Raw genomic sequence first — 72,089 nt, 5'->3', positions numbered from 1 at the left:
ACATGTGCTGTTATAATGCAGTGCAATTGGCGCTGTGCAGAAAACTGCTACTAGTTGGTTTTACATGATGAGGTAATTAATAGGCATCATCCTGTTTATTTATAAAATAATTTTATTTAATATGTTCAGTTTTTGAATAACCTACCTCGTGGAACTGCCACATGCAAGTGAACTTTTGGTTTAATAGTTATAATGAATTAATTTGTATTTAATGAATATAAATTTTTAAAACCTTGCACTAATCAGATGCACAGACATGATGACACAGCATATGAATCTCAACAATGGTGACAGTCAACAAAATGCTGAAGTGCATGCTGGGTAACACCATAGTAAAAACTCCCATCATGCACTGTATCATGAATGATTATTGTCACCCCTGTTGAGGATCATATGATAATTGCTCATGTATAAAACCCTGAGCCTTTCTCTATTCCAAAACAAGTAGGGGGTCCCTTCTCCCTAGGGAGGTATTAAAATTGTAAGCATAAAGAAAAGTTTGACTATTTGGAAACACTCTGAATAGGGTATATAATGAGATGCTACCTAGCAATCGGGAGATCTTCTCACAGAGAATATCTCAGCTTTGCTTCTCTCTGAAATAAAGTCTATCTTCTGGAAACAAAACCCTGAGTCTGTGTGATTCCTCAGATACATGGCAGATAAAATTACACTACAAAATCAGCTGCTGAGTTCATGGGTGGAACAAAAATATGGCAGGAATTTTACTTTCTGACCCATGGACTTTACACCTCTGTCTGTAATATATCTGCTTGTTTTACACTTGTTGGCCACCAGGTGGTATTGTGAGGAAATTAAGTTTCCAGAAATTAACCCTTTTGTGAACCACTTGGCTGAAAATCTTAATGCTTCATGAGGCTTCATCTTGCCATCACTAGCTGCACCAGATGTATGGTATGCCTTCTGGTTAAAAAATTAGGCTACCAACTTGTCACGGGAATTCACTATACAATTGCAAGTAGCCACTGAGTTTACCACTGATAGGCCGGCGGTGCGTCAGTATACACACTCACCTCACGCAGCGAACTACTCACTTTCCTTGTGCAGCGGACCACTGACCCTCCTCAGCCGGCGGCTCACTTTCCGCAGTCGGAAACTCGTTTAGTGAAAGTCGGTAACCTTATTTTTGGACACCATACAGATTTGCTTTCAAGGCGCGGGTCACCATTGAAGAGTGATGGAAGTGACGAACGATACACCTCACAGTGTCAGTGGTCTTAAAGACACAGGTAAATCCAAACCTGCCTTAACTGCAGCCTGTAATGTGTGTCTGCTGCAACCAATCTATGGCCAAGTTCATACGGGACTCGCGCTCAGTGACTACGTTTACATGCAGCCAATAACCCGTTCAAAACCGGGATATTAGCAATAACCCGGTCTCGCACGGCCATGTAAACACCGGCAAAAACCTGGATATTATACCTGGGGTACCCCTTTTCTAACCCGAATATTTGGTCTTGTAAACGCGTTTTGTGGAAGATTTATATTAGTAAGATTTTAATCAATCCAGAATAATCAATGTGAATCTAGCCATTTTTGTTGCTAGTTGTTTTTCCATTATAATCCTATAGGAAATGGATAGAAAGGAATATGCTTACGTGCAGGAATGTACAGGGCTAATGAATAACATATGGTTAGACATACATTAAGGACCTCCCCTCCCTAGGGACTTAGGTAAAGTGTAATCTAAAGGAAAAGTTTTACTATTTGGAAACGCCCTGTATACGGTATATAATGAGATGCAACCTAGCATTTCGACAGAACTCCTTGCAACGAGCTCTCGACTTTGTTTTGCTTAAAATAAAGTCTTTTCTTCTGAGAGAAAAATCCCTGACTGAGTTTGATCCTTGGGAGAACAGGCAAAATACACCACAGATTTGGCACCCCAGATGGGACTGGAAAGGAGCAGAGTGGACGACTGCTTTTGAGCTGACTGATGAGCAACACACACACAGTGGTGGCCACCATAGAATAAGGTAAGCATTTTTGCTTATATAATTAGTGTGTGTTGTTGACTGGTCAGCTCTGAGTGGTAAGGACACTTAAAATCTGCTCTTCCAAATTTAGAAAAAATAATATGATATCTAAATTGAAAAAGGGGTTTTACTCCAGAAGAAATAACTGCATGCACATATTTGGGTTATTAATAGGAAGGCCTTGGAAGGCAATCTCGATTTAAGACAAATATGGTGTAGGCAGAAAGACATGGCATGCTGTGTGTCTGTGTTTATCGGATAGCTGGGCCTAGGTAGGACAGTGATAAACGGATAAGCAGATTAAGGAATCGCGAGGAAAAGTCCCACGGATACCGCTTTGAGAATGTATAAGTGAAATTCTCGAAGGACTGAAATAGGTGGGCCCTTAAGGAGCTCTAGGTGAGCTGTGTTTTGTTGTGTGGATGTATTTGTGTCCGGACAAATGAATGGGTGAACAAATAAATTCTGTGTTGGGTGGGTAAAAGTTGCGCACCATTCTTGGACTGTCACTTCAGTGTGGCTGGGTGGAGTTGGACGCAACTAGTATCCACTTGAGAGGGATGAATCTATGATGAGCCTTGATAATAAAAGGACAATTAATGACTGATTATCCCTTAGATAAAGGGAAAAAGTATGCAAGAATAAGCACTCTGGCTCAATAAAGAGTGCAGAAAGTGTGAATGAGGTTAGGAAATTAGCATCAATAAAGTTTGAACCAAGATCTATAATAGATTTTTGCATTTAGGATGTCTGTGTGAAAGGGGAGAAAATTTTCTGAGCCCAGTGCAGTGGGAGTGAGAACAAAGGAGGACGTTTCCACAGTAAAGTTGTATTACATGGGTGGAGCAAGAGGTGCTCTCCCCTCCTGGACCATCACATGGGAGTGATCAGGTTACAGAGACTGGTGTTGAGAAAGGATAAGTGCAGGAGCCCTAAAACAAAGAAATTAAATGAAGGAAGGTTGTTTTAGAGAAAAATAAATACAAATGTTCCAAGAAATGGACTAATATAGAGATGGCAGATATGGTGGAATATAGATATAATAATAAATTAATTAAAATAAGATATGCATTTATTATTTAATAACTTATATTAATAGATGAATTTAAAGGATGCACGTGCTTAAAACTTTATATCTAATATGTGAAGACATCTAAAATTTGTATCTTGTTATCCCTGGGACACAGTATGAAAGTTAATCCATTACAGAGTTTCAGAGATTGGGCTTGTGTAAATGTCAAAAATAAAAGAAATAACTTGTGCAATGTGGAATGAAAGCAAGATTGGGTGACCAAGTTAATAGACATTTTGATTCAAAAGCTATAGGTATTTTATAATAGGAAGGAAACTAGTTGCTTAAAGAATTAAATTTAATTATTTTATTTACAATAATAGGAATTATTTTATGTTGGTTAGGAAACATTAATTCACAAATACCAGATTATTCTGAATCATGTATGCAAATTTAGAAGAAAAATGATGATTGAAGTCCTTATTTTACCATATGCATGTCATGCTGTTATAAAAAAAGGTTTATTTTATTTTATTGCAGTATATTTAGATAATAAAGGTAGCTGATTTCTGCATTTTGCAAAGAAGAAAAAATGCTTGCTATTTTCCTGCAATGAAGAACTTGCTTAACTAACAAAGAATAAGAGAACTGCTGTTTTCAACCAGATGATTTAGTTTTTATTAAGGGACCACTGAAAGAAGAGGTTGAAAAGTGAAAATTAGAAAAAGAGCTGACTGCTCAGAAACAATTTGGTCAGAAGTTACATAGGTACATTTGATTAATGCAGTCTCTGAGTGTTAAACTTTCAGATGACTTCTGGAACAGTGCCTTGACAAAGGAAAGCAATGAACTGGAGTCTGTCGAGGAATGGCAAAGCAGCAAACACAGCTGCAGAGAGAAGAAGAGGGAGGGGCTGATGGATGTTCCCCTCCCCTCCTGAAAGAGAAGAACACACTGCAGCATGGAGAAAGAAAGAATTAAAGCAGGAAAAGGTGAATCTTTCACTTGAGACTTTTCCTGAGGGTGAAAAGAACATTATGAAATGCAAAACTCTGGCAGAAAGCAACCAGAAGCCGGACTGAGAAGAAGCAGAAAAACAACGGAGACCGTACACCACAACATTAGGTCTTTGAGTGCCATCACAGACTGACGACCCAGTACAACAGCCCAGGCTGATGATCTAACCAGAAGGACTTCCATCCCTTCAGAGCACAGGTGCTGCATATTCAATGAACACTATAGAGACTGCTTCAAATTTAAATTATTTTATTTAATTATTTTATTTACTATGTTTTAATCTTGATTATTCACTGGTCTCACAGCACTTCCTTAAGTTCTGTGTTTTAACTAACTCTCTCAATCTGCTTTTCAATAGGTACCAGTCCAGCCTCATGTCTTAAAGAAAAAATAATAACTTTGACAGACAGAAGTGAGTACTTGACTCACCAATCAGATAAACATGGAGCTGGATTTGGCAGAGTAAGACTGTTTCATTAAACAACTAGGGGAAAATGCACAACTGAATACTTGACAACAATGCTGAGCGCTTTGGGAAAGAAGAGAATAAATAAATAAATAAATAAAAAAGGGTATCTTGATGAACAATAGAAAAATATTTATTGTTGAGAAAATAGAAATATTGGTCACTCCATTTTGTTTAAAGGTAATTTTCTAAGGTAAAACTGAATAAAATAATAATGAATAAAAGATTATTCCAAAGATCCAAAATCATGTAATCACATATACTGTCATCACTGGGGATAACAAAATGGAAATGTAGATGGTCATGGATCCAAGATTTACAGAGATCTCCAATCCTCTTCTCAGAGTCGCTCATGAGCAATAACAAAAAAGTATTTGACTAAACTTTAAATTAGACAAACACATGACATTTGAGAAATGATAATTGGCTCTCTCAAATGCCCAATGCCTAGGCCTAATATTCTAAACAAATTCATCTATGAGATTTTGGAAAAAGGAAGGAAAGAAAGAAAAGAAAAGTTTTTGAAAAAAAAAAAAAAAAAGGGGGAGTGAAAGTGTGTGAAAAAGTATGAATGATGGTGTTGTATGGCATGAAAGAGAGTGTCTGACGAGACACTGAGGCAATTCAATCAATTTGCCCAAACAGCTGTATACAAATTTGAATGTGGGCCCACAGGGCAAACTTATGCCTAGTAAAATAATGACCATGGATGTATTTGGTTAAGTTTCCTGGTCAGTACCTAGGTCTTTGTTGTGGCAGAAATAAAAACAGTGCCACACATGCGCAGCGTATAACATGGGAAGGCAGAGCAAAGCAAGCTTGCTCTGTCCACCCCACATTTAACTTTCTTTTCAGCATATCATGATGGAGCTGATTGTGTCAAAAGGATGAAATATTGTCTTTCTGACTGTTAAAATAAATACAGTGGGTTGAGTGTTTTCCAGGGCAAAAGACCTATGCTACTGAGCAAGATAGACCTAGATAAAATATCCAGTGATATAGTGGAACTCAGTTTACAAAATAAAAAGATAACTAAATAAGCAAATTGCTGAGAATAAAATTGAAAGGAATTAAAAAATAGCAAAGACAGCATTGAAATTGTGAAAACTCAAAAAGGGGCCAAGACAGCCCTCAACCCACATTACATTTCCACAGGTCACACCAAGAAGGACGACTGGCAAGATGAACAAATTAGCATGCTTGATAACACTAACAAAAAATTCTTAAGTTTTCCATTTACAGGTGACAGCAGTTCCAGTAAGGCCAAGGAATGCTTCGCCCCATCAAAGAGAACCAGTGAGGGTGCAGAAATGATCTCGAGAGCCTTGCATAAATCAGAAAAACGGTTACAGAGTGACACCTGAGTTCACATCTCTAACCTTAAAATACCCCAACCAGCTTCAAAAACTCCACACAGCATGAAGTGAGGGATGAAGGGCGTGCTAGTAACTACCCACCCTTGCCAACGAGGGAAAGACCATTGAAACGACTCGCAAAGAGTCTCCCTGGTGAAGATGGAATGAGAGAATGATGGGACTGCTACTGAGATCAAAATACTTGGGTGCAGATATGAGCCAACAAATAGAAAAGAAAAGGTGGAAAGAGAATTTTAAGTAATGGTAGATGAAGAATTTGAAGGTTATGAGAAGGGAAATATGGATGTAGGAAGATTTGAAGGGAAAATAGAGCAATTGGATGCAACAAATAGAATGAAAAGAGCAAAATAGAAAAGCTCAAGATTTGTGAATTGAAGAAGGAAAAGTATGTGTTATGTTTTGGGGAAAATGCTGTATTTATAGAAGGGAGCATTTAATGAAGAACTGATCAAATTGAAAAGGCTAAGAATGGTAGATAAAGAAAATGTTGGAAAAGATAATAAAAAGTAAGACTGGTTTGATTTACAGTTAGGAGCATGTGGAGCATAGTTTATAATTAAATAGGGAAAGTTTTTAGGAATGGCATTAATGACAGGATATTTACTATTTTAATGTATACTTCCTATATTGAGGTCACTAGTCAAAGCCACAGTTAAGCAAATTAAATTCAAAGATATCAAAATAATGGGAAATTTATACATAAGGTATCTAAGCTGAAGATCAACTCTTATAATCTTGTGATATTCAATGTGTGATGGGATTTGTATTTGTATCTGTATGTATTTTTATGCCTTTTATACAAAACTGTGATAACCAGGTAAATGCTGAACCATTTGCACATTCATGCTTTTAACAATGTTTACTATTAAAGAAGGGTTAGGGAGACTGGATCTTTTACTCACTCCATGTCAAATTAGGAGAGAGATGTTTGGTCCAGTAATCCCTCAGAGTGGAATTTCATAATCTAGTCACTGGGGATAATACAATGTGACTTATTTAGTCACTAGGTAGTGTAAATAATATGACTGGATTATGGAGTAGCACTCTGGATAAGAATAATCAAATGTGAGACTTATTAAGTCTCAAAGGGGAGAATATGTGGAAGATTTTTATTAGTAAGATTTTAATCAATCCAGAATAATCAATGTGAATCTAGCCATTTTTGTTGCTAGTTGTTTTTCCATTATAATCCTATAGGAAATGGATAGAAAGGAATATGCTTACGTGCAGGAATGTACAGGGCTAATGAATAACATATGGTTAGACATACATTAAGGACCTCCCCTCCCTAGGGACTTAGGTAAAGTGTAATCTAAAGGAAAAGTTTTACTATTTGGAAACGCCCTGTATACGGTATATAATGAGATGCAACCTAGCATTTCGACAGAACTCCTTGCAACGAGCTCTCGACTTTGTTTTGCTTAAAATAAAGTCTTTTCTTCTGAGAGAAAAATCCCTGACTGAGTTTGATCCTTGGGAGAACAGGCAAAATACACCACAGTTTCGGCATATCCCCATCAAAATGTATGTTCTGCGCATGTTCTATTCGCAAGGAATCTTGGTCTTTTGAGTCTTTGGATACAGGAAGAAGAATCGGAAATGACGCATTTTGCGTATTACGTCCAGACGCTAACCGTGTGTCGCTGTTTACATCGGGATATTGGCGACTGATTACACATTCCATGTATACAGGAGTAACTCTCTCTGCTCACGCATGTAAACGGGTTATCCCGAATGTTTCAGAAACCCAAATAGTGACCTTAACCCGACCATAACCCGAATTTTAACAGCATGTAAACGTAGTCAGTAATACAGCTTCACTGTCTGCGGTTTGACTTTACTGAATCAGATTGAGGCGAATACAACTTATTGATCATGAGCCCGACATTTAGCAAGCAGGAAAACATTCATTCTACCTGAAGGAAGACGTATTTCATTGAGCTAATGCTCTTAAATAGAGAGAGGAGAGAGAGAGAGAGAGAGAGAGAGAAAGAACCAGTCTAGGGCTATTAAACTTAGAGCTCATTATATTGAAATACAAATCCAAACACCAGAAACGTTATGCATTTTATGAATAATTAAATGTAATGAAAAGTATGCATTTTATTTATTCACATGCGGTATAGTTGTTGGTATTTAGCGGTTAAAACCTATTTTTAAACTTGAATTTAAATACTATTAAACTAACTTTAAATTCTCAAGGAGTTTATAAGTAAAAAATGATAAAATGTCACAGGGCATGTTAAATAGTCTAAATGAACTTGTGTTAATAATATAATTAGAACTAACAATATAATTCGATTTTTTTTTTTTAATGAACAATTCCTGTATGAAATTTACTTTATTCATAAAAATAATAAAACCTATATTTCCCTCAAGAATAGTGATGTTTTTGTGGTTGTTTTAATTTAAACGTGCTTCTATTTAAGCCAATTTATTTTCAATAAACTAAAAAAAAAAGAAAAAAAAAAAAAAAGGAAAACGAATACAGCTCGTTATCAGACTGTAAAAAATACGATGAAAAAGTAATGACAAAGGTTGGCTACTTTAACTTATAGAAATAATTGAAGCAATATAATGCGTTTTTATACTAGTTTAAATCTGAATTTGTAATACTATTAAACTGAATTTAAAATCTCATGGAATTTTAAGTTTAAACGGGTGAAAATGCCACAGTGAATATTAAATATAGCCTATATAACAGAAGACCTTGATTACATGTTACCATGAAACTAACAAAATAATTTGATTTTATTATTTTTTTATTTATTAACAATTCATGTACAAAATGGGACAGCAACCTTTATATCAAACACTTTTACTTCGTCCACAATTGAGCAACGCGAGAGGAGGGTATTGCGCAAGAGCGCACAAGTGAATGTGAAGAGAATTTTTAGGGGGTAGGAGGATTTTTTTATTCTTAAATTTTCATATGCAATGAAAAAAAATGGGATAAACACGAAATAAGTAAATAAAATAAATTGATATACAGTATATCCACTTAGCTTACCTGTTGGGTTTACGTCTCTCATTCTGGACACATCCAAATGTTTTCATATTCGTGGTGTTGCATATTTGCAGCTAAATTATTATTTATTAGGTAAAATAGGCTTTGTGGTTCACGTGTGTTTCAGTATGGACTGAAAAATATTATAATGAGCAAAGTTCTAATTTTGTTCCTCATATGGAACTTGAAGGATTTTATTTATTTATTTTTGCTAAGAGCAAACCAGAACGAAAATATATATTTTTTAATCCGTGTGTGTGTTCCTATATAAATATATATATATATATAGGAACACACACACGGAGTAGAACATTTTCTATTTTTATTCTGGTTTGTCCTATATATATATATATACACCTAGTGATGATTGTTGAATGACAATAGCATGCAGTAAGATTTTCTTTTACATTTTTACTGTAGCCTAAGACTATCCCACTTACTTTAAATTTAATAAAGTTTTTTAGGGATATTTAAATGTTATAATATAATGCTATTGATGTTTTACGTGTCCTTTCATCTTAGTTTACAAACCGTCATTTTATTATTACAGTCAGTTCAAAATACGTCCCTTTGCGCCACCTGCCGGTAGTTAAGCAAATTATTTTAACACGCAACTGAATTCATATTATCGGTGGTATGCGGGGCAGTAAAGCCCATTTAGCTTGTCAACCTACTGTACAGTGCATTCAGACAAACAGTTTTTACCTAACATTCAAACCCACAACTTTGCACTGCTAACGCAATGCTCTACCACTTGAGCCACAGGAACACCAGTGTGTCCTCAAAAATACACATACACAATACAAAAAGTCATTACATTATTATTTGGTTTCAGGTTTTTCCTTTTTTCACCTTTCCTTGCAGGTCCTGCCCCACCACAAAAGATCTGCAGCAAATGCACAGAAATCAAGAATAAGAAAGAGGTGTAATAGTTGTGTAAGAGGGGCTGTTGACCATAGGAGGAAACTTCCGTCTCTTGAGAATGGGTCCGTCGAAATAATGCAGGCATACACATTAACTGGAACTTTACTGTCTTTTATTTGACAGAGCTCAGGATTGAACTTTAACTCACAGCTCGCGTTACAGACTTTTCTCCCTTGACACACTCCCCGCGAATGCCCCGTTTTCACTTGACAACCAGTGCGCATGTCCTTGCGCCAATTCACTGCGCATGTCATCGCGCCAACCTGTCATTCACGTCACATACATAAACCAATCAGATTATCCTACTTGTATAACAATTTACACATAATATAAATAATCAAAATAAATCTCACAGTTGTTTAAAATTACATTAATTAAAATAAAATACAACCTAAGATTTAAAATGTTTCATTTATTTTTGTAGTGTACTTACACAAATCCTTTGATGGCAGCATTCCTTCATCAGTCACTCTACATCAGATAAACATAATCTGTTCCTTTAACATCCAGACAAGAGTCAATCTCCTCTGTCATATATCTGTGATATACTGCATTTACATGTTAAGTTAATAACTGATGTAACTCACTTTTTATCCAACACAAATGTTCCTTAAATTATCAATATTGCAAATGGACAAATAAAATAGATAACTTATGTTTAGTTACTTTATGTAGATTTGTTTGTTTACATGACTTACACTCATATAAATCAGTGTTGACAAAAGTGAATTCTACACAATATCCAGTGTTGGGCAAGTTACTTTTAAAAAGTAATTAGTTACAGTTACTAGTTACTTCTTCCAAAAAGTAACTAAATTAGTAACTCAGTTACAAATTTTTAAAGTAACTAGTTACTTAAGAAAGTAACTATTGCGTTACTTTCAAGTAAAATTAAATTTTAAATGCTCAAACGTGACCCCACCTCTACCCCTCTTTAAAGGAACTTAAAATACATGTGCATGTTCAATTATTTATGATAAATCTGAATATTATAATGAAATGGACACTTAATACAATACATTATTAACAGAAACATGAAACATTGTACACACATCTAAAAAAAAAGTTGCTGTGGGACAAAGTGAGACTAGCCTCCAATCAAATGGCATGTATGTAGATATTATGTTTATATAGTGGATCAATGCAAATAACACGATAGATTTTTGGGAACTTTTGATATTTCCTTTTATTGTTTCTTTAATTTCTTGAAGGAAAAAGTAATGTATATACTTCTATTTAGAGAAGGCTACTTTTGGATTATTTGGGCTCGTCGCCATACCTGTCTCTGGTTGACTGACTGGCTTGTGTTGTTCGTTGTGTGTCCTGTCCTGTCCGATGATGGGTCGTTCGCGAATGAGCGTTAGTGATGATGGATCGACTCGTTCGCGAATGAGCTTTTAATGAGTCGTTCGCGATTCGCGAATGAGCCGACTCTAAGAGCCGGCTTTTTTAGTTGAACTTCGGGAGCTGGCTCGCATATCTGAAGAGCCAACTCTATTTTTTCAAATTTAGCCTATAGAAATTAAATAATTATGTAATAAAAATTGAAATATTATAGTCAAAGTCATTTAAAGAGCCGTTTGTGAGCCAAAGAGCCGGCTCTTTTCAGTGAGCTGAGTCAAAAGAGCCGAATTCCCATCACTACTATGCGTGCTTTCGAAAACCCGCCCAACTCTACCTCTGATTGGCTTACAATGAAATTTTACTCTACCTCAGCCAATCGTCAGCATTTATGCGCTTGTCTCGTGCTCTGCCCACTAACCAAGGAAGAACAGTAAAAAAAAGTATTTGCCTCTCGCTCAGAGATCTAGTTGGTCTGATGAAAAAAAAAAAAACAGTTTCATCATCAGTTATAGTAACGCGCCGCATTTTTTGGCAGTAACGGTAACGGCGTTATTAAGATGAGAAGAGTAATCAATTAGATTACTCGTTACTGGAAAAAGTAATGCCGTTAGTAACGCCGTTATTTATAACGCCGTTATTCCCATCACTGACAATATCACACACACATCACTCAGACACCTGTTTCATGTCTGTTAGATGTGCTCATCTGCAATACTTATCAAACATTATAAAGTCAGATGATAAATAAACATTTAGTAATAGTCTTCAAGAAGTATATATGGTTTATGTAAATCCACTATTGAGTCGTGTACTTAATGGAGCTCCCCTGTTAGTTATGCATTATAAAACATGTTTACAGCAAAATCACAAATATGCTATATTTTGTAGGTCAAAGACAGGGTTTAGATTAAACCCGTGAAACCTGGGGATAGTGTCTTTAGACCTTTTGCTTATATGTTGCTTAATTTATGCCTTAGTTTTAATAAATTATTAACTCCAAAAACAATACCACTGAATGAAAATGACTTATACACTCCAATTTAAATAATTATTTTGGAAAAAAAAAATATTCTCACCATTGTAACTCACGGCAAGCTGTCATATTCGTCTTCTTTCCAGTTAAACGGCGGTTGGCATCCAGCTTATTGGTGCATTACCGCCCTTTTCTGTTCCGGAGTGTGGATCGGATAATACATTTTCCTACTAAACGTACACATCTCTCACATTTTCCCTTAACATTAATATCTACACAGCAAAATCCCCAGTGTTAATTTAACACTCTGAGTGTGGATTATATAAACACTGAAGCAGAGTTGAAGTTAATGAGATAATTAAGAAGTTAATTGAGTTATGATTGACCATTATTGAAGACACCTGATGTTAACAAGCAGACTCACCAACCGAGAAAATCACAATTTGTGTGTCACCATTATAGTGGTCAGTGTTTGCTTTAGTTGGTACTTTGACCCTTCAGTTATTAATTTTAGATTTTGTGTGGCTGTTGCAACTGAGTTATACCATACAGACAGACCACAGCAAAGGCAATCTTATGGTATTGATTGTGGTTTGGACTTATTGTCATGGATTGACCTGAATGCCTGAGTTCAGGTTTCTTTACTGCGTACATAAATAAGATGGATAAAAAAGTGATCCAGCATTTTTGCCATAACATGACATGTTTTTAAAACTTAGTTCTACGTAAAGAAAAAGTTCTTTAGTTTAGACACACAGACATCAAGAATCAGCGTGAGCATCACAACAACGGTGACCATCAAAAAAGCATGTTGTAGCCAATAAAAACTCATCCATGGCTCCCATCGTGCATTGCGGCATGAATAAATTATGAGCTGAACTGTCTTTTTAACTTTTTATTCTAACTATATTTTATTTTTGCTGTTTTTATGTGAATTTTTAGTATCTAGTTTTGTGATGTTCAGAGTAGATCTGTTTATCTGGATATGCTGTTTGTCACCGTTTTTGAGATTCATATGCTGATTCTTGTTATCTGTGTGTGCCTAAAATTAAAACTCTTTTATAAAAAAAAAATCTGAATCACAGAATCACAAGAGATGGCTACAAAATGTATAGAAAATACAGACTCTTTCGTTGTGTAATCAAAGCTGTTACAATCAATAATGATCCATAAGAAGAGAGGAGACTGTAAAAGAGTTCATTGATTAAGGTCAAGCAACAATTACATTAAAACATAATCATCAACACCCAGTGATTTTTGCTCTTGGCTTGACAAACAAACTTTTAATTTAAAAAGTCACAAGCCAAGATCCCAACTAAAGCAAACACTGACCACTATAATGGTGACACACAAATTGCGATTTTCTTGTTTGTGATTCTGCTTGTTAACATCAGGTGTCTTCAATAATGCTCAATCATAACTCCATTAACTTCTTAATTATCTCATTAACTTCAACTCTGCTTCAGTGTTACTTTTAACACTGCTTCAGTGTTTATATAATCCACACTCAGAGTGTTAAATTAACACTGGGGATTTTGCTGTGTACACACACATCATGCATCAAATTCTGCCTAAAACCCCTGCCTCCCTTAAAACGTAATCAATATTCTACTCTGTGCCCTAATTAAAGCTGCCATATTGCCCACAACTTATCGTTTTGACATCTCGCGAGGTCCTGTGTGATTTGGACAACTTCAAGTTACGCCACTGTCTTGCAGTCTGCAGACGTACACACTTGAAAAATCCTAGTGAAACTACAGCATACTCAAAAAAAAGCATTGATCTAATATTTACAGGAAGTGACAGTATGTGCGGCAGTCATGGCGAGTCAAGGCGAGAGAAACACATGTGATTCGTGCCCACGAAATACAAATCCGTGCGCTCATATTTTGTAAACCGTACCCTTGGTTTTAGAATCTGTACCCACAAATTCATTATCCGTGCACACGCTTTCGCATTCCGTTTCCTCGGATTTGTAAACTGTACTCACGGATTCATGCAGCAAGCTCCTACGTGTTAGCATACAGTTTTAATGAATATTATTATGTGGAATAGGTTTACAGCAAAGTGTCTTAAGTGATTCTCTATCAAGTGTAGCAGGACTTGGAATACAACAATTTGATAAGAAAGATGTGCATCAAAATCTTGTTTCACGAGTTCACACTTACATATAATTAAGGGGCTCCGAGCTCGGGAATGGCCCAAACCTAGAGTACCCCCCCCCCCCCCCCCGTTTTTTTTTAAGTGTAAAATGAACTCTAGTGGAGGAGATGGGGTGGAGGGGGGATGCTGATAAACCATCAATGGAAACAGGTAGGCTAATTCAGCTGTATTTATACCTCAAGGTTGATTATCTTAAGTGGTTCCACCTGTGCTAATTAGGCTAAGTATCTGACGTGCTCCTCCCGAACCTTGTTATGAAACTACATTTCATGAGTTCACACTAACATATAATTAGTTGAAGTATTATAATGATAATACTAAATATAAATATAATATTATAATATTACTTTCTGTTTAAGTCAGTTTTGTGTTTGTAAAGACCATAATGCATAAAAGGGCATTAATGGGAACATTAAAGAACGTTCTTTAAAAAAGTAACTAAAAAGTAACTTTTAACAGTAATGCATTACTTTTTGGTGTAAGTAATCTACAAAGTAATTGAGTTACTTTTTGAATAAGGTAACTAGTAACTGTAACTAGTTACAATTTTTTAGTAACTAGCACAACACTGCTGACAGTGTATGTGAGAGTGTGTTTTATGTTGAATGTGAATGTATCGGTATGATTACCATCTGTTTGAGTGCAAATCAGCACAAATCAGCTCGCTATTACTGTATGATCACGGCTATCAAAGTGAATGCGTTTATATGAATAGAGAGAGTGGATTATTTACTTAATGGCAAATTTGTGTTATTACCATCTGTATAAGTGGCCAACAGCACATCAGCACATATTTGCATTGTAATTCATTGTAAATGCTGCATTTCTAGCAATCTCAGGATTTTCTGTAATTTGAATAAAAAGGTTAAATCTTTTTATTTTTTTTTATTTTTTTTTCTTACTCAAATTATTCTTATTGTATTTTTCTAGTTCTCAAATAAAAAACATATATGATGTCTAAGTTTATGTCTAGTGTTATAATTGAAAAAAAAAAAACTATCCAGTGGTATGTTTAGTGACTAAATAGTTAGTAGAAGCCTTCAATACAGTTGGTAAATAGTTTTTTTTTTAAATATATATATATATATATATATATATATATATATATATATATATATATATATATATATATATATATATATATATATATATATATATATTTGGGGGGGTGTGGGGTGTAGACATAGTCTCATAAAAAATATTTGCAGGAGCCTCATTTTTCATGACATCTTATTCAGATTTGAAATAGAAACTCATGAGACATCTGACTTTCAACCCATTTCTTTTTAGGTTTCTCCAGGACTGATTTCATGTATTTTTATATCAAATAAAAAATATGTAAGTGTGGTAAAAAAAAAAAAATCAAGGCACTTCAGTGTCTATAACTTTTAATATTTTCGAGCATTATCAAATCGTGTTAGTAAAAAGCCTGGTCTTCTTTCCAAAGACACCACAATTATGTTTGTAACACACTGAACTAGGAACCTGTTACAATTATAAGTTAGGTAGAGCACTTTCAGCTGTGAGTCCCATAATGGGGGGTCAGGTTAACAGGTTAAAGTGTTTTTTACACTATGCAATACAAAATGCTAACCCCTAAACCTACCCCACACCTTACCTTAACCATTGAAATTGACTGAATGGCAGGATTGGCGCTGAATAGCGTGGTAAAGAAATTTGTTGTTCAGGAGATAAAAAGTTAATAAGATTATGCGATATGAGGCTCACTGGACAATGGCATAAACTCGCTCTATGGTTTTGTTTTCGCAGCATACCTGTTTTCCAGAGAAAGTTCGAGGCAGCTGAGCCGGCGCATAACACATGTCAAAACCAAACTTTATGTGATTGGCTTATGTGTAACCAATGATTTTAAACTTCAGACAAGCGTACCAATACCAGAGATTGGTATTACACGGCTAGTATTGACATACAAACAACAAAAAAACATTAATAGATTAAGTGAATATTCACTTACAACACCTGAAATAAAAGGCTACTTAATGAGAAGTAAATTACAAAATTCAGCTACTGCTCTGTCATGTCAATAAGCCAGACACACTGAAAGTATTACATATATATATATATATATATATATATATATATATATATATATTATTATTTTTGTGTACAACCCATTATTACCTGGACAGGGTAGAGACACATTTATTCTCCATTCTGCAAGAATTTACTTAATTCATAAAATATTGGATAGATATTATAAAATATTTTATAGATATTAGATTAATTTAGGATTTTATTAAGATTTGGTTTGACAGTGTAAATGCAATGTGATGACTTTATTCTACAATACAGTACAATTTCAGTAACTCTAACAATAATTTGAAACATCTTAAATTGTTTGATACTGATTTAACAGATATAATTACTGGAACAAGATAAAAACAAGATAAATCTGATGCTAAATTCGTTCAAAATTCCATTCACAATCATTGATGTTTATTAGAGATGTCTCAGTCTCAGAATGTTTTACTTATCAGTTTTTGAGCTTTTATGAGGTGCTCCAGATGCTGCTTTAGATCAGCTCTCCTTCGTCCTTGCTCTGAATCTTCCTTTAGCAGTTTGGCCACATCTGCTCCATTCCTTAGTTCTAGCATTTGATGCTGTAATATCTTAGCTGCATCCTTCAGCATGAAGAGTATTATTAGCATGGGGGTATAGTCTGTGAGTCGTTGATAGATGATCTATAAAGAAACATGACATGAATATGAAGATTTATTTGATCTGCCTCTTGGGGTTGTTTACCCTCTTGTTATCTTTTTTGGTGAACCTCTAGTGCAAATGCACTTGCATGGATTGTTCGCACATACAGACTCAGTTTGAAATTGCTATTAACTGATCATCTTCTCCTATACCCCTAGGTCTACTGGTAGGGGCGGTGGGGTTGCTATGGTTTTTGAACAATCAATTAAAATACAGACAATTTTTTGTTAGCACTTACACTTCATTTGAGGTACAGTGTATGATATTACAGTCTGCTTATTTATTTATTTAGTTTTTACATATATTGTTCTCATTGGATTTTCTACTCAAAATATTTTCTTGTCTTTTAATTTATTAAAAAAAAAAAAAACCTGGCTATGCATTCTATACTAGACTAACGGAGACTTGTCATGGCACTTGTATACTGTTGTTGTTCTCTTGTTGACCTGACTGCTTCTATTGTTCTCATTTCTAAATGATTAAATGTAAATGTAATGTAAAATATATTCAGTAGGTGGCCAACCAGAGTGTGCTTTCCACCAGCACGAGTGCAGCCACCACCGCATCTGCAAAGTGCATTTACAACTTTTGACTGCTGAGTGCCACTTTAACCACAAGTTATCAAACAAGTGCATCAGTACATTTTCGTAAGCTTTGTCTCACTGGTTTGAAAGTGAATGAAAGAATGAAAGAAAAACACTATAGTTAAAATATTTAATATTCACAGATGGAAATTTAGTAGCCTACTTATAAAGTTATGTTTGTTCCTTAGAACAAATAAAACAGAATAAAACACACACATACTTTGTTATTTATTACCTCTCCTTTATTTTGACAGATAAGTACTTGGGGAAAAATGTATCTGTCTGTACACTGAAAAATAAATTGTTGCATGTTTTATAAATCATTTCCATTATTTTACGAACACGATTACAAAAAAGTTGGGACACTGTACAAATTATGAGTACAAAAGGAATGGAATAATTTACAAATATCATAAACTTATATTTTATTCACAATAGAATATAGATAACATATCAAATGTTGAAAGTGAGGCATTTTGAAATGTCATCAAAATGGGCTCAGGAATACTTCCAGAAAACATTGTTGGTTAACACAATCCACAGTGCCATTCAGCGTTGCCGGCTAAAACTCTATAGGTCAAAAAAGAAGCCATATCTAAACATGATCCAGAAGTGCAGGCGTTTTCTCTGGGCCAGTGGTCATTTAAAATGGACTGTGGCAAAGTGGAAAACTGTTCTACTGAAACATATCATAATATGGCCCTGATCATCAGCCCCATACAGTGGAAGATCAACCAGGAAATCTGTGATGCCACTCGCACCGAACCTACTCTGCTGGGCTACCCAGAAGGGAAGATTTCATTCAATGAATTCACCCCCATTCCACGTTTCACTCCTCAAACCATGTCCTTCCCCATCCTCCTACTCCTCCTCAGGATCCCCCAAGCCAGAAGCACCCCCTCCTCCAGAGATTCTGGACCAGCCCTATGTGTACCAAATAAAGGACATCTTGGATTTGTGGCAACTGGGAGGAATATGGACCAGAGGACAGGTCCTGGGTGGCCCATCACTGCTGGAAGAATTTCACTGCAACTATCCTGACTGCTCCCCATCCCAAGGTCGCAGTCGCTCTCGTTGCCACATGGGGAATTCATGAGCCACCCCTGGAAGAGGGGATAATGTCAGGGAAACAACACAGTCACCTCCTTCAACACTCATCAGATGCCAAGGTAACGTTGTTATTTGCTATTACAAACAACAGCAACTAAAGCTCTATTGTAGAGCGCAACAAGTAGGCTACTTCACTTTTCCGTAGGTGAATCCAGATAATTTTATGTTTGTAGTGTATTTAGAACATATTTAATTATCCCACAACATAATTTAATATCCACTTGGGGGAGCAGTTAAATAGTTTATTAGGAACAATCAAAGCTGACTTTCAAACTATTTTTTTTCATCATTACTCCAGTCACACAATCCTTCAGAAATCCTTTTAACAATATTATTTTATATAAAAAAACATTTATTGTTATTATATTTATCATTATTATTATTATTTTTATTAATGTTGAAAAGAGCTGATAATATTTTTCAGGTTTTTTAGGGGGGATAAATTGAAAGAACAGCATTGTTTTTACATTTGTTAGTAATCTTTATTTGTTAAATCTATATTATCTACATCAAGCTTTTGAATGGTATAGTATTGTATATTGTTATTGAAACTTTATAATATTTCACTTGATTCTACATTTAGTCAGGAATTATAATTTGGAAAAAGTCTTTGGAAAAAGTCTAACTAGTAAAATGTTTACAGGTTATGTGAAAACTAGTACAAGTATATAAATAAATAAATAAATACTTCTGTGTGGGTGTATTCAAGCCGCGCGCTTCAGTTTGAATCTGAATAGAGCGTTCAGCGCAGGGGCGTGGTCACATTAGATATAATGAAGGGAGACGTGAAAAAACGAACATTGCATTTTCATATGGATTACTTTTTCACAGAATATTTGTTTTTGGCGGCAATTATTTAGTTTAAAAGTAGACATGTCAAGCTTTCTATAGATACATCTCTCATGTCTCTTCTTTGAGTATTCATGGAGTTACAGTTCATTTTAATGATGTGTTTGTAAATGAAGATCAGCGCAGACAAAGGCTGCAGACAGCACACCTTGTTTGTTATCTTTATTTTATAAGTTCACAAAGTTTTGTTGTTATTATGTCTGTATCCAAAAAAAGTAAACCCTTTACAGATTTGTTTTATGTATTGATCTTATCTGTACGATTAAAACAAAGTATAATTTAAGTTCTTTTCGGGGTTATCAGGAGAAAAAGACTCATAAGGCGTATACGCATTAATCGACTCAAGAGGGTTAAAGCGCTATATAAATAAAGGTGACTTGACTCAACCCTAACCCGGGTCTGTAACCAACTCAAGAAATAGAATGCAGCTACCACGTGTAATGCTTACCATAACAGGATTTTAGAAAAGAACCCAAAGCACTAGCATGTGAACAAATCCACAATGTGGATTTTAAAAAGTGCACAAAGCCTTCACGTGCACACTTGCCATAACATGGATTTAAAAACCTTTCTAGGGGGCCCTTGTGGAACTCTGAAAGAGCAGCCCATGGATGGAAATGGTGCATTCCACAAACAATACACTGAGAAGACAGTAACTCGATCTATGGTAAAATGCTGGAATGGGTAGCAGTAAGTTACGCAGCTGAGGGAGCATAACACCTAGCTTTCAGCAGAGAGTAGGACCCCTCTAAAGAACAGGATGACAAGGTCATGCTTACCTAAAGACTTCCCATTCTCTGTGTCATGGTATGCAGCAATAGCAGCAACCTGTACTTTGAGGGTGGAGGGAGACCGTGTGCTTCAGCCCTGCTGCAGAAAGGAAAGCATGACCGCAATCTTGCATCTTCGGGGGTATTCTCGGCGAGAAGAACACCACTCGACTATCAGGCTCCACTTCAAGGCATAAGTGTGTCTCATAGATGGTGCTCTTGCAGAAGTGATGGAGTTCACTACCTCCTGGGGTAGGTCACCTATAACCTCTGCGTCCCGTCCAGTAAATTTTGCAGTGCTGTGACAGGGCCCGATGATAAAGAAAGCTCCCGCAGGAGCCTTTGACCTGACCGCATGATCCAGGACACTAATCTGGATAAAAAGTGGTAACGCCTCATCTGGATCACAATTCTTATCTTGCCTAGCTCCCTTTGACCCCCAATTCCTCCTACCCCTACATGTAGGCGTAGTGTGAGCCACGACACTAGCCTCCTTTGCTTATTTCTGATAATGAGCTTAAAAATGGGCCAGGACTCCTGGGTTAGTATGGGCTCAGACCAGGACTTGAAGGCCAGTGAGAATGCCTTGGCCTCCCTGAATTTCTCAACCACTGTGTCGACAGACGTATCAAAATTTCGTGAAGGCAACACCAGAGGATTGAGAAGAAAACTTCTCTCTTTCTTCCCGACAGGTACCAGGTTCATCTACAGATGACTCTCCACTACCACCATAGCCACCATGGACCTGCCCATAGCAGAGGTGGCCTGAATAGGAGAAAGGCCCTCGCATTTAACCTGGATCTTTCAGCAGATCGGCCTGATATGTCTGAAGCACCACCATTGTATGTAATGTCTGAGCTGCCGCTGCTGCATATTCCCTGCCATTTAAGCTAGATGTATCCCAAAGAGCTTAGATGGCAAAGAGTGTGTCTTAAGATTGCAGGGATAGCAGGCCAGCATCGCTTCTACAGGTGGCATCTTCTCATAACCATTCTCATGCATTCCTTCAAATGTTGGCATAACTATAAGGCTGGAATCTGTGAATGCGGAACGAAAATGGATTCGAATTTATTTGTTTTTTCAAGTCGGAGTGCAGCATATTGTGGTTATCTGAGAAGGACAATACATAAACCATCTTTCCAATAACTGCAGACACATCCACACTATAGATTTACTTTCACCTTGACACAACATGAAGCATGCATTCAGCACCCATGGATGCTAAACATGCTCTGCCCATCTGCTAGATTACCTTAAAGTGAAAGTGAAAGTGACATAAAGCAAAGTATGGTGACCCATATTATGAATTCGTGCTCTGCTTTTTTTAACCCATGCAAAGTGCACACACACAGCAGTGAACACACACACCGTGAACACACACCCAGAGCAGTAGGCAGGCATTTATGCTGCAGCGCTCGGGGAGCAGTTGAGAGTTTGGGCCTTGCTCAAGAGTATTATGTGTTCTCCCGGTGCCTATTTATACTATAGTCACACCGGTAGTGACGTCATGAGCTGTCACCATCAAACATGTTGTTGGTGTCTTTGAATGTGTGCTTTAGACACGGTTAATTAACAGCTTTTTTGTATTCAATTGTTGTTGTTGTTGTTTTTTTTGTCTATGAAGTGACAGTAGCCACTTGCTTGCATTTAATGAATCCCCCAAGACCAAAAAAACAGCTAAAAAATTACTTTACTGTTCCACTAATAAAAAAATAAAATAAATAAATAAAAGTCATATACATTGGATGGCCGGACAACAAATTTACATTTTGGATGAACTATTATTTAAAATGGCTATATGTTTTTGGTCACTGTCAATAAATAAATACATTTCATAGAAACACACCTCATGATAGAGAACCAGTTTGTCTGGTATAAGATATCTTGTATCCAACAACGCGCAGCCTTTGGAATTTAAAATTGTGTCATCATCATCATAGAGATTCTCATGACAAGTGTCCATTCCAGTCTTCTGAGGGACATCAGAGGCATCGAGTTTCTGTTGTAATATCTTATCTTGAGTGAAGACCACTTGCTCCATATAAATAAACTCCTTGATTCTTTTCTCCACTTTGGCCTCTTGTTTTGACTGAATGTCATTAATTATTTTCTGAAGATAACAATATCATACAATTAATAATAATAATAATAATAATAATAATAATAATAATAATAATAATAATAATAATAATAATAATAATAAAGTTGTACTGACAGAGACAATGTATCTCAGTGGAGGGTACCGGTCAAATGATGAATAGCATATGTCTGTGAACACATTCTGAACAATCTCTGAAAATGAGATTTCATTTAAATCAGAATGATAAAATTTTTAGAATTCAAGATATAATTTTGATGTTTATTTTTAATTGTAATTTTTGTGTGCTGTACCTGCTTTAGAGTTACTTTGAAGTTCACAGGAAAAATGCTAAATTTGTCTGACTATACTGTATATTATGAAAAGTACACACTTACCTCGTACATGCTTCAGTGTTGCTATTGCTGGATCTCGAAGGGCTGCCACATGGTCTTTGATGACACTTTCAAATTCACAGAAATCACTGAACGTTAGCAATTCTCTGCCACGATGCATCTCATTGTACTTGTCTATCATTTGATATACTTTCGCTGTAACTGCATTAGTAATAACAAAAACAGAAAGTGTGGTTTAGGTATCTTGGTACAGTTCTTCAAAAGGCACAAATGGTTTTAACATATCTTGACTTACATGATACTTCAGTGCCCCTTAGGTACATGTCCCATTTCTTAAACTCAAGACGTAGAAGTGCATAAATGTTTTTGTCTTTTGAATGTCCTGTTCTAATCAGTTCATTTATTTGATCACTGAACTCCATTATTATCTATATATGAAGAAGCATAAATAAGGGGGAAAACTGCATAATTATGTATGGAATCTCTATATATGGATAGGAAAGATTTATTCTGATTACCCCACTGAGGAAAGGTCCCATCTTCTCTTCTTCCAGAGGTGGACCCTGATCATAGTTTTTAAGCTCTCTTTCCACAGTGAGTAGTTTAATATGTATCTGCTCAATCAAGTAGGGTAATGATTTCTGTGTCGATGAGAAAATATAACTGCATATATTAACTGTTAGATTCACTATATTAAACTAACAAATAATTTAATCCTTATATTGAATTAATAAACTGTGAACACTTGTTACCTACTGAGCATCATTACTCTTTTGATGTACAGTATATTATATATATATATATATATATATATATATATATATATATATATATATATATATATATATATATATATATATATATATATATATATATATAATTTATTAAATATTGTTTACACATTACATAATCCGTCATCAGTTAGTGCTTACCTTGATATGATTAACCAATTCTTTGGTCAGGTGGTATGCCAGGCATTGAATAGATGCTTTTCCATCATTCAGTAGGGAGCTGTCAAGAGTAAATACGTACATATATATATATATTTCACATATATATATATATATATATATATATATATATATATATATATATATATATATATATATATATATATATATATATATATATATATATATATACAAACACATGCAAATACATATATGTGTTGATTACCTGAAATAATTGTGGTTTCTAAAGAATTGCATTTCCATCTCCATGGCTTTAGAAAGAGGGATTTTGTTATTGATGTCACTCTGATCACGACACCTCACAATAACATAACCCTTACTGAGAGGAATTACTTTGCCTTGAACAATGTTTAAAACATCAATCTCATCTCCTCTATCAGTGAGGTCTGGCTTTGTGAGAATTGCTAACCCATGTATTCAACAACAAAGAAATAAAGGTTAGGATAAGCATGAATCAAAATTTTACAGGTATGTAGCTTTCATGAAATATGTTTTAAATAAATATATTATTAAAATACAATAACTTGGCAAACCAAGAGTTCTGTATCCCTCGGGGTCTACTTCATGTGCTATTCTTAGTGCTTCAGTTGTTGCTACATCTACATTGCAGGGCACAACAACTAAAATGATGGTTTCACTTTTGGCAATATATTTTAGTATCAAGTTTTTGACCTAAAAATAAAGATAAAATGTCCCTTATTAAAAGTGGAGTCTTAGCCATCATGAAAGACCCTAAGACCCATTATAATTCTGAGATATTGGATATCATAAAAATAATAATAAAAATAAATAAATATAAAAATAAATAATAATAATAATCATTACTATTATTAAGAATTTAAATCAGAAATGTAACTTCATGTAGTAACTTCAAGATCTGGAACAATGAGATCTGGATGGAATGGTTGAGTACTAACCAAGATAAGCAAATATTACATTTTGAAAAAAAAAATAATATTAAAAATAATAATAATAATAATAAAAAGTAAAAACAAGGATGCTCTATTTTGAAACTGAATGCAGTGTGTCAAAACGTATAGGATTACAGTTTAAAGAGCAGGTGATACGGGTTTTTGAAATATCTCTTTCGCAGTTTATATCGTAGCTATCTTTAAATGAAAACAATCTACAAAGTTGTTAATAAAAAAGGTACGAGATAAATAAAGATATTTATTTATTATTATTACAATTATTATATTATTGTTGATTTTGTTAAAAGAATCAAAAGATGGTCACAAGATAAATATTCAAATTTTCCCCCTAGTAGTCTGTTTTATTAAAAAAAAAAATCATTTAGATACAGAAGAACTTTGTCTGTTGAATGTTAAAAACAGATGAACAAACAAAAAATCTGGATCTCCATGTCTGCCATGCAAATCAACTGTTTCTGGTAATCTCTAGACTGGATGTCTGCTCTCCACTTTCCCTAATTGCAGGTTCAACTATTAGATCTGTCAGCATTAATACTTTTATACTTAAATTTTTTGAGGGGGAACAGACTGTAATACTGTGTATATCAACCAGACGTAATATGACGCGATAAAAAGTAGCTTTTCCATGTAGTTTTTGTATGCGATAGCGACAATAAGTGACAGAATTCTAATTTAGAAATCTTAGGTAATGATTATGTGCTTTATTCAATGTTAAAAGTGTCTTATGTGAGATTGAATATTATTTTGCGTGATCTTTATAGCGATAGTGAAAGAAACTAGATATTTTACCTAAGATCTTGCAAATAAATTAGGCTAAAGCAAACTAACGTTTAAACTGTGACCTCACTGCGTTCCAACCTTTCCCTTACGAAAAATAACCATGGTTTTATTATATTAAAACTGTAGTAACCCATGTTTTTTTGGCGTGTTGACTACCATTTGTATATCCACAGATTTACTACAAATACGATGGTTAAACTTTGGTTAATTTAGCAAAACCATGGTTAATTTGTTGTTACCATGGTTTAACTATAGTAACCATGGTTTTTTGGTTTTATTTGTAGTAAAACCATGGTTAATTTTCGTAAGGGTAATAACAGGTTATCGCTCACTCACTCACTCACTCAAAACTCTTTAGTCTATTCACATATTAATTATCTATTTTCAGTGTCCACTTTTCTTTACTTCACACTTGCCATGTTTATGCTGTCACATAGTATATCTACACTGGATGCAACAAAGCATTGCAAATCATTTGAATTTTGTGTCAGCACGTCATAAATAGAACGAGTCAGTAGTTTTCTGTCAGGGATTTGTTGCACCATGCTGCGCCGCATCCAGTGTAGACAGCATCACTAATTACAATAAGTTCTAATGTATTTTGTTGCGTTGCACCATGCTGCTCGCGTCCGGTGTAGACAGAATGTAAGTTAATATTTCTTTCTGATGCTGCATTTTAATTTTCTTTCCAAACATTTTTTAAACATCACCTATTGAGAAACCCTGATGTAGACTGTCCTTATTCTAATTACTTTGTTTAATAATAAAGACTGTGTAGTTATTTTGCTGCACCGGCAGATAGGGTTAATGTGGGAGAGACGAGCGAGTTATCAGGCTGGTATGCCTGTGATACAGCTGCTCTGTGTTCTGATTAAAAGTTAAGACAGTGTCTTTTGTCTGTTGTTCTTCAAACATTACAGTAGACATATTTTGGTTTACAAACTGATTGTTTTAACACATTTACGTTAGTACTCGGCCAGCATATCGACTATTATTGTTATTGCTATTTACTATTATTGCATAAGTGTTTTTGTATTTTATGTCATTATTATAAGAATAGACTGGAGCATTATATTATTGTCTTATCTAAAGGTGCTTTGTCAATGGTAGCACTAGCTAACTGGCTCAAGTACTCATCTCTGTGCAAATCACAACAGGCTTGGCCAGCGGACCAATCAGAGCAGAACAGGCTTATGGAAGGGAGGTGTTTGCTCCAAACTTGCTTGGAACTATTTGTTTCAGAATCATTGGCAAATGGCTCTAATATTAAATGTATATTCTGAGATAATATACATTTAATCCTATTGTAGGCGACTCCAACCCATTATTAGGAATCTTTAAAATACCATATGACCTGCTCTTTAAGGTCTGTTCACACAAATGTTTAAATATGATTTACATGCTTTCAAACAGCCGTTTAGATCTTTTTTTGTGTAAACACCTTCTCAGGTTGATCATGCACAGGTGCACAGGATATACCAGGTAAATCGATCAGAGTGAGATCACACACATCAGGAGATAAAATTTCCAAAGTGATGAGTTCATCAGAGATTCCAAATGCATTTCCAGCAATCTTGTTTTGAGCTGTTGAATATAAATTCATAAGTTTGCAGACTCAGACAAGACTAGTTTTGTTTTTGTCAAGTGGCATTGGTGAATCTGACCCTGAAAATCCATCTCAGGACAGAGATGTGCAGCATTTACAACCATGTTATAATCTTTCTAAAATGGCATTTATCAGGACATCATTTCCTAGTAATGCTAGTTATGATTGGTAAATGTTTATGTTCATACTGACCTTCTTTGACAAGTTTATCCACCTTTAATGGGTCATCAAAACACTCTTTGTGACCATTATAGGAAATGGTTCCTGTCCATTTTCCATTTTTTAACTTCCGTAATTTCAACTCAAGAGGACAGAGAGTGACGATGCCTTTAAAAAATATATAAATTAATAAATCAATCAATTAAAGCACAAACAATACACTTCAAGTGTAACAAGGTGTGGGGGTCCATAGTTTTCATATTTAGTATTTAAGAACATTCCAACAAGATTGTAAGAACCTTTGAATTTTGTCCACAGTTTCATCTCCCGCTTCTTCTCCTTATATGGTAAGCATAGATGTTTCTTGCATGTATCATTAATGAAGTATATTTTAATAGCACAGGGTGCATTAAATGTAAATATTTAGTAAATATTCTTGTTGAAGAAAGTCAATTAATTTAATTTCTAAACTAAAAGATATAGATTTAATCAACACAAAAATTATCATTTAAAAAATAAAATTAGAAATGATTTGTTTTCTCCAATAAAATAAATAAAGATTTCATTAAACAATTATTTCTCAATTTCTAAAATACAAGTTAATAAAAAAATATTTGTTTTAAACAAACAAAAATATATGTATTTAGTAAAACATGATTCCCATTATGGAGCATTGCTTAATGTTTAATCGTGTATATATGTATACATATAAATGATAACATATTAAGCAATGCTCTATTATAATATTATGAGGTTCCAAACAGGAAATAACTATATAAAAATCTCAATATACAGTTATTAGCCTGAATATAAAAATGCAAACTGACTATATAGTTATAATTCTGAGTATGTAAATGCAAATCTGAATATATGCTTTTAAGTCTGAATATATATTTCTAAATCCAAATATATAAATGTAAATCTGAAAATATTGTTATAAATCTAAAAATATAAAAGTAAATCTGAATATATGTTTATAAGTCTGAATATATATATATAGCAGTAAATGAATATATAGATGTAAATTGTGAATATATAGAGGTAACTCTGAATATATAGTTATAAGTCTAAATATATAGAAGCAAATTTGAATATAAAGAAGTCAGAATATATTAAGTCTGAATGAGTAGAGGTAAATCTGAAATTTTATTTTGTAAATATTGAATACATGAATGTACACTGTGAATGTATATTTATTATTCTAATAATATAATAGTTAATCACAATGTATGTTTATAAATCTTAAGTATGTACTGTATATCTGAATATACAGTATACAGTTATTTCAACATAAATATATATTTATTATTAGGCATGTCATTAGGCAGATGTTCTTTATTTAATAGAAATGCTATGCCTATATATCCTGTACACTGTAAAAAATTTTGCCGTTAAATAACAGTAATTTTCTGGCAGCAGGGGTGCCAGTAAAGTACTGTTAATTTACAGCTCTTAACCATTAATTTACCACTCTTATTTTTTAACAGTATTTTACCGTAAATTCTAACATGGAAATTAACTCCACTCCCACTGCTTCAAACAGTTCGAGTTTTTAAACTAGCATTCCTACGATGTTAGTACTATGAACTTATTTCATTTGAGTCCACTGAGAAGGAATATTTCTTACACTTAATGTGCAGTAATAAAGTAACTAAATACATGACTTTTACTCAAATCACTGCAGCTCATTGTCAGCTGTATTACACATGTATGTGCTGAAGTACTTAACACAGAGATCACCACTGTATCAGCGACTCCACATTTACTGTCTTTATATAAAGCAGCAGAAAATCAGAATTTGTGGCTCATCATTGACTGAAGCACCGGCTCTACTCTCCAGCACAATGGTGAACTACAAAACTACATTAAACTAAACGATCTCTCTTGTGCAAACACACATTAATACAATCAAGTTCAGTATTTACTCTCATTATCAGTGTATGACTTTGCCTAATTTTTTTTCTATGTATGTTCACAAATATTTTAGTTAAATTAACTTTTTTTTCATTTGGTAAATCTGACGTTTACATTTTACAGTATATTACTGTTTTTCCTTGACTTGACGGCAAAAAACTGTAGAAAAACACTTTTTTTGGCTGGCAACCATTAATTTACGGAAAGAAACAGTAGAAAAACAGTTATTTACTGGCAGCAGGGGTGCCAGTAAATAACTGTTTTTCTACAGTTTGTTTCCTGTAAATTAATTACAGTTTATTACTGTTAAATTATGTTTCATTCTGTTTTTTCTTCATCTTAAATCTTTAACCCTTTAAACCCCACAAGAAAATTCTCAGTTTTAAATGAACACTTATAATGTGTGCACACTACAGAGTGTTAGAGTAACACTGAATCAGTGAAGTTAATAAGATAATTATGTGATTAATTGATGATTGAGCATTAGTGATAAACACCTGCAGAATCACTGAAGGAAAGAGAAACACAAGAACTACAAATGACTTCAGCCACAGCCTTAGATGAAATCAACTGAATAAAACAATACATCAAATCTCTCAAGATCTGATTAAACAACTACTAAATAGCTTCACCAGATTCACATTACTAACCAGACTGACTTTATTTCTGTCAGATGTCTACAGAAGAACTTATGGAGAGTTAAATAGGTTTAGGTGTTTTTTTCACTACCATGATGGAGATCAGTGTTTACTTTAGTTGGGCTCTTGAACGTGACTTTTCAACAACTAAGGTTTTTTTTTTTTTTTCATGCTGTAACAATGCACCTTTGGAACCTGTTATAGCAAAACAAAAGTACACAGAAGAAAAAAAATCTGATATTGTTGTTTATAGATTGACAAGAACAAATACTATTATTTCTGATCTAATCCCGTATCTCTTCTCTTATTGAATATTGATACTACAGCATGAGAAGGAACACTGCTGAGCCATAAGTTATGAAAGACTGTTAAGAAAATGTCACTCATAATAAATAAAAAAAAAACCTTTGCTGAAATTTAGACAGAAATATCAAGAATCAGCGTATGAATCACAACAATGGTGACAATCCACAAAATAAATGAACAGATCAGCTCTGAACATCACAACACATGCTACTAAAACTTAAAACAAATGCAAAATTATAAGCACATAAGAATTCAAGAAAATAAGTGAACAATTCAGGGGCATAATTTATTCATGCCGCAATGCATGCTGGGAATCATGGATGAGTTTTATCCTGTGCTGGTACCCAGCATGCATTGCATCATGAACCTTTTGATTTTCACCATTGTTGAGATTCATATGCTGATTTTTGATTTCTCTCTTTGAGTGTTGTGAGGACTGCTGCCCGAAATACTTTTTAACTAAAACTAGTCGTTAAATCCATAAATCCTGGTTATCACACTACTTTTCAATCTTACCAAATTGAAGTGTCATTAACTCAAATATTTCAACACCAAATTAATATTTGATTATTATAGCAACACTTTAAGTCAGTCTAGTAGATCATGCCTGTTAGAAACAACCATAATCACTTGACTATCAAAATTAATACTGCTGTAACAGATGCATCATAAAGATACAAATACAGCAACAAAACACAATGTAAAGTGCAAAAGTCAATGATCAGGAGCCCAACTAAAGCAAACACTGATCTCCACAATGGTGATGTCAAACGAAACAGTAACATTATCATCTAAATCTCTTTAATTCTCAATAAGATCTTTTGATCTCTGTTCTCTGATTGGCAGAAATAAAGTCAGTCCGGTTAGTAATGTGTGAAGTTGGTGAAGCTGTTTGTTGATCGTTTAAATCTTCAGTTGATTTCATCTAAGGCTGTGGCTGAAGTCAGTTGTATTTCATGTGTTTGTCTTGTTATGTTTTTTTTTTTCTTCAGTGATTCTACTCATTAACAGCAGCTGTTGATCATTGTCTGAATTCACTCATTAGTGTTCATTCTCTCTGTCAGGTGGACTATATTAGTAAACTCATGCAGGGAATAGTGAATGAGGGAGTAGGGTGTGATTTGAAACACAGCTGCTGAGTGTCGACTTTGAACGTTGTTAATTTACGATATATAGCAGCAGGCTACTTCTCGAAAACGATGAATATTACCCAGAATGCACTGTTTTAATGAAAAACAGTATGTTACTGTTGAAATTTGGCCGTTTTTTTACAGCGATTTTTAACAGTGTACTTGTATCAATGCAGATATTGTACTATATTAGTTATTTTAATGATTACTGTCTATCACATGCTGCTGCAATTGTTTTATTCACTTCGAACAATATTTCTAAATATATGTTGTTGTTGGCAATTTCCTAGCCCTCTCAGCCATGCTGAACTGTGTAGAAAATATGGGTATTAGCATTGTCACTGACTGTGAGGACCTTTTGGCACCACAGCCAGCCTTTTTTAAAAGGTATAAAAAGAATCCTTTTGGTTTAAATTAATAAAATGCACTTGCAATAATTAATATAGTAAAATATTTACATTAATAACTATATATACAGTATGCACATTTATAATAAAAAGTCTATTGATATGCCTTATAATAAAGATATACACTGTAAAAAATAAGTGTAATTTTAACTGTAAAATTTTGTAAAAACGCTACGGAAAAAAACTGATAATAGGTTAACAGTAAGTTCCCGTACTATATACAGGGAAAAACTGTAAAAGATCTAACAAAGCATTTAATGTAAATTTACAGTAAAATTCTGTTAATTATACAGCTTTTAGAAGTAAAAAAAGAACAAATCAATGTATAATTTACAGTCTAAAATTGTAAACTGATATTCCCAGAATTCCCTGCGTGACACTCCACGTTTGAAAGTATTTTGTTTAAATAATCATGTTTTTAAATAGTTCTTGTTATCAGTTATGTACATTTGAGCTTTATGTTACATCTTCTGTTGCTTAATGAAAGTTTTTTGCATTATTTAAGTATCACGTGTGTTACCATGATGGTGTTTTGTGTTTCCATAAATGTGCACCTTCTATATGTTAATATATACTTCTGCTTGTGGTGAAGCTACTTGTGATGAGCTTTGATACTTCATGTGGCTTTCTCTTATACAGTACCATCTTTATTATTATGGTGGTTGTCAGTATTTTCAAGGTACAAAACAGATTTAATTTTGTGTGTTGTTGAATTTACTGGTTTATATTCACATTTTCTTGTTTGTAAATTACAGCTTTATATTGTAAAATTAACAGTTTTTGACGTAAATGTGTTTACAGTTTTCTGTATTTTTACAAAATTATTCTGGCAACCACAGCTGCCAAAAAGTTTTTGTAAAAACAACAAGAAATTGTTTACAGTGTAGTTATATTGAGATGTAGACAATACAGTATAGATCTATATTTGCATTTATACAGAATACAGTAGGTAAACAACCAGAATGGGTAATACCGCCACGTGTACCACGCAGGGCCACAGCATTAACTGCCAGTTGGGTGTTAAAATCATTCACGAAACTACCGCCAGTTGGCGCAAAAGGACGGATTGCGAACTGAATGTAATTGTAAAATTAGATAAAAGGAAGCAAAACAGCAATAACATTGTGATATAACATTGTAACATCAAAACGTTTACAGTGAGTTAATTTCAAAATGTAGGATACTCTTAGGCTGCAGTCTATGCATCAAAAATAAAAAAAGACACTCCTACAAAGAGGATCTTATGCAAGCTATTGTTATTAAACAGTCATTGAATATGAGGTCTATAATATATATATATATATATATATATATATATATATATATATATATATATATATATATATATATATATATATGTATGTATGTATGTGGGTTAACAGTAATTATAATTATTATATACTTAGGAACAGAGTCAGGGCCTTTTTTTTTTTTTTCATTGCATATGAAAATTACTTTGTGCAGCACATTCAATTCGCGTGCTCAACCTATCTCCTACCTCCTACATTGCTCAGCTGTGGATGATTTCAAAATGTTTGATATAAAGGTTGCTGTCCCATTTTATCCTGTTAGCCAGCACCCCGCATTATGGGACTCACAGCTGAAAGTGCTCTACCTAACTTATAATTGTAATAGTTTCCTATTTCAGTGTGTCAAAGTCAAAAGTCACCTTTATTTATATAGCGCTTTAAAAAAAATACATTGCGTCAAAGCAACTGAACAACATTCATTAGGAAAACAGTGTGTCAATAATTCAAAATGATAGTTAAAGGCAGTTCATCATTGAATTCAGTTATGTCATCTCTGTTCAGTTAAATAGTGTCTGTGCATTTATTTGCAATCAAGTCAACGATATCGCTGTAGATGAAGTGACCCCAACTAAGCAAGCCAGAGGCGACAGTGGCAAGGAACCGAAACTCCATCGGTGACAGAATGGAGAAAAAAAACCTTGGGAGAAACCAGGCTCAGTTGGGGGGCCAGTTCTCCTCTGACCAGACGAAACCAGTAGTTCAGTTCCAGGCTGTAGCAAAGTCAGATTGTGCAGAAGAATCTTCTGTTTCCTGTGGTCTTGTCCTGGTGGTCCTCTGAGACAAGGTTTTTACAGGGGATCTGTATCTGGGGCTCTAGTTGTCCTGGTCTCCGCTGTCTTTCAGGGCAATAGAGGTCCTTTCTAGGTGCTGATCCACCTAGGATATGTACTGGATCCGGGTGACTGCAGTGACCCTCTGATCTGGATACAGACTGGATCTGGTGGCCACGGTGACCTCGGAACAAGAGAGAAACAAGAGACAAATATTAGCGTAGATGCCATTCTTCTAATGATGTAGCAAGTACATAGGGTGTTATGGGAAGTGTTTCCGGTTCCGGTTTACCTAATTAATGCAGCCTAAAAATCCTTTAACAGATTTGGATATTAAAAGTATATTAGTATGTTATGTGTATGCCAGGTTAAAGAGATGGGTCTTTAATCTAGATTTAAACTGAAAGAGTGTGTCTGCCTTCCGAACAATGTTAGGTAGGTTATTCCAGAGTTTAGGCGCCAAATAGAAAAAGGATCTGCCACCCGCAGTTGATTTTGACATGCTAGGTATTATCAAATTGCCTGAGTTTTGAGAACGTAGCGGATATAGAGGATTATAATGTAAAAGGAGCTCATTCAAATACTGAAGTGCTTAACCATTCAGGGCTTTATAAGTAATAAGCAATATTTTAAAATCTATACGATGTTTGATAGGGAGCCAAGTGCAACGTCGACAGGACCGTGCTAATATGGTCATACTTCCTGGTTCTAGTATGAACGTCTCGGTTACGTACGTAACCCTCGTTCCCTGATGGAGGGAACGGAGACGTTATGTTGACCGACAAATGAGGTCCACTTGGGAGGCCAATCATCTCTGAATTTAAGAGAAAACGCCAATGAAAATTGGCTAGTGGATTAACACACCTGAGCCACTCCCGTGCCGACGGGTATAAATAGGGCGACAAGTGCATCCACTCATTAGGTTTTACGCTGAGGAGCCGAGAACATGTCCCGGCAACAGCGAATGGTTCAAGGTTGTGGCATGGGGACATAACGTCTCCGTTCCCTCCATCAGGGAACGAGGGTTACGTATGTAACCGAGACGTTCCCTATCTGTCGTTCACTATGAGTTATGTCGACCGACAAATGGGGTCCTATGGAAAACGCAACCACCTGAACCTCGTCACAATCCTGTGGCGCTGCAATTGTTGACAAGCCCTGTCGTGCCACAAAAGCTACGCTTAAGGTCGTAACCTTCCCAAAGCCCCAGCGCAAATTCACTGACCTTGGTACAGAAGGGGCCAAAGGGTGAGTACATCGCTGCTGGAGAAGGCCATGCTGCTGTTCCGCCCACATAAAGTTAATAGAAGGGATTTCAACCTTCAGAGAAAGACTGCTTCAAATCTTCCCTATTTGTTCTTTCAGCTGGCAAGACAATGGAGAAGCGAGCCTTAGGAAAAGGTCGCTACGGAGACCACATCCTATCTGTAGGGAGGTAACATGTGGGTAACCGATATGGACTGACCCGGCAGTACTACATATGGAAGGGGTCTCTGAGGCAGGTCCTACCTTGGATGGAACGGCTGCCAGAAGAGACTGACAGAACGGGTCTGTCAAGGGAAGACACGGGTTTGCCAAGAGGGAAACCTTACCGTGGAAGAATTCACATATGGGATTACCCGTAGGGAACCAAGCCATATGAACACCTAGCCCAGTACAGGGGCTGACCGGGACTCCGGGCATGCTAACGCCAGTACTGGGCCTGGCGACAGACTGCTCCGCCAAGTCTGACTGCCGAGGGTGCTGGAGGACGCTCGACCAGGGTACGCCAACCGGGGAACTCTACTGGGAGAAGAAAGGCGCTCACATCCCCGTGTTAGGGGGAATGGCGCAGCAAGCGTGACACACAGCCAGCCCTTCCCGCCAATTACCTGTTACCCAACACACGGGAAGAAACTGGCTCTACACGAAGGTTGTAAAACCTCGCAAAGGTGTTAGGTGTCGCCCAGCCCGCAGCTCGACAGATGTCTGCCAGAGAGGCGCCGTGCGCCAGCGCATAGGAGGAGGCCACACTCCGTGTGGAGTGGGCCCTCACCCCCAGGGGGCACGGCTCGCCTTGGGAATGGTAAGCCAAGGTGATGGCGTCCACTATCCAGTGGGCCAACCTCTGCTTAGAGACAGCCTTCCCCTTCTGCTGGCCTCCAAAGCAGACCAGGAGCTGCTCAGAGCTTCTAAAGCTCTGGGTGCGGTCCACGTATATGCGAAGCGCTCTTACAGGACACAGCAACGACAAGGCTGGATCTGCCTCCTCCAGGGGCAGCGCTTGCAGGTTCACCACCTGGTCTCGGAAGGGAGTGGTGGGAACCTTGGGCACGTATCCAGGCCGGGGTCTCAGGACAACGTGAGAGTAGGCTGGCCCGAACACAAGGCACTCTTCACTTACTGAAAATGCTTGGAGGTCCCCGACCCTCTTGATGGAAGTGAGCGCGATCAGGAGCGCTGTCTTGAGAGACAGGAACTTCAGCTCGACCGAATCCAGCGGCTCAAAGGGACCCCTCTGAAGTCCCACCAGGACAATAGAGAGGTCCCAGGAGGGAATCAGGGGTGTCCTAGGAGGATGTAACCTTCTGGCACCCCTCAGGAACCTAACGATCAGGTCATGCCTCCCCAGGGACCGGCCGTCCACTGCATCGTGATGGGCTGCAATGGCAGCCACATACACCTTCAGGGTGGAGGGTGACAGCCCACGCTCCAGCCTTTCTTGCAGGAAAGAAAGCACGACTCTGACCGGGCATCTCCGGGGGTCTTCTCGGTGAGAAGAACACCAATTCGTGAACAGACTCCACTTCAGAGCATAGGCCTGCCTCATAGAAGGGGCCTGAGTGATAGTGTCTACCACCGCTGGGGGCAGATCACTTAGGTCTGCCACGTCCCTTCTAGAAGCCACACGTGGAGGTTCCAGAGATCTGGACGCGGGTGCCAAATGGTGCCAAGCCCCTGAGAGAGAAGGTCTCTCCTCAGGGGGATGCGCCAGGGAGGGGCTGTCACGGGGAGCATGAGTTCCGAGGCACAACCAACAGGAACTGTTCCTCATCCTCCCTGACCTTGCACAGTGTCTGTGCGAGCAGGGTCACTGGGGAAACGCATACTTGCGTAAAGCCCAAGGCCAGCTGTGTGCCAGTGCATCTGTGCCCAGGGGGGGCTGGGACAGGAAATAGTACAGCTGGCAGTGGGACGACTCATGGGAAGCAAACAGTTGATTCCCCGGGAACACATGATAGGTGTAAATTGTTAGCCTGAATGCACTGTAAGTTGCTTTGGATAAAAGTGTCTGCTAAATGCATTAACTGAATATTATTTAATAAAATTGTACTCAGTAAAATGTACTTATTATTATTACTTTTTTTTTTACTTAACTTAGTTAAGTAGATTTACTTAATTTCCAAATGTGTTAAATTTACTTGAAAAATGCTTGTGCAAAAACTTGCCAAATAAAAATTAAGTAAATTTACTTATTACTTTTTTCAGTGCATAGTGCAGCCCGCTGGAAACAAAAGGTTAAGAACCACTGATATAAATGTTGCTGTCCCAGTTTATACAGGAATTGTTCATTTAAAAAAAATCTAATCATTTAAAAAAATATATTGTTAACGCAAGTTGATTTAGAATGTTTTTTTTTTTTTTTACTTATAAACTCCTTGAGAATTTAAAGTTAGTTTAATAGTATTTAAATTCAAGTTTAAAAAAAAAAGGTTTTAATTGCTTAAATTATTTTTATTAATTATTAATATGTTATTATGTTTATTCTTGTAAAAAATATTTGATTATTATTTAGGAAAACAAGGGAAAAATAAGGGACAATCCGAATATTTGTTTTGCTTTACCTATTTATGTAAGCTACAATTATTCAAATAATAATAATAATAATAATAAAAAAATAATGTCATTAAAAAATACCATTGGCCTGAGTAATTTTGACCATTATAGAATTGTGACTTTAAAGATTAGTCATTTAGGTGGTAAAAATACTGTGGAATTAATAATGGCATTGATTTTAGAGCATAACAACTGAAGGTTTATGAAACATTAGACAATAAAGCATTTTTTTAAACAACGGAACTTAGAGTTGTGAACTAAAATATTATTTCAACCATACAGCATGTGAATAAATAAAATGCATAATTTTCATAACATTTCATTATTCATAAAATGCGTAACGTTTCTGCTGTTTGGATATGTAGGCTACTTCAATATAATGAGCTCCAAGTTTAAGAATAGTCCTAGACTTGAATAGTCCTAGAGTGAAGCCTCGGAGACCCGCGCGCTGTGAGGCGGGAACAGAGGACTCTGCTTGGTCTTAAAGCCTCCCGCAAACATCCACGATCACAAATAACAATGATTTTTGTAAAATAATGATTAATTATTAATTGATGATTTGTTATTATCATTATGGTCTTGTGAAAATAATAATATGGGCTGCGAGAAAATTATGAAGGGTAGTGCAGGCATATTTCAGCCCAGTAACACACCGTTCCTCAGAGCCAAAACACAGACCGAATTCTGTTCAGCTGGAGGGGGTTGGGTTTTGGATAGTTATTCATGGCTTGTGGGGTCAAGATAAAGCTGTGAATTGCTCTTTCATATGGACAATGTCTTATGAGGCTTTCACTTGCTGAACCGGTTTATATAGGACTGTTGTTTTGGTTATATTCACAGTGCTGGCTCTCTCCGACGAGAGAAATGCAACATTCACACATTACACTATTCCTTTTCGATTAAAAACATATCAAGCTTTCTGTTGATATATTTTTTAATGTACCTATGCGAGACACCACAATATTATGTTAATAAAAAAATTATACATTCATTATCATGAAAAATTAAAGTGATGAGACGGCGCCTCCCTGTCATTAATGCACATTATTAATTTTTGCACAAACACTTGAATATGAGCTTGTAATCATGAGTAAAATTCATGTCAACAGCCAACATATTTAGCTTGATCAGAAGGTTGACTGCAAGAGTCGAGCGGGATGTTGAGAGTTAGTCTGTTTCTTTTACTGATTATTTTCGGGTTAAAGCATGATTTAAACAGATTCACACTCAATGGCTTTTGCAATAATGCGTTCAAACAAATTTTTCACAGTAGAAAGCAGCAATTACAGATGTAGCTAATGCTTACAATGTTATTAGTTTGGCATGTGATATAGGGAAAAAGTTTACACATAGCTTAAGCCACTTTGAAACTCTCCTGTTATTTTTTTAAATTATTATTATTATTTTATATGCTATGTTATGAACATAAAATTTCAAACATACTGAAATACTTTATTCACTGGGTGAAGGCGGAGCGTGTTTCTGGTATGAGTACGCGCGAAGGGGAAGTTGTTGCTGCTCACAGACTCTGCTGCGAGTGAGAGAGATGTTTCACCTGACGAAATGAACATCCGCCAAAAATCAACCTGCAGCAATGCTCATTCATCGACTCGCCAAGCTTTACTTTTGTAGGTCGCATGGCAGTAAATAATTCGATTAATATGACCATGCAGTCAATACAGATATTTAATAAAAACGTTAAAACAAGCAGGGCTGTAAAATAAAACAATAAAAAACGCATGCCAGGTCTACACCGGTCTGGAGTGGAACAATCGAACAAAATACAACAGAACACAGTGATGGATACACTGGACACGATCCCCATCAGTGAACTGAGTGTTCTGTTTATGATGAAATGTTCTGACACTGCGTTAAGATTATTTGACACTATAGTGTGATGTCATCAAGTTTAGACACACTTTTCGCTGTGGGACACAGATGACAACTCTGGCGTCCGGTGTAGACACAGACATTGACTGCTCTATTCACAAATAAGTTCTATAAGAAAAAAAAAAAAAAAGAAAAAAAAAAAAAACATCTAAACCAACGGCAAAACGAGATGGAAATATAAACTAGAAAAAATATTAACAGGTCCTCCATCCATGACACTGACTCACTGCTGAGCTGCCAGTTTTAATCTGAACAGTTCTTAAAGCTGAGTGGATGGTTAAATGCATGATGGGCTAGTATTAAATTAATCATCTTGTTGCAGTTATAAATTTGACTGCTAAATGAATGATAAACAACTATATTAAAACTTGTTTTATAAAATTTCTTCGTCATTTGAATATTGATTAAAAAATTGGTTTAAATCATAAATCAGATTTTTTTTTCTAAAAAAAACAAAAAAAAAAAAACTGATTTTATTTAGGCCATATGATATTACCCTACTTTAAAAGCAAGTAAAGAAGGTTCCCTTTAAAATGACTTTACTTGTCAATTACTAAAGCTTTTTTTTACATCGTGTGAATGTTGTTGATTATAATGAGAGAACTTTCGTTTAATCGTGAGGACGTTTTATTAATTCTTTAGAGTTTCAAAGATTTAATCGTGCCGGTTTAATTTTATTCGTTTCTTGTTTTAGACAAATTAGGCCTAAATAATGGGAACGAAATTATACACTGCTTCACATTTAAACATGCAACAATTTCTTAATCAGTTTACAGACAAATGTCAAAATAAAGGGCAGGTAACGAATAAAAAAATGCATGTTGTTTTTATTAAAGGAAAAAATATATTTATATTTAAAATATAAATTAAAATATAGGCATAATATATTAAAATATTGACATTTTGCATATTAATCTATGTAGCATACCCCCCTAAAATAGGCTACCACTTTTAATGCTCGGATGCAAAGTAAACCACAATTTATTTTGAATAATATAATGCATAATTAATATAATATAAATAATACTGCACACCTTTTAAATGTGTCCAATCTAAAATATGGTTTAATACCATGTAGCTTAGAAAATATAAGCACAGACTCTTTCTCTTTCTCGTTCTAAGAAATGCACATAAGTTCATAAATACCAAACTTTCTTCTGTGAGTATTAAATATTAAATATGTTAAATATTTAAACTATAGTGTTTTTCTTTCATTTTCCGTGACTGAAGCAGTCAAATGTAACACATCAGTGAGGCAAAACTGACGTCTATTTGCGAAAATGTGCTTTGATGCGCTTGTACCTCTGTTCATTGACTTTTTTCAGCGTCCCTCCTCCACCCTAGGGTTGTGCCGATAGACGATTGTATCGTGTAGCGACGATAGTCAGAGATATCAACATAAGCAGATTTCTCGGTCGATAATAAAGACGATATTAGGCTCATTCTCTTATTAATGTATTAAATTATAATAACAATAACTATTATTTTTATTAGGCTGCTTATTATAATTCGGCTATTAAACTGCCCAGCTATCACTTCATCACCGCATTTCACAAACACACACCGCACACGCGAGCGCAGGAGGATTAAAGCCTGTCGTTGAAGTGGTCCGCTTTGACTCGGATAACTCATTAAATCCATGAAATGAAAGAGAAAAGGAGTTGGTGTCCCACACATTTAATGGCTGCTACACGGCATCGCGCTCTTCTCAAACATGAGAGATTAACTCTTTCTTGGAGTTACAAATTAATTAAAGACAAAATAATAACAATGTGAGAACCACTATGGATGAAAGTTCGCTCTGCCACCTTGTTATTATTTTCATGCACACCACACTATAATGTGATGCATACAAAATACATAGTTTTGGCCGTTACAAAGTCTTCATCCACAAACAGACGTACATCGTCTGCAGACATAAGGTATTTCATTGCACTTTAACAAGTAATCTGAACGGCCTATATATGTGCAATATTTTAAACGAGCCCTCATTAACTGAGTTTAATGCCACAGTTATGTTAGAATGCATCTCTTGTTTTTGTGGCAGTGCGTCAGTCTCATCATAAAGCGCGGTCCAGAGCGCTGTATGACTTATGCATCAGTTCAATTCAACTTACTCCAAACATATGAACTTACCTGTTTTAAATACTTTATATTTAATGTGTTAATTTATGCCCAATATTAGTGTTAAACTGCTGGACTTTAAATGAAATCTACTATTGATTTTCACCGTTTACAGACTTTCCAGAACATTTAGACTGATAACTTCCAGCAGGACTTATTGTCACAGGACTCGTGATATGACAGTTGCGTCCGACTATATATGAACTAGCTGTTTTAAATACAGTATTTTTATATTTAACGTTAGTTTATCAGTATGTTTGAAAGTATATTTTTTCGATTATTGGTGATTCCATAGGCTCTCTCTCGTGCACCTGCGTGGTTTAAAACACCAAATAGTTATGCTATGACAGGAACAAATAGTCTCTCTCTTGCCACACCCAGGCAAGATTATATTGTGTATCGTCGATCTCATGGGCTGACGATATGACGATTTGAAAAATAACCATATCGCCCAACACTACTCCACCCCATTCTCCTCACTTTTAGATCCATCTACTCTTACCACAACCAAATACGCATAAACCTTACTGTATTAAATATACGTAGATGTGAATTTGTGAATCTACTATGGAAAAGGCATACGCGGTCAGGGCAGTTAGAGTCTCGTGTGTAAAATGAACCCACACATATTATCCATCCATCCATCCATCATCTTCCGCTTATCCGGGGCCGGGTCGCGGGGGCAACAGTCTAAGCAGAGACGCCCAGACTTCCCTCTCCCTAGCCACTTCCTCCAGCTCTTCCGGGGGGACCCCGAGGCGTTCCCAGGCCAGCCGGGAGACATAGTCCCTCCAGCGTGTCCTAGGTCTTCCCCGGGGCCTCCTCCCGGTGAGACGTGCCTGGAACACCTCCCTGGGAAGGCGTCCAGGAGGCATCCGAAATAGATGCCCGAGCCACCTCAGCTGGCTCCTCTCGATGTGGAGGAGCAACGGCTCTACTCTGAGCTCCTCCCGAGTGACCGAGCTTCTCACCCTATCTCTAAGGGAGCGCCCAGCCACCCGACGGAGAAAGCTCATTTCGGCCGCCTGTATCCGGGATCTTGTCCTTTCGGTCATGACCCACAGCTCATGACCATAGGTGAGAGTAGGAACGTAGATTGACCGGTATATCGAGAGCTTTGCCTTACAGCTCAGCTCCTTCTTCACCACGACAGACCGGTACAGCGACCGCATTACTGCAGAAGCTGCACCGATCCGTCTGTCAATCTCACGTTCCATCCTTCCCTCACTCGTGAACAAGACTCCAAGATACCTGAACTCCTCCACTTGAGGCAGGAACTCTCCACCAACCTGAAGTGGGCAATCCACCCTTTTCCGACTGAGAACCATGGCCTCGGACTTGGAGGTGCTGATTCTCATCCCAGCCGATTCACACTCGGCTGCAAACCGTCCCAATGCACACTGAAGGTCCTGGTCTGAGGATGCCAACACGACAACATCATCCGCAAAAAGCAGCGACGAAATCGTATGGTCCCCAAACCGGACACTCTCCGGCCCTTGGCTGCGCCTAGAAATTCTGTCCATAAAAATTATGAACAGAACCGGTGACAAAGGGCAGCCCTGCCGGAGTCCAACATGCACCGGGAACAGGTCTGACTTACTGCCGGCAATGCGAACCAAGCTCTTGCTCCGTACAGGGACCGAACAGCCCTAAGTAGGGAGCCGCCGACCCCATACTCCCGGAGCACCCTCCACAGGATGTCTCGAGGAACACGGTCGAATGCCTTCTCCAAGTCCACAAAACACATGTGGACTGGTTGGGCAAACTCCCATGAACCCTCCAGCACCCTGGAAAGGGTATAGAGCTGGTCCAGTGTTCCACGACCGGGACGAAAACCACACTGTTCCTCCTGGATCCGAGGTTCCACTATCGGCCGAATTCTCCTCTCCAGTACCCTGGCATAGACTTTTCCAGGGAGGCTGAGAAGTGTGATCCCCCTATAGTTGGAACACACTCTCCGGTCCCCCTTCTTGAAAAGAGGGACCACCACCCCGGTCTGCCAGTCCAGAGGTACTGTCCCCAACCGCCATGCGATGTTGCAGAGGCGTGCCAGCCAAGACAGCCCCACAACATCCAGAGACTTGAGGTACTCGGGGCGGATCTCGTCCACCCCCGGTGCCTTGCCACCGAGGAGCTTTTTAACTACCTCGATGACTTCAGCCCGGGTGATGGACGAGTGCCCCTCCGAGTCCCCAGCCACTGCTTCCTCAACGGAACACAAGTCGGTGGGATTGAGAAGATCCTCGAAGTATTCCTTCCACCGCCCGACGATATCCCCAGTTGAGGTCAACAGGTGCCCATCTCTACTGTAAACAGTGTTGGTAGGGCACTGCTTCCCCCTCCTGAGGCGTCGAACAGTTTGCCAGAATCTCTTCGAGGCCAACCGATAGTCCTTCTCCATGGCCTCACCGAACTCCTCCCAGGCCCGAGTTTTTGCCTCCACGACTACCCGGGCTGCAGTCCGCTTGGCCTGCCGGTACCTGTCAGCTGCCTCCGGAGTCCCACAAGCCATCCAGGCCCGATAGGACTCCTTCTTCAGCTTGACAGCATCCCTTACTTCCGGTGTCCACCACCGGGTTCGGGGATTGCCGCCTCGACAGGCACCGGAGACCTTACGGCCACAGCTCCACATATTATGATTAATCATATATATTATGATTAAAATGGAATTTTGATTTTGTGATGAAAATTATCTGTCTGTTATTTTTTCCCTCCTGGAGTACTAGCTTATCCCCAACATTTTCTGCAGTAATACGTTAGTTCTCCACTGATCTGAGCTAATGAGCTGATTACCTAGTGAGGTAGGGGTCTCGGGAGAATAATATATACTACCACTCTCAAAACCTATTTTAAAGTTCAGGCTATAGGCCTACTGTAGTAGGCTTAAAGGCATTAATTTAATGTACATTCAGTAAAGCAATATGGTGTGCATTTTCCTGTATTAATTATAAAGAAGTAATTGATTTAAAGTGAATAGATTTCATTCTGGCTAAATGTTTTGTTAATAGAGCTTACTCTTTGGTGTGTAGTAATTTGAGTTATGGCTGTGTAAATTGCAACTGCTACTATTTCTGTTATTGACCTTTCAATAAAGTTTTGCTATGAAGGGCAGCCTACCACACCATTGATGTGAACTTAGCTATACATGCCAATGATGTGAACTTAGCTATACATGTGGGAAGTCGTGGCCCAATGGTTAGAGAGTCGGACTCCCAATTGAAAGTTTGTGAGTTCGAGTCCCGGGCTGGCAGGAATTGTGGGTGGAGGGAGTGCATGTACAGTTCTCTCTCCACCTTCAATACCATGACTTAGGTGCCCTTGAGCTGTGTGCACTTTGGATGGGTTAAATGCAGAGCACGAATTCTGAGTATGGGTCACCATACTTGGCTGAATGTCACTTCACTTTCACTTATTTACTTCAGAGGGAGCTATTTCAGGCCCTGTTGAGATTTAAATTTATTAGATTTTATTTTGCTTTTTTATTTTTATTTTGAATTTACACATTTCTCATATTTGTGTTATTGCTACTATTTGTGTTATTGACCTTTCAGTAATAAAAGAAGACATAAGATTATTGTGAGAGTATTTTTGTATTTTCAACTAATTACTTGTATTTTATTTAAATACATTTTCACATCAGTGTTTTGTATTTTATTTTGTTACATTTCATGAGCCAGTATTTGTAGTTTGTAACAAAATAGTTTTTGATGTATTTGTGCCCACCTCTGAACCTAACAAAGAATTAGTCTGATTAGTCACAGAAAAGTTTTAACTAAAGATTTAGAGCATGGTTGGAAATCCCTGACTTAAACATAGGTGTTACTTACCTTTGAATGAATGAATATATTTTGCTTCAAATCCACCCTTGTCTTTACACATTGATGCATAATATACTGCCTCCTCTTCTGGGTTTTATTTTATTTTTTTACGTCTCCTGGGCCTTATTCCTGCCATTTTCTACAAAGGTCCAAAAAAGCAAGTCATTTTTTTGTGAGTTATTGTTTTATTCATAAAATCATCTTACATAATGAAAGAAACATTCTGAGAAAACAGGGAGGGTTATATATGAAGCTGAAACATTAAAGAACTGAAACCTTAAGAACATTATTTATAACTCATAGTGATATATAAGCTCAAACTAAGAAGAAATTACAGAAGCTGTTGCATTTCTTAGGGATGCACAAATAGGTATTTCAGTAACGTTAGCATTCAGATTAGATTAATGGATTACATTAACAGCCAGGGGCATACATTTAATCTGACAGTTGGGGGGACAATAAACATATCATTTATTAAGAGCAATTTTTTAAGAGGACACAAGTAATACAGCCAAAATTTTACTTAAAGGATATATGTAATGTTACACAAAAGAAAACCTTACTCCTATTATCAGTATAGCACGGAGAGTCATATGGTCACTATTTATCTTTGGTTCAATGAAAAAAAACTGACTAAATTGACCAAAACATTCTTCTGCAAAATCATTTAACTTATTTACTGAATTTTTTTTGAAGTTGTTTACAACCAAGTCACAAAAATACGATGACTACACATTGAGCAAAACCCAACACACAACAGTAAATCTATTAGCCTTATTACAGATATGATTATCTAATAGTTGGTGTGGGTGACTTGATTCCAACAAGCGTTACTGTAAACAAGCTAACAAACAAGCTAATGTTAGGTAAAATTATAACCACTAGCATCTTTTAGTTGTTGTTATAACTTATTACTCAGCATGGTGAGTATTAAACACAAAATAATCACTTCATCTGATGTTTTGAATAAAATAGCCATGACAGCCTACTAACTTACTGGAACTCCTCTCAACCATAGTTATTTTCCAAGGGATGTTTCACCAAAGCTAACTTGATAAACAGTTCATGCTCTTAACTTTACCATCGTTTTATTAACAATTAATCATTATAAGCTAAAACAGATTTTGACATTAATATTAGCTTTGTCCTTATCATTAGTCTTACCTTATAGTGATGGGTGATATCATCATCGTCAGACATCGACGGAGAAAAGGCATCGGTCAGGTGGGAGAAGAGGGTTCAGTGTGCTGTGCTTTTTATATATAACTTAGTAAATGTAATATATGGCTATTATTTTATACTTAGATTATATATTTTCCAATACCGTCGTCGTCGTAGATCTGTGTTAACATTGCATGAGTTTGACAAAATCCGACATTATGAGGACTTCTGGCGGTCAGCTAATCAGAAGCCGCGATTTCATACACATGCATGAATAATTAATGAGGAGGCGCAATACCAAGTCTGGCATCCAGAGGCGCACTTCGATACACACGTCATACACAAATACTGGTTTATGTGTATTATAAAGACTTGTGGAGAAAATTTGGATTTCAGCTCCCCCTAGCTGTTGCAGCACTTCTACATTGCCTGAATTATGAGGACGGGGCCATGTCCTTGTAATTCAAAATGTCCTTATAATGTGGCATGTATTCATATGAAATGTCCTCATAAATCACAAAGACCAACACACACACACACACACACACCTATGCACAAACACACACACATACGGGTTTGTGTGTATTACAAGGACACTTCGGCCCAAACCAGTTTTTTGCTGTATTAGGGGGACATCCCTTTCTACTTTGTCTACAGTGTTGTGGTGCACATCAAAAAAACAAAAAAAAACAAAAAAGTTTTAGCCACACAACCCAGATTTTCACTTCAGAATTTATTTACACAAGTGATATTGTAACAACCTGACAAAATACACAATTATAAGGACATGACATAATTACATGCAAGCCCCGCCTATAATAGAAACCTTTATTATGAGGACAGTAGCTATAATACACACACATGCCATTATCGTGTATTAAAGTGACACACGTGTATTAATAGGACATATCTAAAGATACATAAAATTAAGGCATTGAGTATTAAAATGACACTGCTGACCTGAGGACAAATGGCTTAAAACTTAAAACGCAATTGACAAGTATTTAAATACTCATAATATTCTGTCTACTAACCAATCCGGTTTCCGTAAAGGATACAGTATGTCTACAGCCGTTTTAAAAGTTTTGAATGATATAGTGGAGCCCTTAGATGACAAGAAACACTGTGAATGTCTTTTTGTCGACTTATCAAAGGCCTTCGGCACTGTGGAGCATGACATGTTACTAAAAAGGCTTCGATCAGTAGGACTATCAGAAAATGTTATCTTGTGGTTTAGTTCTTATTTAAGGGGAAGATCCCAATGTGTCCAGATGGAAGGTATTCGGTCAGATCGATTAGAGGTCGTTAGGGGAGTCCCTCAAGGATCTGTGCTCGACCACTATTGTTCAGCATATATATATAAATTGTTTAGATTTTAATATTGAAAATACAAGGTTCCATTTTTACGCTGATGACACTATTATATATTGTTCAGCTCCCTCTAAGCAACAATCTGTAGCCTTTTTACAGTCTGCTTTCGATATAATCCAAAAAAGGTTTTGTGCCTTGAAGCTGGTCTTAAATGAGAAAAAAACTAAATGTATGTTATTTTCAAACTCCAAAATTTCTGCTGAAAATTCAATTTTTCTTCTGACTTTTCAGGGTAGTCTGATTACATCAGTATCGGAGTACAAATACCTTGGTATTATTATCGACAATACATTACGCTTTGGTTCACATATGAAACATCTGAGGCAAAAACATAAGAAAAAATTAGGATTTTATTTTAGAAACAAGTCATGTTTTTCATTTAATGCGAGGAAGAAACTAGTGTCTGCTACCTTTTTAACAGTTCTTGACTACGGGGATGTATTGTATCAAGCATGCACCCTCTTATCTTCTTGTTTCTTTGGATGCTCTGTACCATGGTGCTCTTAGATTTATAACTGGCTGTAGATTTTCAACACACCATTGTGACCTATACAAAATGGTTGGTTGGTCGCCTTTGAATATCAGAAGGCAAAAGTATTGGTATCTCTTCATTTACAAAGCTATATTGGGTTATTTGCCCTCTTATCTTTGCAGTCTCATTAAACAGAAATTGCCCGGTCATTATTCACTACGCTCTAAATCGATCCACAACCTGTGTGTGCCATTTGCTATAACCAAGTTGGGAAAAAACGCTTTTAAATATGCTGCGGCCTCAGATTGGAATCTTCTCCAGACTGAGATGAAGTTAAAAAATTTAGTATCTTGTGGTCACTTCAAATATTTCTTAAACAATCATCAGAGTAATTTAATGGTGTGTAAATGTTTCTAATCAGATGCATGTTTTTAAATCTATGAAATGATGTTTGTTTATGTTTGTGTGTTGTAACTTCGATGTAAAATTGTCTATGTAAACTCAGCTGCCTATCTTTGCCAGGACACTCCTGTAAAAGAGATTTTAATCTCAGAGAGTCCTCTTTCCTGGTTAAATAAATAATTAAAACAATGTATTTTTGAACCCTTATGAGACTAAGTTCTGGTCTGTTAATAATGCCCTGAATATCAAAATCCTTTAAAAGGCAGTAAACAGTTTTCTGACTTTGCTCCTAAACATTGAAAGCCACCACAGCCTTGTTCAGAATTTAGACACACTTGATCAGTTTAAGTCTACAAACTCATCTCTTTAACCAAGCATACACATAACTCTTTTTTTAAATACCGCAATTAGCTCAATCAGAATCAAGAGTATTTATTTTTCTGTTCATCTTCTTCACTAAGTGTGAATGTGCAAGCTTTATGTCTTCCAATGTCTTATCCTTGGACAACCAAGCCATATATTTTTTATATGCACTTCCAGGAAAACCTTTAAATTAAACCTTAAAAAGGCAAACACAAACGTGAAAACTGTATTATGAGGACAAAAGTGATCTATGAGGACAAACGGTTTAACACAAACAAAAACATGAAAACATTGTGTATTATGAGGACAAAAGTGATCTAGGAGGACAAACAGTTTAACACAAACACAAACGTGAAAACATTGTCTATTATGAGGACAAAAGTGATCTATGAGGACAAACGGTTTAACAAAGTGAAGGCAACATTCTCAGGTCTGCTGAAACTGGTAACACAAGGCTTATCCAGGTACTCTGAGTCACTGCGACTGGTGCAATTCAATGACATTCATTAAAATAATAATACATCAAAATAATGTAATTTGATTTTAAACGGACAAAACTTATATATATATAAAATGTGAAAACATAAAACAGTACACAGAACAAGAAGGAAAGTTTAATGTGTACTTTTTCAAATACAAAAATAAAAAATAACCAAAATGCTTAAAACTTCAAATTAACAAAGCATATTATATCATATCACTTAACAATTTGGGTGAAGTATTCCTTTAACGTTAATAAAACAACAAAACAAACAGAAAAATAATTTACTGCTCTTGACTGAAGAAATTTAATACAGTTGCTTTAGGAATCAGTTTTAGTGTTTTATTTTTATATATGTTCGTTCAATTTCTTGAATGCTCTGCTAAATACACCTACTGTACCTGAAAATACAGCAATTCTTGTTTTATTTGCACATTATGTGTAGTTGTGATGTGTATCTCTCTTAGCCCTAAACATTTGCCATTCTTTTTTTATTTTTACCTTGAAAGACTTTGTCTTTATAATAAGGAAATTAGTTTGGCTGTAATGCTCAGACAACTTGCAAAATAGTAAAACCAACATAACAAAAAAAAATCATTAATCGTGATAATTCTACAAACCCGATTCCAAAAAAGTTGGGACACTGTACAAATTGTAAGTAAAAAATTTTTTTTTGAATTTAATACTTTACAATTATCATAAACTTATATTTTATTCACAATAGAATATATATATAACATATCAAATGTTGAAAGTGAGACATTTTGAAATGTCATTGTCATTTTGGATTTCATGAGAGCTTTACATTCCAAAAAAGTTGGGACAGATAACAGATAAGATAAGAAATAATAAGACAGATAAGAAATTTTTTCCATATCGCCCACCCCTAATATAAATAAAATAAATAAAATTAACGCCATCAAAACGTTAAATGTTTTGTGCCTGTCTCTTTCTCTTCTCTGTCACACCCCTATTCCTAATTCTCCGAAATTTTGTAAAGAGTGATTAGCCAATGCAGGATGCTCAGCATTCTTGCACTGCTGGTAATCAATTTTAGTGGAACGACTTCCCTGTGAAAAGTTATTTTTAAAGTGTCCCATTACTGCTGTGATTTCAGTTGGAGACCATTGCTGTTGTTGTTTCCTTCTGGCCTCCTTCTTTTCAGCAGGATTTTCAGGAATGACTACAAAAGAGAAAAACAGATTCCTAGGATAAACACAATGATGACTAGATTTCATCTTTCTATTCTTCCAACCAAGATTCTAATAATTATCTTTAGTCCAGCCCAGTGGTTCCCTAATTACTGTCGTTCTCAATAATGCACCCTTCTAAAAGTGGGGATTAAGTACTTACTCGCATAAAGAACAACTACAGACACAGATATAGGATTGATATCGATACAAAAACATACCTTGTGTGAGGTCTTGTATTTAATGATGATAATGAGCAAGAATGCAAATATTCCCAAATATCCACATGACTGCAAACGTGACATTATTATACAACAGGTAAACAAAAATTAAATTTTAAACACAGTACTGTCTGTATTTACTCAATTTTGCAATTAAATAATAGCTGCTGCTGACGTCACTTACTGTTTGGTAAATATGCCACAACACTGTGCAGTAAAAACCATTGTGATTAGGCCTGTCACGATAACAAATTTTGCTGGACGATAAATTGTCCAAGAAATTATCGCGATAAACGATAATATCGTCGTTCTAAGACCAGTTTCACTAATATAATGATAATGGCATAAAAACGCAGGTACACCTTTTCAAAGATCAATCAACTTTTATTTTATGTTATGACAGTTTCAGAGCAAGAAATAACAACATGTTGACTTTGTGTGGCTCAAAATTTTTGGCCCAAATTCTGACCTTATCAATTTTTGGTAATAGACTTCTTACATTAATGTGCACAAAACCAATACCTGACCTCTTTAAAAAATCAGCAGGGGTTTGCAGAGATGTCATATCTGTCACAGGACCTGGGTTAGGTTGCACATTTCCTGACATCAGCAACATAAGTGTAATTATACATTTCAACATACAGTGCTTTCTGCAATTTTTAAAGTCCCCACTCATTGTGATTTTGGGCCAATAGTTTTTTGATGGAATAATAGATAGATAAAAATAGATAAAATAAAAGGAGAAGACTTAAAAGATGCTTCAAGTCTCCATGTTATGAAAACAGGCTCCGGTCATACATTCAGCACCCCCGACTGCCAACTAGATCCTGTGCATAGCCAGTAATCTTTGACTGTGATAACATATAAAATGCATTTGAAGAAACGTTATAGTTACTCACTGGGACCTCCTGGTGCACTTCATACTCTGAGATTTTAGGCAGACAGAGCAAAAACAGCAAGGCAAGAGTCATAATTGCCATGATAGAATTGGCACACCACAGAGCAGGGTAGCCGGGGTATAGTTTGAAGAAACGGAGCAGGGTATTCGAAGTGTAGCTAGTAGAGATCCAGGGTTATAGCTGATAGCTAGTGAAGACCCAGGCTGCAGCTGGTAGCTGATGAAATGGAAGCCAGGCTAAAGCAGGAGGCCAAGCTGTAATTAATATAGACCCAGGCTGTAACTGGTATATTCAGAGTGATACAGCTTTACACCAAAAACGATGAACACAGAGATCCAGACAAACGCCTAGCACAGCAGCAGATGGTTTGTAGTTAAAGGGCCAAACTGTTTTAACAAAGCACATGGAATAGTTCTCCTGTTAAAAATTGTTAATAAGTTGTGGCGCAAACCACAACTTTTCAATTGGGTTGCACCAAACATTTTTTAAGGCTAAAAATAGTTTGAGAACATGTTAAAATCCATTAAAAAACTGATTAAAACTAGTTAAAACAAACAAACACTAAATAGGACAAAAGATAACTGCCATCTTGAAAAACGTGGGTGGGGATGTGACCACATTCAAAGACCACATTGCAAAAACAGCTCGGTCATGCAGGTTTGCACTACACTGAAAAAAGTAATAAGTAAATTTACTTAATTTTTATTTGGCAAGTTTTTGCACAAGCATTTTTCAAGTAAATTTAACACATTTGGAAATTAAGTAAATCTACTTAACTAAGTAAAAAAAAAAAAATGAATAAGTACATTTTATTGAGTAAATTTTAATTAAATAATATTCAGTTAATGCATTTAGCAGACACTTTTATCCAAAGCGACTTACAGTGCATTCAGGCTAACAATTTACACCTATCATGTGTTCCCGGGGAATCGAACCCCCCAACCTTACGCTTGCTAATTGCAATGTTCTACCACTGAGCTACAGGAACACTTCAAGATTTTGTGAAAAATAAGTGCAAATTTCACTTACTTACTTTTTTATTTTGGAAAAGTTTTTACTCTAACAAAAAAGTCCGAAACAGATATTCTAGAAATTTCTAAATGTAAAATAATTTTTTTCAAAACAGTTTTATCAAATGAGGGTAAATAAGTCTCTCACTTCTGTCCCTTTAAACCAGTTTACAGCAAAGACAGCACGAAGGACTGGATGCACATGATAAATATTCTGCAATTAAGAAAACAGACAAAAGAAATAGCACTGTAAAACCCGATAAGTAAACTTTACTCAAACCGTTTGAGTAAATGGATTGCCTTGATTTAAACCATGTAAGTTTAAAACTTTGCATTCAAGTAATTAAGTGATTAATTAAGTGCTGATTGAGCATTAGTGATGAACAGCTGCTGTTAACAAACAGAATCACTGTAGAAAAGAGAAACACAAGAACTACTACAACTGACTTCAGACACAGCCTTAGATTAAATCAACTGAAATAAAATACATGAAATCTCTCAAGATCTGATTAAACAACCCCACAAACAGCATCACCAGCTCCACTTATTAATAACCAGACTGACTTTATTTCTGTCAGACGTCTACAGAAGATCTTATTGAGAATGAACTAAGGTTTAGATGTTGATTTATTGTTTTATTTGAAGTAACCATGTTAGAGATCAGTGTTTGCTTTAGTTGGGCTCTTGACCCTTGACTTCTGTCTTAGTCTTTTCTCTGGCTGTTATAACTGTGTGTTTCTAAAACACATTTGTTGTGACTCAAACACCCAGAAGAAAAGCCATCAGGTGTTAACCTGTACCTAGGTGTAGGTTGTTATACTTTGTATAGGTGATAATAATCATCAATTATTGAACTGTACAGAGTCTAATCTCTGAAATATGCGTTGTGTAATTTGGTTGATTATAGTAAAAGTGATTCTGTGATAATCAGTTAATCTGAATGACTTTTCAAACAGTGTGTTCTTCTACTGTGTCTAACAGTCACACAAAGACATCAATAATCAGAATATGAACCTCAACAATGGTGACCATAAAAAAATCCTGCAGAGCATGCTGGGAGCCATGGATGAGTTCTGTACTACAATAGTACCCAGAATGCATTGCAGCATGTTTTTTCGTCACCATTGTAGAGGTTCCTATTCTGATTATTGATGTCTGTGTTTGACCAACTACTGACAAAGAAAAAAAAAAAATGTATGTGTACAAAAATGTTTTGAAAGCCAATTTATATTAACTGAGAGGCATAGAGAGACAAAAAATAACAGTCCAAAGCATTTGCCGCGTTTCCACCGAAATTACCTGGAACAATTGTATCAGTAACTTTTTTCCCCAGGAACTGTTTTCCCCCACACATGTTGCTTTCTGCATTTCCACCGAGGTCTAAAGTGTCGGGAAGTTTAGGCAAATAGCAGTGTACTTGATAATATCAGTAAGCTCACCTTGGCTACTGCAATTTTCCTCTCTGTATATTTACAATAAAATGAAATAGGATACCAAATACCACTGCCTCCTTTCATTGTTCATTTAAACATAATAACAGCCGCAGAAATGTGCTAAGTTCAGGGAAATGTGTATATATACAGCCATTACAATGAAACAAAATAATATATAAATTGCTTCTTTTTATTTTAATTTTAACATTTGGATACACTGAATACAGACCAAAGATAACCTGTTAGATTTGCCCAAAACAAATTATATTTTATGTTTAACCACTAAAGAGACATCAAAGCCAGTGCACATATCAGAAGGTCTAGCCGAGGTGAGGCTGCTCTTGGTGGATACATGAGCACTGAACTCTCGCTGATCATGTGGAGCTGACCATCTTGGAAATTAGCCACACACATTTTTAATCCTTGTGGGTTGTTGAGGACGTTTTCGTCCACTAGGGGGTAAAGTTGAGTCTTATTTTGGCCACAACTTTCTCTGTGTTTGAGCTAATGGAATGATTTTTGAAATTTTTCAAAAACTCAACGGTACACTTTGGGCAAATTCACTACCCTTTCGGGATGTTCGTGGATGAAAACATCCACTAAATTAAACTGCTGTAAAAATGAATCAGCTAAATATTTTTTTCAATTCTTTTTGCATAAATCTATTAATCAACCTCAGTCCTGATCAAAACTACCAAAGGTGCATAAACACACTTCTTTTTTTATTGTTTACTCCATGTAGTTCTGAGAGCATGAGGTGCATATTTAGACTTTTTCAGATACTGTACATCAAGGTAAGTGCACAAAGGTCTCTCTCACACCCTCTCTTTCTCTCTCTCTCTCTATCACAAACACACACACACACACACACACACACTATAATTTGCTATTATACTCCGTATAACTCCATACAAGCCAGAAACTAAGCTTTTTTGCACAGGCCTATCTAAATGGTTAATGGTCCCACCTAGTGATCAACTGTAAAAATAACAAATGTTACCTCTTCCCAACAGGAAAAACCACAAACAATCAAGAATCTCTCACACACACAAACACTATAATTTGCTGTTATACACCATATAACTCCATATACAAGCCAGAAACTAAGCCTTTTTTTTTTGCACAGGCCTATCTAAAGGATAAATGGTCCAACCTAGTGATAAACTGTAAAATTAACAAATTTTATCTCTTCCCAAAAGGGAAAACCACAAACAATCAAGAATGCATGATTACATGTTGTCATGGCTTTGCAATCAAAAAATGTCATTATAATGGAAGTCAATAGGGCAAAAACAGCCACCAACAACAAATTAGGGAGAAAAAAAATAAATCTAATGCTGCACAAAAACTAAATATGTATCAAAGCCAATGTTGCTACTAATCTTTGACATGCCCAAGACTGTTATAAAAAGTGTGTTTTTCCCCCAAAATCAGTGACATCATTTATGACCTTGGCAATTAAAGAGTTAAAATCTTGGATTGTTTTTTAAACATTTGGTAGTTTTGATCAGGACTGAGGTTGATTAAAAGATTTATGCAAAAAAAAAAATGGATACATTTTTACAGCAGTTTAATAGAGTGGATGTTTTCATCCAGAACAACTCGAAAGGGTAGTGAATTTGAACAATCCACAAGGGTTAAATAGGCACTGTTTTTATAAATAAACCACAGATTTGAGTTTTAAACTTAAATACTTAAAATAACTTGAAATACTTTTAAAATTACATTTCATGACACAATAACAGTAATATTTAGAAAATTATCCAAATAAATGGTGGTTGAAATCACAAAAGTGGCATTTTTTTACCCGAAACTTTATTTAGTTCCTGGTTCCTGCGGTGGAGAAACACAGAGTACCAGCCCAATATCCCTAGTTCCTGGGTAAAGTTCCTGCAGTGGAAACGCGGCTATTTTCATTCACTGTTCCATCTTGGTGGAATAATCTCCCCGTCTTCATTCGGAATTTAGAAACCCTGACAGCATTCAAACAGCTGCTAAAATCTCATCTCTTCTGTGAGCACTTAACCTAAAAAAACAAACAAAAAAACAAATTCCTTTTCTATATTCTCCATCCTCTCTTTCCTAAACCCCTCCCCTTCTTAAGCTTATGCTTCTCTGAGTAACTCTGGGAAACTTGTGTTATGAGCACTTCTTGAGTTATTTGCCTTTCTCATGATGAATCGTTACTGTATTCCTCACTTGTAAGTCGCTTTTGATAAAATGACTGCAGTCTTGACTAAAGTGTTGAGTGGCTGTTTTGGCCTGCTTGTGTTTATCAGGGAAGCAGGTATGTAGGTAAGATTTCACAATTTTTGTAAAGGAGTTTAAATTTGAAAAATATGAGTAAATATGAGGACATTAAACACAACACATATCCAGATCTGACCGTAGTAACCCGAACCTGGATCTTCACCCAACCCCCACAACATGACATCAACAGTAATTATGAAGACATTAAACACAACACATATCCTGGATTTACACTAGGGATGAAGGATATATCATTATTGTATCTATATCTAGATATAAACTTTCAAGATATTACTATCGAAAAAAGCAACAATATAGACGATATAGATTTCCCCTCTCCGCGCTCGCCCTTCATATAACACTGGCAGTCACAACAAACATCAGTTTTACGAGTGCTCTTGAATGCACCGCATAAGCCAGAGCGCACACAGTACCAAGGATGTGGGAACTATATTGTGAGAAGGGGGGGCGGCGTTTCCATGGTCACGCGTCATTGCTTGTCACGTGACACACCACAGCAGCAACAGTGCTGAATGAATGATGATCTGCATTTATGTAATTTTTCCTTTTTTATTCAGAATATTCACAAATGTGTTAGCTATGGCATGAAATATATGATATTCCGATTATCAAATGGAAGTATATTGTTGTTTAAACACCTTTAAAACGATCGCGTTAGTTGAGCTGTATGCGCGATGGACGCCGCCGTGTTAGTTTGTGCCGCAGACGCAGTTCAGAGAATCGGATCTGTTGGTTTTACAACCTCTTTGTTTACAACACGTGAATTCATCCACTTCTCCCGAAATACTTAAAAGTAAGTGGCTGGTGAACTGGGAATAGAATAGAGTAAACATTGAAGTTACTTACACAATGTGTATCTGATATGAATAAAATGTGTCGAATTATAATGGAAAGGATTATTATTACCTCTTCCATAGACATCAGTGTGTATTTTACAAACTATAAATGTATTGGTTTTTTATTACTTATGTGAATTTATATGTTTGAAACCTAAAATAAACAGTACACAGCAAAATCCCCTGTGTTAATTTAACACTCTGAGTGTGGACACATATAAACACTGAAGCAGTGTTAAAAGTAACACTGAAGCAGAATTGAAGTTAATGAGATTATTAAGAAGTTAATTGAGTTATGATTGACCATTATTGAAGACACCTGATGTTAACAAGCAGAATCACAAACTGAGAAAATCACAATTTGTGTGTCACCATTATAGTGGTCAGTGTTTGCTTTAGTTGGGATCTTGACTCTTAAGTTATTAACTTTAACTTGGGTAACTGAGTTATAACATACAGACAGACTACAGCAAAGGCAATCTTATGGTGTTGATTGTGTTTTGGACTAATTGTTATGGAGTGACCTGAATGCCAGAGTTCAGGTTTCTTTACTGTGTACATAAATTAGGTGGAAAAAAAGTGATCCAGCATTAGTGGCATAATATGACATGTTTTTAAAAGTTAGTTCTACATAAAAGAAAAAAAAAAGATTTAGTTTAGACACACAGACATCAAGAATCAGCGTGAGCATCACAACAATGGTGACCATCAAAAAAAGCATGTTGTAGCCAATAAAAACTCATCCATGGCTCCCATCATGCATTGCGGCATGAATAAATTATGAGCCGAACAGTCTTTTTAACTTTTTATTCTAACTATTAGTGATGTGTCGTTCGTGAACGAATCATTATTTTTGAATGAATCTTTTAGGTGAACGAATCGTTCTCGTTCACGTAATCCACTGACTCATATTTCTCGTTCAGTGAAGTTCCTCCATCCACAGCAGCGTGGCGCTATTAGTAGCGCATGCGCAGATCGGTGAACCGGGTAACTGAACCATTTCATCCCGTCAAAGAATTACTCAACCTCGAGCCAATAGCCTTTGAGTATGAGATGTGACAGAGTATGTGATTTGTTCAATGTAGTGAACGAATAAGCCCTTCAATGAACGAGTTTCATATGAGTCTGAACTAGATCTAAAGATCTTATTGTTCGTGAACGAAATGACTGAACTGATACCCATGTCGCTCTTACACGAGTTGAATGATTTAGTACATCTCGTTCGTGAATGAAATGACTGAACTGAAACACATCATTTGTTAACGAGCTGAAAAAACGGAAACATGTCGTTCGTGAATGAAATAAACTGATACATAGCTTATCTCGTTCATGAACATAATGAATGAGAGTAAACCGGGTTAGTCTGCCATTTAGCATGTCAATCTCGGAAAATGCAAAGGTACAGTACTTTGCACATACGCTTGTTTTGATATTTAGCAACTCCATAATTTCCACCACTACTAACTATATTTTATTTTTGCTGTTATTATGTAAATTTTTTTGTATCTTGTTTTGTGATGTTCAGAGTAGATCTGTTTATCTGAAAATGCTGTTCGTCACCGTTGTTGAGATTCATATGCTAATTCTTGTTATCTGTGTGTGCCTAAAGTTTAAACTCTTTAATTTAAAAAAATCAGATTCGCTTGTAAGAGATGCCTAAAAATTTATAGAAAATACAAACTCTTTCATTGTGGAATCGAAGCTGTTACAATCAATAAAGACAGATAATCTTAGAGAAGAGACTATAAATGAGTTCAGTGATTAAGGTCAAGCAATGATTACATTAAAACATAATCATCACCACCCAATGATTTTTGCTCTTGGCTTGACACAATAATTTGAAAAATAAAAAGTCACAAGCCAAGATTCCAACTAAAGAAAACACTGACAACTATAATGGTGACAAATTGTGATTTTCTCATTTGGTGATTCTGCTTGTTAACATCAGGTGTCTTCAGTAATGGTCAATCATAACTCAATTGACTTCTTAATTATCTCAACTTCAACTCTGCTTCAGTGTTACTTTTAACAGTGCTTCAGTGTTTATATGTGTCCACACTCAGAGTGTTAAATTAACACTGGGGATTTTGCTGTGTATGTGGTTGAAAACACTGAAAAGTTGTGATATATGACAGCTCTGAGCGCGCCTGTCTCTGGCTAAATTCAACATTTGAATTTAGCAGTTGATCATGTGATGCACTTGATCGTATGTATATGTATATATATAAAACAATGGAAAACAAAAACTACGAACAACCCCCCCAGCTGCCTGGGGGAGGGAGAGGGGTGTTGAAAGACAGACAAGCATGCTTGTGTGCTCATTCTCCGGGGGAATACCTATTATACAGTCTACACTTTGATTGATGTCTTTAGGACCAATAGTTTTTGAGAAAACTGTGGAAAAGTACCACCTCCGCCAGTGTACGGAAGATGATAGGGGTTAACGGTGTTCCGTACAGGCTCATAATGGTGTTTCGTACAGCGCTCATAACTTGATTTTATCGGCGAAAATAACATTTAACTGATCAAAAGTCAACTCTTTATTTATTTTAACTGCGAGAAAACAATTTCAATGAATATCAAAGATTAGTACCTTTTTATTTGATTAAAATACAAGTTAATTGCTGCTTTAATAAAGGGCGCATGTGAGTTAGGCATGATTGTGTCATGATATTAATTATGACGTGAGTTAAGCATTAACCATGTGAAAAGTTAGTGAAATCATTTCCATATCTTTCTGAAGATGCAGAAGACGAGAAGGGCAAATAATTTGCTCCGAATAATAATAATAAAAAAAGGTTAACCAATGTGAAGACTTCATAAAAGTAAGAGATCTCTGCTGCCTGTGTCAGGTGAGGGTGACGCTTAGTGGTCATCACCCACAATCGATGCTTAAACATTCCCTTTTCAAAGCATTTTTTCAGCAAAAGGTAATATATTTAACAATTTGTGATAACATAATATTAATTTAATAAAGGCTGTATTACTGTGGGAAACATAAGTGGAATAGAAATGTATATTTTCAACTAGTGTCATCCCTCCCAAGCTGAAAGTTTGAAGTAATCTTCCCCAACGTCCATTTTCAAGCGCGGTGAGCGCAACGAGCAAATTATTCAAATATTACTGAAACAAACAGCGGATGGGTCTCTGTTTAGATCGGAGGTGAAAGAGAGAAACATAAGGATGACACAGGTATATAGTTTATGTACAAACTGTAATTATTTATTCTGCAATCAGCGCTAAAACGCCCCCTGTACGGAACATTGTTTTGTACGGAACATGGTTAGTCTACGTAGCGATTTTGTTCAAATACAAGGGTATGTTAGCTAGCTAAACCTACATGTGTGTCAAAGCCATTCAAAGCTAACTAACAATTCTCTGTTGTTTTGAGAACCATTGTTGATGAACAGAATTATCAAATAGAAAATATCTTTGGCTTAAAAGTTGCATAACAGATAAAATAATAAAATTAAATACATAAAATAAAATATAAGGCATTCAGATATCCATTTTATTTTATTATCTGTTATGCACCTTTAACTAAGCCAAAGATATTTCCTGGTTGTGAATTATGTTCAACAATGGATATAAAACATTCTGATTCTGAAAACAGCTAATACTAATAACATAACTAATAACATTAATAACTAATGCTACTTCTCTAATTCTTCTTAATTTAGTTCACCAGGGTTTTGCTCTCATATTGTGGGCAGACGTATTTATGCTTCGTAATGTTCAACGCATTTAACTGGGAGTGGGGCTGTCCACACTCTTTTATCCATTGTAGGCACCGCTCACGTTGTGTTTTCGGCTTTGGGAATGGAAAGAACACAACTCCTCCAGACAATCTCTCGGGGTATCTATGCTGTGTCTGAAATTGCTCACTCATTCACTAATCCCTATATAGTGTATGGCAGTTGAGTTCACTACATCAGGAAGGAGTGAACAAATAAATTAGTAAACGGATTTGGACAGTGATGTATAGCCCACTGCACGTGAGACTTGGAGCTGTTGCAAAAACATTGCCATTTGTACTTTTATATTACATGTTCCTAATTTTAAAAACTAATACTAATAGCAATTATACTCAAAATTACTTTATATTGCAGTTATACATACAGGTCCTTCTCAAAAAATTAGCATATTGTGATAAAAGTTCATTATTTTGCATAATGTAATGATAAAAATTAAACTTTCATATATTTTAGATTCATTGCACACCAACTGAAATATTTCAGGTCTTTTATTGTTTTAATACTGATGATTTTGGCATACAGCTCATGAAAACCCAAGATTCCTATCTCAAAAAATTTGTATATCATGAAAAGGTTCTCTAAACGAGCTATTAACCTAATCATCTGAATCAACTAATTAACTCTAAACACCTGCAAAAGATTCCTGAGGCTTTTAAAAACTCCCAGCCTGGTTCATTACTCAAAACCGCAATCATGGGTAAGACTGCCGACCTGACTGCTGTCCACAAGGCCATCATTGACACCCTCAAGCGAGAGGGTAAGACACAGAAAGAAATTTCTGAACGAATAAGCTGTTCCCAGAGTGCTGTATCAAGGCACACAGCAAAATCCCCAGTGTTAATTTAACACTCTTGAGTGTGGACTCATATAAACACTAAACAGTGTTAAAAGTAACACTGAAGCAGAGTTGAAGTTAATGAGATAATTAAGAAGTTAATTGAGTTATGATTGAGCATTATTGAAGACACCTGATGTTAACAAGCAGAATCACCAAATGAGAAAATCACAATTTGTGTGTCCCCATTATAGTGGTCAATGTTTGCTTTAGTTGGGATCTTGACCCTTCAGTTATTATCTTTAGATTTTATGTGGCTGTGGTGACTGAATTATATCATACAGACAGACCACAGCAAAGGCAATCATGTGTGCCATTGATTGTGATTTGAGCTATTTGTTATAGAGTGACCTGAATGCCTGAGTTTAAGTTTCTTTACTGCATACATAAATTAAGTGAAAAAGAAAAGTAAGCAACCCAGCATTTCTGACATAGTATGACATGTTTTTAATAGTCAGTTCTACGTACAAAAAAAGCAATCTTTTGTTTGGACACACAGACATCAGGAATCAGCGTGGGCATCACAACAACGGTGACCATCAAAGCATGTTGTAGCCAATAAAAACTCATCCATGGCTCCCATCATGCATTGCGGCATGAATAAATTATGAGCTGAACTGTCTTTTTAACTTTTTATTCTAACTATATTTTATTTTTGCTGTTTTTATGTTTATTTTTTTGTATCTAGTTTTGTGATGTTCAGAGTTGGTCTGTTTATCTGAATATGTTATTTGTCACCGTTGTGAAAAAATCAGAATCACTTGAGAGAGATAACTACAAAATGTATAGAAAATACAGATGTTTTCATTGTGGAATCAAATCTGTGACAATCAATAATGGAAGTTTTACTTTGAGAAAAGACTGTAAATGAGTTCAGTGATTCATGTCAAACAACAATTACATTAAAACATAATCATCAACACATGATGATTTATGCTCTTGGTTTGACAAACAAACTTTAAAAGTAAAAAGTTACAAGCCAAGATCCCAACTAAAGCAAACACTGACCACTATAATGGTGACACACAAATTGTGATTTTTCTCGTTTGTGATTCTGCTTGTTAACATCAGGTGTCTTCAATAATGCTTAATCATAACTCAAATAACTTCTTAATTATCTCATTAACTTCAACTCTGCTTCAGTGTTACTTTTAACACTGCTTCAGTGTTTATATGAGTCCACACTCAGAGTGTTAAATTAACACTGGGGAGTGTTAAATTAACACTGGGGATTTTGCTGTGCACCTCAGTGGGAAGTCTGTGGGAAGGAAAAAGTGTGGCAAAAAACGCTGCACAACGAGAAGAGGTGACCGGACCCTGAGGAAGATTGTGGAGAAAGACCGTTTCCAGACCTTGGGGGACCTGCGGAAGCAGTGGACTGAGTCTGGAGTAGAAACATCCAGAGCCACCGTGCACAGGCGTGTGCAGGAAATGGGCTACAGAGAAGCAGCACTGGACTGTTGCTCAGTGGTTCAAAGTACTTTTTCGGATGAAAGCTAATTTTGCATGTCATACGGAAATCAAGGTGCCAGAGTCTGGAGGAAGACTGGGGAGAAGGAAATGCTAAAATGCCTGAAGTCCAGTATCAATTACCCACAGTCAGTGATGGTCTGGGGTGCCATGTCAGCTGCTGGTGTTGGTCCACTGTGTTTTATCAAGGGCAGGGTCAATGCAGCTAGTTATCAGGAGATTTTGGAGCACTTCATGCTTCCATCTGCTGAAAAGCTTTATGGAGATGAAGATTTCGTTTTTCAGCACGACCTGGTACCTGCTCACAGTGCCAAAACCACTGGTAAATGGTTTACTGACCATGGTATTATTGTGCTCAATTGGCCTGCCAACTCTCCTGACCTGAAACCCATAGAGAATCTGTGGGATATTGTGAAGGGAAAGTTGAGAGACGCAAGACCCAATGCTCTGTATGAGCTTAAGGCCGCTATCGAAGCATCCTGGGACTCCATAACACCTCAGCAGTGCCACAGGCTGATTGCCTCCATGCCACGCCACATTGAAGCAGTCATTTCTGCAAAAGGATTCCCGACCAAGTATTGAGTGCATAACTGAACATAATTATTTGAAGGTTGACTTTTTTTGTATTAAAAACACTTTTCTTTTATTGGTCGGATGAAATATGCACATTTTTTGAGATAGGAATTTTGGGTTTTCATGAGCTGTATGCCAAAATCATCAGTATTAAAACAATAAAATACCTGAAATATTTCAGTTGGTGTGCAATGAATCTAAAATATATGAAAGTTTAATTTTTATCATTACATTATAAAAAAAAAGAACTTTTATCACAATAATCTATTTTTTTGAGAAGGACCTGTACCTCCGCGTCAGCTTTGTGGTTTCATTGATGGTATATAATTATTATAATTTTTTTGTATTGCTTTTATTTTCATAATCATTAAATGCTATTAAAATAACGTACTGAGAACAAAAATAAACACACAAACACGTTCATAATTATGTATTTATTATTTTTAGGATCTTGACACTCGCTCAAGCAGCGTTTTTAGCTCTGATAAGATGGTTGTAGAGCGTTAATATTACATCAGAATACACTACCTGTTATTAATGAAAAAAATTAAATTATCCACCAAATTATCATCACTTTTGTAAGTTAACAACGATGCCACCTCTGTAAATTAGTCAAATATTAAACTGAGTTATTGCCTATGTGCAAAAGGCGATAGAGAAAGTGTCAGAGCGCTGTTGCGCTAGTCAGAATGGGAACTTTTATTATGAAGCGCGCTCATCGCGCATAGCCGGAAGAGACACTGTTCATGACTCGGAGATCGGCAGACCGCCTCAGCTGCTGCTAGTGATCGGTTTTTTTGCATAAATGAGTGCTGGAGATGTGCATCATCATCCACATATGTCTTAGTTTGAATGTATCCTGTGATGTGTGTGTCCTATACGAGTGAGTACAAATAACCGTTACTTGATTGCTTGTCGACGATGACGCAGTTATTAGCTGTCTGATAGTGTGTGATAATGCTATTATCTACAGTTATTCTTGCACTTATGTTTATTTACAAAGTTCAGCATTATAATGTTATAATGTTATGAGTCATGTGGATAAATAATGACCATGGATGCACTGTCTTACAAAGTGTTCATTAATCATTGTTACTGTAATGGGGAGCAGCCTATAGTTGTGTATGTATAATACTTGTAATAGTGGTTCCATTTATATATATATATATATTGCTTTATTTCTTTCAGAGAAACCACACCTTCATCGCAATCATACATTTCATGCTTCATCTGATAAGCACCAAGCTTTCACAAGGAGACCAGATTCTTTAAAGACTGTGCTTAAGTTTCGCCTCTAACTGGCTCATGCCTCCAGTCATTCTCAGCAACTTGTGTCTGTTCATCTGCAGTAGCCTCAGAGCTCATCGCTGTCAAACCTTATCCACTGGGTGTTTACTGCAGTCCTCAAGCTTTTGGTCCAAATCTTGTTAGTGGACACAGTCTGATGTGCATGTAAAGGCTGACTCCCCCTCTGAGTTGATCATACTATATCTGTGAAAATAAACCTGTTCAAACTGATACCTCCCTCTGTGGTGTTCTGATCGACACACCTGGTTCGCTGCGATTCAAACTGACAGCCCTGACAGTATCTGGTAGCTCTTCGCTACGGCCTACATAACATATTTTAATATAAATAATGTAGGAAAAATGTTAAAACTGAAATAATAAAGATGTAAACTTCATCTCTCATTCAAACTTGCTCGCTCCCGCTCTCGCCATCAGCTCGACGCTACTCCGCATTGGATTGTGGGAAATAGTGCTTCAGCGAGTGTACATCGGTTGTACACTCGAAATTAAAATGAATTGTGGGTAAAAAGTAGTGGACAAATGTAGGGTATGAAGTAGTTCACTCAGAATTCGGACAGCACTACAAAATGGCTGACACCCCATATAGTGCACAAAGTGTCTGTATCCTCAACTACCTCGATGACTGGCTGATCCTAGCTCACTCTTGAGAGCAGTTGGGCGAGCACAGGGGTCTGGTGGTCAGACACCTCGCCCGACTGGGTCTTCAGGTCTTCAACTGGGAAAAGAGCAAGCTCTCCCCTGTGCAGAGGATCTCTTTTCTCGGTATGGAAATAGACTCGGTCGCCATGTTCGCGCAGCTTACGAGCGAGCGTGCGCAGTCACTGCTGAATTGCCTGAGACAATTAGAGGGCAAGAGAGCAGGATTCCTTTATCCTTATTAATACCATTATTCACACTTACCATCTGTGATGTTTTACTGCCATCTCCACAGACGAGTGAGGTTAGGTCCTTCCATCTCTGAAGTTACCTGTGTAGATAACAACAAAATATAATAAAGTATCACAAACTCTCAACATGATTAAGGCTTATGTTTGAGTAATTGTTTAGAGCAAAATAACATTTACGAAATAGGAGTTATCTATACCTGGTGTCTCCATGGCCATTCAGAATCCCCATAGTTACAGTATAACTGATTTCTTCCCCAGGACTAATGTCCTTTTTAGCAAATAAACACAAATGGGGCTTTTTGTCTATTGTGATTATTTTCACTTTGCTGTTGGGGTTCACGTGGTCATCTTTCACAAGACGCCCTAAAGAGTCATCTTCTTTGGCAGCATCAACCATTTTCTTGCCATTTTCTACAAAGGTCCAGAAAAGCAAGTCATTTTATTGTGATTAATTGTTTTATTCATAAAATCATCTTGCATAATAAAAGAAACATTCTGTGAAAACATATGAAGCTGAAACATTAAATAACTGAAACCTTATGAACATTATTTATAACTCATAGTGATCTATAAAATCAAAAACTAAGTAAAATGACAACATTAAAGTTACAGTTACATCATACAGTTACAGAAGCTGTTGCATGTCTTAGGGATGCACAAATAACTATTTCAGTAACGTTAGCATTCAGATTAGATTAATGGATTACATTAACAGCCAGGGGCATACATTTCATCTGACAGTTGGGGGGACAATAAACATATAATTTATTAAGAACAATTTTTGAAGGGGACACAAATAATGCAGCCAAAATTTTACTTATAAAGGACATATGTAATGTTACACAGAAGAAAACCTTACTGCTATTATTATTGTAGCACTATTTCTCTTTGGTTCAATGAAAAAGCTGACTAAATTGACTAAAATATTCTTCTTCAAAACAATTTAACTTATTTACTGAAATATTTTTGAAGTTGTTTACAACCAAAATACGATGAATACACATTGAACAAAACCCAACACCCAACAGTAAATCTATTAGCCTCATTACAAATATGATTATCCCAATGTTAGTTGCAGTTGGTGTGGGTGACTTGTTATCAACAAGCTAACGCTAAAGTAAACAAGCTAACGTTACCAAACAAGCTAGGTAAAATTAGAATCGCTAAAATTGCGGACTTGCGGGGAAAAAATAACATCAGTTATCATCTTTTTGTTGTTGTTTTAACTAATTACTCATCAACGTCAGTATTAAACACAGAATAATCACTTCATCTGATGTTTTTAAATAAAATAGCCTTGACAGCCTACTTACTAGAACTCCTAGTTATTTTGGTAAGGGTTGTTTCACCAAAGCTAACTTGATTAACAGTTCATGCTCTTAATTTCAACATTGTTTTATTAACAATAAATAGTTATAAACTAAAACATATTTTAATATAAAGAGTAGCTCTGTGCTTATCATTAATCTTACCTTACAGTGATGAGTGATATCGTCGTCGTCAGACATCCACAGAGAAAAGGCATCAGTCAGGTGGGAGAAGAGGGTTCAGAGGGCAGTGCTTTCAATATATAACTTGGTAAATGTTATATATGGCTATTATTTTATAATTATATATTTTCCAAAACTGTCGTTGTCGTAGATTGGTTTTAAAATGGCGTGAGTTTGACAAATTCCGACATTGAGGACCACTTATTTTTAAACACACATTTGTTGTAATAAAAAAGGCCAAGGCATGCATTATTTTGTTTATTATGTTTTGCTGATGGCATAACCATTCTTAAACAATATTATCATTGCAAAAGAATAAGCTGTGATGATCAGGCTGCTATGAAAGATTGTTAAACACATCACTCACAAAAAAGCTCTGATGTGCAAAGAAACACACATATCAAACAATAAAATAACATCAAAAATAATAACTTGAAAAAAAAGGAACTAAGCAAAAGATAACACTGTCTTCAATAATCAACCTTAACAACATAAATCACAGTCTTTCCTAGCTTTTCTTTCCAAAAAAAAAAAGTGCTTTACAAACACAGTTACAGTAGTCAACAAAAAACTAAAATCAAAAAGTCAACGGTCAAGAGCCCAACTACAGAAAACACTGATCACCATAATGGTGAACTTAAGCCAAATCTATATATTTTCGTTTAGATCAAAAAATAAAATTTAAATTCATTGACTTTCTTCAACAAGAAATATACACTTTGTGGCAGGTTTAAGAAAAAAATCCCATAGACAGAAACTATTGTTTAGGGAAATGTATTTATTTATTTAATTCAATTTATTTATTGGATATAAATGTTAAAATATAGATGTGATTTATTACCCTATCTTTTTTTAATTGAATGATTTTTATTCTTATTTTTCTTCAGTGTAGTTTAATTTAGTCACAAGGTGCTGAAATAAAAGGAATTTCAAAATCTTACCACTTCCTCGAGGCAGAGCCACTCCGGAAAGTGCCTCCAAAACAGAACTCTTTCCAGAACTCTGATCTCCCACTACTGCAATTGATGGTAGATCGATATGCTTATCAATGCCGATCGACCTTAGAGAGTCAATCAACTCAATCAAAGGCTGAACAGACTCAGTGAAGTGATTGTGGATTGCTCCATTAGTTTGAGAAAATGAGAGAGATGAGCTTTATATTTCAATTGTCAAAAGAAAGAGAGAGAGAGGGATGGGGCAAACAGAGGAAGAGATTATTTAGGTCAATTGCTGGTGATTCTGCAGTGTTAGAAAACAATACAAAATATTTTACTATAGTGTTATTATCTGAATTATAATACTTAATTATGAGGCAATGTATATACTTGTGTTGTAAATATTTTAGTATTTTGTATAGCTGTATTGCATATGGGTATTTATTTGAGCACTTCCAACATTGTTATAAAATATATATATAATAAAAATACAAGAACAGATTTGATACTTGCACGGTTGTTTTTAGAACCAAAACATTTCACCACCACATCTCAGGTAAAGTATTGATAAATAGCATGCAATGGTGGAAATGAAGGTGATAAAACACTTTAAGTAATCAATTAAACAGCCATTTTTTTAGGCATTACTGTATACTGTACCTCTCAGCTCCTTGGCAATTGTAGTCTGTAAATTTGTCTTGAGAATCCATAATCTATCACAGAGATGTAATTTGATAGAAACACGTTTATTCAGCGAGTTCTTTATACTTTACTTTCACTTAAACAGTAGTAAGCATGGTAATGTTTAAAAAGAAAAAAAGAAGAAAAAGAAGTTCTGTCTCTTTACCTTATGCTTCTGTTGAAAAGTAGCAAAGTTCAGGGTTTATATACCCATAGGTTTATATGTCATCTTTCACACATCTTTCATCATTTATTAACAAAAGTTTATAGTTTTTTAAGAAACCGAATGATGATTTATTACCTGTAATCTCACCATGTGAGAGGCATCTTCTTCCTTGCCATGTAAGTCTTTTAGGATACATCTTGCTTAAATGGCAGGTCATTCTCAGCAGCAGCAGCAGCAGGTCAGGCTTTCATGCTACTTGAGTATCTACTCATTTCCCCTTCGTGGGGTTTAACATCTACTTAGTCTTCCCCTTTCTATTTCCCCTGCAACCACCATCTCTCCACCTGATCGACGTTAGGTAGGAACTTCCTGAATTAGTCTCCTATGCTGGACCTATGATGTTTGGTTGGTTCTATGGATTCATAGTAACCACCTTACTGATGGTCCAGACTGGAGGCTTCTTTGGGTCACCTCATATATATATATATATATATATATATATATATATATATATATATATATATATATATATTGTAACGGTGGCACGCCCTAGTGACCTTTTGGAAACAGTATCTATTTCATAGTTCGGGCGCCAGACAGGATTTTGGCCTGTCACCAATTAAATATCAAAATCCCGTGATAACCCAGGGAGATTTTTTTAAAAAACAACAGTTACTCAAAAACTACATGGGTTGCTTGTACGGTAGTTAATAGAAGACTTGCAGTTCGAAAGAATTCATTGATATATATTTGTCCCTTCTTCATACACAATTCTGGACACAAATCAAAAACCTCATATAATCAGGAGGAAAGGAACAAAAACAAAAACGAACAATAATAAACAAAAAAATAAATAATAATAATGATAATAATATATAGAAAAACAACAATTGTAAACGACAAGGTTCTTCATACAGGCATAATTAAATGAACTTAGACATCCCAGTAAACAAGATCAGCAGATCGAGGCTTTCTCCTCCAAACAAAAACACTCATCAGCGGTCCAGCGAGAAAAAAAACAAACAAAAAAAAACACAGGATTAGTATATATTTTTTCTCTTGAAACACCAAAGTCATAGATATACTGAAAGGGAAATTAAATGAAAGTCAGTAATATAAATACATCGGTCACTCAAAGCGACCCGCGAATGGGTGGAGGAAGTGCGTGCGATGAAGTGCGTTAGTGTGTGTGTGTGCAATATCGCTGACCATGTCTGGCAGGGAAAAGATCCTTGGGAGGCAGCGTTTTCTCCGGATTAGCAAAACCCAACGGAATGACGATCTTGTGAGTTCCTTCAGCAGTTCGTTACACTCTTTGCAGCCTGGTGAATCTTTATTTCCGCACTCTCACTGACCCAATACAGCGTGCGTCTCACTCCCGCCGATCAACTCCTTTGTTTGGTTTGCTCACCTGCCACTTGGCGTTCGCGTTTACCATTTTCCCCCCTTTTTCCAAGCGATTTTTCCTTTTTATAATTTTGCCTTAATTGTTCCACATCCCGATATGGGCACGGAAGGGGCGGATTTTCTTTACATCGCCACACTCCCCCCCGCTGGGACAAACAACCCATGGTTGGCAAAACAACTAATATTTGAGTTTCTCTTAGAAGCCCAAAAACTCCTCATCTTCATCAGAGGACTGTTCAAAAATCTTAATGAGTTTTCTTTTTTCAATTAGCTCTAACTCTTCCGTTGTTGGGTAACACGGTTTCAAATTACAAACGTGCGCTGTTCTGACATCCTCCCCAGTTGTTTCCAGTGCGATCTGGTAATTCAGCGGTCCCAATTTTCTCAGCACTCGGTAAGGACCTTTCCACTTGGGGGCTAGTTTTGCACTGAAATGTTGTTGTGCCTTGGACTGTGGAAAATTCCGTAACCAGATCCTGTCCTTTTCTTTAAAGAACATGTCTCGTCTGTTTTTGTTGTAACTTCTCAGCTGTCGTTTTTTGGCATTTTTACAGCATTCTTCAGCTTGTGATTTTAACTGGGCTAGTTGATTTACCACATCATAGGATGGATTTGATGGTGAGAGATTTTTACCCTGAAGTATCTTGTCCATGGGGCCTTGTAATTTTCTTCCTAGCTGGAGCTCCGCAGGGGACATGCCAGTGCTTTCTTGAACGGCTGAGTTAAGAGCAAAACGAAGCTCAGGTAAATACTGATCCCATTTTTTATGGTTTTCATCCACATAGGAGGCAATCATGCATTTCAAAGTGCGGTTAACTCTCTCCGTCATATTGGTTTGTGGGTGATAGGCAGTTGTTAATTTGGGGGTAACACTCCATTTCTCACACAGTTCTTTGAATATGGAAGAGACAAACTGAGTTCCCCGGTCAGACAAGATGAAGTCCGGTACTCCATATCGGGTGAGGATTTCCGTTCGGAGAATCGTTGCTATGGTGCTCGCAATTGCAGTGCGCATTGGAAAGAGCTCAACCCATCAAGAGAAATAATCCACAAAAACTAGAAGGTATTCATGTCTGCGAGTACTACTTGGCAAAGGTCCCATTATGTCCACTCCTACCATCTTGTTGGGTTGCGACACTGTAATTGGTTGTAGTT

The 72,089-nt window shown here is 36.2% G+C and overlaps 1 protein-coding gene and 1 long non-coding RNA gene across 2 annotated transcripts; both read right to left on the bottom strand.

The window, feature by feature from the left end:
* Positions 1–16,541: 16,541 nt before the first annotated feature.
* On the bottom strand, positions 16,542–69,513 carry LOC113096470 (interferon-induced GTP-binding protein Mx1-like). The gene is made up of 13 exons (XM_026261874.1): positions 69,341–69,513; positions 68,687–68,898; positions 27,228–27,362; positions 26,871–27,013; positions 24,251–24,389; positions 23,923–24,121; positions 23,679–23,757; positions 23,265–23,387; positions 23,042–23,174; positions 22,789–22,947; positions 22,529–22,605; positions 22,160–22,423; positions 16,542–16,981 (listed from the first exon to the last, which is right to left on the bottom strand). Exons 1-13 carry the CDS (start codon positions 69,388–69,390, stop codon positions 16,757–16,759), a joined length of 1,938 nt encoding a protein of 645 aa, XP_026117659.1. The 5' UTR covers positions 69,391–69,513; the 3' UTR covers positions 16,542–16,756.
* Positions 50,666–68,269, bottom strand: LOC113096471 (uncharacterized). Its single transcript, XR_003288514.1, has 3 exons — positions 66,453–68,269; positions 66,269–66,335; positions 50,666–50,750 (listed from the first exon to the last, which is right to left on the bottom strand). It is a non-coding gene; the product is annotated as an uncharacterized LOC113096471 (long non-coding RNA).
* Positions 69,514–72,089: the final 2,576 nt, after the last annotated feature.

The sequence above is a fragment of the Carassius auratus genome, unplaced genomic scaffold (genome assembly GCF_003368295.1).
Source record: "Carassius auratus strain Wakin unplaced genomic scaffold, ASM336829v1 scaf_tig00215941, whole genome shotgun sequence".
Taxonomy (NCBI): domain Eukaryota; kingdom Metazoa; phylum Chordata; class Actinopteri; order Cypriniformes; family Cyprinidae; genus Carassius; species Carassius auratus.
This window is presented reverse-complemented; position numbering and strand designations above follow the sequence as displayed.

Coding starts and splice junctions, on each gene's coding strand:
- LOC113096470 (XM_026261874.1), bottom strand. CDS start 69,390: ATGGATTCTCAAGACAAATTTACAGACTACAATTGCCAAGGAGCTGAG. Junction 27,363..68,686: donor GGCTCTGCCTCGAGGAAGTG/GTAAGATTTTGA, acceptor TATTTTTTAAAG/GCATCGTCACTCTCTGTCCT. Junction 22,606..22,788: donor AACACTGAAGCATGTACGAG/GTAAGTGTGTAC, acceptor TCTCATTTTCAG/AGATTGTTCAGAATGTGTTC.